The sequence below is a fragment of the Pseudochaenichthys georgianus genome, chromosome 15 (assembly GCF_902827115.2).
Source record: "Pseudochaenichthys georgianus chromosome 15, fPseGeo1.2, whole genome shotgun sequence".
Lineage (NCBI taxonomy): Eukaryota > Metazoa > Chordata > Actinopteri > Perciformes > Channichthyidae > Pseudochaenichthys > Pseudochaenichthys georgianus.
This window is the reverse complement of record NC_047517.1, coordinates 2,334,832-2,406,920: the sequence shown is the minus strand read 5'-3', so window position 1 is coordinate 2,406,920 and position 72,089 is coordinate 2,334,832. Positions and strand designations below refer to the sequence as shown.

Genomic DNA, 72,089 nt, shown 5'->3' with positions numbered 1-72,089 from the left:
TGGCTACACTTTAAGGGGGTCTACTTTGCGGTGCTTTACCGTCCGCCCATCGGCACCCATAGTCGGCCTTATCACACAGCAGCACCACCCAACCTCCAGTGGAGGATGTTATCATGCCCCTGGCAACACTGGTAACACTGGTAACATATGTCTAGCCGCTGACAGGAACTTGACATCGGAACTTGACATCGCATTTCCATTGAGCGGACTCCCGTATATGTGAAGGGCAAGTCCCACGGTACCTCCGTTCATAAGGCTGACATTTGCCTTACTTTCGATTCCAATCGAGACGTCAGCTTCTGACATATCCTTTCACCGCTAGCCACTTTAGTTTATATCTTTTAAACACTCCAAATGCGGCGGCGCCTGCGCCGTCATCGCCTCCCGCATCGACTCCCAGTTCTGCCCTTATAAGGCCATATGATCAAGTTCCTACGGCTTAGACCTACCTCTAATCCTCTCTCACCATTATTCCTTATCTCAGGGAATTTTCCTTTAAACGCAACGACAGTTCATGTCTATTTAAAACAAGTCCTCATTAAATCCGGGGTATCACCCCTTCTATACACGGGGCACTCCTTTAGAATAGGCGCAGCTACTTCCGCTGCTAATCAAGGTGTCTCATCCTCATCCCTGCCAACAACTCGGACGGTGGTTCTCCTCCGCTTTCTCATCCTACATTCCGCTCCCGACCTCAATGCCGTGCTGGCTATCCAAAGGTCTCTCCAAACCTTAACAAATTGGTACGTATGCATATAACTGGTGGTGGTTCTTAGAATGTCAGCACGTATGTCGCCCCGGGGCTCATGTTTATTTCTGCATATTTAAACCTGTATGTCCAGGCTGTAAAACCTTCGGGTCTGTATAACGTGTCCCTGCTAAAGCAGGTTGCCCCGCAAAAGAAAATGTTCGGGGAAGCCTCGCACGTTCCGGGCACCCGGGGCACTGGTCGGGTCGCTCGGTGCGTCCGGGTAGTCCCCGCTCACCCGGGATGCCCCGTACGTCCGGGACGCCCTGTATGGATGCCCTGTATGTCCAGGATGCCCTGTACGGCCAGGATGCCCCGTATGTCCGGGTTGCCCTGTACGTCCAGGATGCCCCGTACGTCCGGGAAGCCCCGTATGTCCGGGTTGCCCTGTACGTCCGGGATGCCCCGTACGTCCGGGAAGCCCTGTATGTCCGGGTCGTGAAAACCTCCGGTCCGTATAATGTTTCCCTGCTAAAGTCAGGTTACCCCGCACATTCGGGAAGCCTCGCACGTTCCGGGCACCCGGGGCACTGGTCGGGTCGCTCGGTGCGTCCGGGTAGTCCCCGCTCACCCGGGATGCCCCGTACGTCCGGGACGCCCTGTACGGCCAGGATGCCCCCTCCGGGATGCCCTGTACGGCCAGGATGCCCCCTCCGGGATGCCCCGTACGTCCGGGACGCCCTGTACGGCCAGGATGCCCCCTCCGGGATGCCCCGTACGTCCGGGAACGCCCTGTACGTCCAGGAAGCCCCATCCGGATGCCCCGTACGGCCGGGAAGCCCTGTACGTCCAGGAAGGATGCCCGGGAGGCATCAGTCGCTTAAATCCTCACATGTATTAACCTCTCCTTTCCATCCATAGATTTCCGCTGCATCCCACAAGGTAAGATTATTCACATTCAGTACTTCTACTTCATTCTTTTGGGGGTTCATCAGAAACGGTTCTTCCCTTCCCGATTGATATCCTACTAAAAACCTGGCCTAATCGCCAAAACAACATTCATTCATTTGTGATGAACTTCATCATTATGTTTCATGGATATAATGTGACGATAATAAATATGTATTCCTACATCATGTCTCTTCTGATTGAAATGAAGCTTAGCGCAGGTTCAGACAGGAAGACCTAACACTCCGTATTGCTCGTCATGGCAATACTTGCTCCTGCATCTAAATGACAGGGAGCGCCTATCCTCAGCTAAAACCTATCACGCCCCTCCATTTACAAGCCTAATCATCGCACCTGTTAATCCCTCTATATATGCTCTCCCCTTTCCTATCAGCTGTCTTCCAGGTGTCAATGCGCAAACCCTCCTCCACCCCTTCGCCTCCTGCTTTCAAACTCAGGGCCAAGCTTATCCTCCTCCCTTCCAACCCGGACCTAACCACTTATCACACCACCAGTGTCTAGACCCAGGGGGGTTCATCGGAAACGGTTCTTCCCTTCCCGATTGAATATCCTACTAAAACCTGGGCCTAATCGCCAAAACAACATTCATTCATTTGTGATGAACTGTCATCATTATGTTTCATGGATATAATGTGGACCGATAATAAATATGTATTCCATACATCATGTCTCTCCTGATTGAACTAACTATGGATGGCATTAATTTGGCCTCAAGTGAGACTGTAAGGAATCTTGGTGTTATATTTGATCAGGATTTATCCTTTAACGCCCACATAAAATCAATTTCAAGGACCGCCTACTTTCATCTACGTAACATTGCAAAAATCAGGCATATCTTGCCTCAAAGCGATGCAGAGAAACTAGTCCATGCATTTGTTACTTCAAGGCTGGATTATTGTAACTCTTTATTATCAGGTGTACCAAGAAGTCAGTTAAGTCACTTCAGCTGATTCAAAATGCTGCAGCACGTGTACTAACTACAGTTAGGAAAAGGGACCACATTACTCCTGTTCTGGCTGCCTTACACTGGCTCCCAAAAGAACACAGGATAGAATAAAAAATGCTTCTTCTCGCCTACAAAGCCCTTAATGGGCAGGTGCCATCTTACCTTAAATAACTCATTATACCCTACTGTCCTACTAGGGCATTGCGTTCCAAGAATGCAGGGTTGTTGGTTGTTCCTAGAGTCTCTAAAAGTACAATGGGAGCCAGAGCCTTTTCTTATCAAGCTCCACATTTGTGGAATCAGCTTCCAGTTTGTGTTCGGGCGGCAGACACCCTATCCGTTTTTAAGAGTGCGCTTAAGACCTTCCTTTTTGATAGTTTTGCTGCTATAAGCTTCTCCTTCACTCTGTATGTACCTGTGTACTCTCATGTTCTGTAAGAAATTAAAATCAATGTTGATATGGCGTAATTTAAATTAAATATAGGATTTTAATTTAAAGCAGTTTTATTCTGAAAAAAACGGAAGTTCACACTAACTATTAACTTAACACTTTTATTCTGAAAATTCTTCATTTCCGGTTAGCATTAGCATGTGGCTAACGGTTTGAAACCGTGAATTGAAGGTGAAATGACATGTAATGTTGTACACTAGAAAAACACAGTAATACATTATATTTATTAAAATAATAGAACATCAACATCAAGGTCAGCAATCCCACACTGGGATTAACACTCATTTTATTGACATTGAAATAACGTTTATCAGGGAATGTTTAAATAACCACAAACACCAGAATGATGTAATTTAGCAACAGAAAAAGGCAGGATTGCATTAGACCCGCCCCTGTCGACACTGGCCAATAGGAGAAGACCTCAGATGACAACAGGAAGAGTGAGCCAAGAATCGATCACTTTTTCCTGACATCGGCTGACCGAAGACATGGGAGAGAGCCTCCACTCGCACATTTCATTTGTACATCACCGCATCTTTGTGTAATTAAATGCTGTTAACTTGTATAAGCTTCCCTTGACTCTTCTCAGTTTTTCCTGCTCTCAGGGTTCAAGAATTACTAACAGTTCCGAATAACCCAGCTTCCCCAAATTTCTTTTTGGTGTCTATCTACGCCAGGATTCTGAGTCGTGGCTGATCCTGTTGCTGTGGTCTTGAGTCCTGGATCGCGAGCCCTGGATCTTGAGTCGTGGCTGTGGTCCTGGATCATAAGTCCTGGATGGATATCCTCATGGATTCATCTTATTATTATAGACACATGCATTTCCAAACATTGGACTACCTATGTTGTTAATGTATTATCTTTTCAATTTACACACGGCATCTATTGCACGTCTGTCCGTCCTGGGAGAGGGATCCCTCCTCTGTTTCTCCCATGTTCCCCTTTAAACTGTGGGTTTTTCTCTGGAAGTGTTTCCTTGTACGATGTGAGGGTCTAAGGACAGAGGGTGTCGTATTGTCATACTGATATTCTGTACAAACTGTGAAGTCCACTGAGACAAATGTAACATTTGTGATATTGGGCTATATAAATAAACATTGATTGATTGATTGACCTCGAGACCTGCTTCAGATGCCTTGTGTCCCAGAGCCCGAGGTCATGGAGCGACCAACTCACCTGGTCGGAATACTCCCACAATACTCTTCCCTCAGCTTCTACAGGACTCTCCCCCTTCCAGTGTGCCTATGGATATCAACCCCTGCTGTTCCCAGCCAACAAGGAGGAGGTCAAGACACTTCACCCCAAATTGCTCCTGTGGGGATTGGCCACAGTACTGGATGTATGTAAGTCGCTTTGGATAAAAGCGTCTAACAAAATGAAATGTAATGTAATGTAATGTCTGTGTTGGGGGCGGGGCATCTCGCTCAGACTCGCTGCAACACCGTGCACACAGAGTTCGGCCGGTGGAGAACACGTTCAAAAGTTACAATCTAATCTACGGTGCTCGATTTGTGGTCAATGCTCATTAGTAGTTATATGATGCTGTTTCAATCAAATTAGTATGCATAGAAAGTGACAAGTGGACACGCCCAAAATTAGCAAATGAGCCCTTAGTTGTCTAATCTAATTAGCCTTGATGTTTGCCCGTTGATGTGATGTGTTTATAACAGGCAGGTGTGATTTCACATTGGTGAAAGCCTTGATGTTAATCTGTATATCTTTTGAAGCTATGTGTGAGAATGCCTACCCTCCCAGCCTCCCTCCTTTGCCCCACCCCTCCTGAGGCTATGGCCAGCAGAGGAGTGTATAGAGATACGCTCAAACTACATAATAGGCCAGTCATTTCCACTCACCAAGTCACCTTTTCAAAAAAGAAAAATGGCCGAGAGACGTCTCGAATTGGGTTTAATAGCCTGTGTGACAACTTGCAGCCACCCGCCCGAAGCACCAGTCAAGAAATGAATGTAGTATCTGGGCGGGTTCAGAGTACAGCCAAAAGATCTGTGCACAAACTTATCTCGCGCCCTCTTTTGGTCATGTGCGCGTTCGTGGGGGTTGGAGGAGGGGCTGTGAGGACGTGGCAGATTTTCCCCCCGGTTTGACTGCAAAAGACTCTCACTTTTCTCCAAGGGGTCCGCCTACCTTAAGAACAAATAACACACACACACGTTTGGAGCTGGCCTTTTGATGTGAGCGTAGAGATAAGCATGGAATGTATGATGATTTAGGACACTATCTGTGAGATGCAGTTTGCAGACATGCAAAATATCTGAAGCCCTATAAAAAGTACAAGTATATGTGTTGAAAATATCGCAAAAGTCGTAATATTGTATAATGTATTAGTTGCATGTTGTATTTTGCTAGAAATCACTATGTAGTTTTTCAAAAAATATAATGGAAAAAGGAGAAAAGAAAAACAAAATATCACAGTATGTTGAAAAAATATGAAAAAAGTAATGTTGTGTTTAAAATAACATGAAAGAAATCAAAGTAACGCCTCTAAAAAACATATATTTAGAAAAGTAATGTTAGTCATGTAAAGTTATCAAGACTGCTGTGTTTCATCGAAACAGTGTTAAATCACAAACTTGCCTTTTAGAGAGACATAAAGAAAAAATTCCTTACAAATTAATGAATATTTTACCCGGTTAAAAAGGTTTGCATCCATTAAAGTGTAACTAAAAGTATCTTAGTAACACAAGAAAAGAGAATAAAGCATTGATGTCAACAAAACTGGATTGCTCCAATGAAATAATAAATAAATAATTTCAAAAAAGTGCTTTTAAAGAAAATGTATTAGATAAAGTATTTTATTTTCAGAAATGTTTTAAGGTTTTGCATACATAAAAAGTGTATCTTACAGTTCCTTTGTGAGAGAATTACACACAAATCTGCAGAGTGTCACTAAAAAGTTTTACACAGTGACTGACATTCTGTATGGGGGGTTCACACCTGAGCTGCTGCAGGGGGAGGGCGTTGAAAAGGGGGTGAGTATGTTTGGCTCTCGGGGGGATGGTGTGTTAAGAGTCAGATTCTTAACGAAATCTTTACACATAAATCTGCCGAGTGTCTGTAAAAAGTCTTAAAATCAAAAAACTTGCCTTTTAGAGTCAGAATCCTAACGAAATCTCAAACAGAGTACTTTAGTGGTCGCTTTTAACACAAAAGTGTATCTTTCAGTAACTTTCTCAGAGAATTTAAGCATAAATCTGTCAAATGTTCAAAACAGCCTTGTTTCACTGAAATAGCCTCAAAATCACAAACTGCCATTAAGAGTCAGATGCTTGACGAAATCTACTAACAAAGTACTTCATTATCTACTTTCAGCTTTTAAACAAAAGTGTATCTTTCAGTACTTTTGAGAGAATTAAGCATAAATCTGTCAAATGTTCAAAACAGCCTTGTTTCACTGAATAGCCTCAAAATCACAAACTGCCATTAAGAGTCAGATGCTTAACGAAATCTAATAAACAGAGTACTTTCATGGTAGTGGCAGATTTTAACACAAAAGTGTATCTTTCAGTAACTTTCTGAGAGAATTAAGCATAAATCTGTCACAATGTTCAAAACAACCTTGTTCACTGAAATAGCCTCAAAATCACAAAGACGGAGGGAGACCACATGCATCCCTTTTTTTGATTTGTAGTCTCCCCCCGTCTTGTCACATAGATTATACTATCTGTGTCGTAGTAGAAACTCTGTGCTGTAATTTCTTCCAATTCACTGTACAGTTTCAGCCAGTTTGTGATTTTGACGCTATTTCAGTGAAACAAGGCTGTTTTGAACATTTGACAGATTTATGCTTAATTCTCTCAAAAGGTTACCGAAAGATACACTTTTTCTTTTTAAAAAAGCTGACCACTACCATGAAAGCACTGTTTTATTAGATTTCGTCAGCATCTGACTCTAATGGCAGTTTGTCATTTTGAGGCTATTTCAGTGAAACAAGGTGTTTTGAACATTTGACAGATTTATGCTTAATTCTCTCAAAAAGATACTGTAAGATACACTTTTATATTTAAAAAAGCTGAAAAGTAGATAGTGAAGTACTTTGTGTCAGTAGATTTCGTCAAGCATCTGACTCTTAATGGCAGGTTGGTTCATTTTGAGGCTATGTCAGTAAAACAAGGCTGTTTGAAAACATTTGACAGATTTATGCTTTAATTCTCTGAGAAAGTTACTGAAAGATACACTTTTGTGTTTAAAAAGCTGAAAAAGTAGATAATGAAGTAGACTTTCTGTCCGTAGATTTCGTTAGGATTCTGACTCTAAGAAGTAAGTTTTTTGATTTTAAGACTTTTACAGACACTCGGCAGATTTATGTGTAAAGATTTCGTTAAGAATCTGACTCTTAACACACCATCCCCCCCGAGAGCCAAACATACTCACCCCCTTTTCAACACCCTCCCCCTGCAGCAGCTCAGGTGTGAACCCCCCATACAGAATGTCAGTCACTGTGTAAAACTTTTTAGTGACACTCTGCAGATTTGTGTGTAATTCTCTCACAAAGGAACTGAAAGATACACTTTTTATGTATGCAAAAACCTTAAAACATTTCTGAAAATAAAATACTTTATCTCAATACATTTTCTTTAAAAACACTTTTTGAAATTATTTATTTATTATTTCATTTGGAGCAATCCAGTTTTGTTGACATCAATGCTTTATTCTCTTTTCTTGTGTTACTAAGATACTTTTAGTTACACTTTAATGGATGCAAACCTTTTTAACCGGGTAAAATATTCATTAATTTGTAAGGAATTTGTTTTCTTTATGTCTCTCTAAAAAGGCAAGTTTGTGAATTTAACACTGTTTCGATGAAACACAGCAGTCTTGATAACTTTACATGACTAACATTACTTTTCTAAATATATGTTTTTTAGAGGCGTTACTTTGATTTCTTTCATGTTATTTTAAACACAACATTACTTTTTCATATTTTTTCAACATACTGTGATATTTTGTTTTTTGTCTTTCTCTCCTTTTTTCCATTATATTTTTTGAAAATCTACCTAGTGATTTCTAACAAAATACAACATACAACTAATACATTATACAATATTACGACTTTTTGAGATATTTTCAACACAATACACTTGTAACTTTTTTATAGGGCTTCAGATATTTTGCATGTCTGCAAACTGCATCTCACAGATAGTGTCCTAAATCAGCATACATTCCATGCTTATCTCTACGCTCACATCAAAAGGCCAGCTCCAAACGTGTGTGTGTGTTATTTGTTCTTAAGGTAGGCGGAGCCCCTTGGAGAAAAGTGAGAGTCTTTTGCAGTCAAACCGGGGGGAAAATCTGCCACGTCCTCACAGAGCCCCTCCTCCAACCCCCACGAACGCGCACATGACCAAAAGAGGGCGCGAGATAAGTTTGTGCACAGATCTTTTGGCTGTACTCTGAACCCGGCCCAGATACTACATTCATTTCTTGACTGGTGCTTCGGGCGGGTGGCTGCAAGTTGTCACACAGGCTAATTAAACCCAATTCGAGACGTCTCTCGGCCATTTTTCTTTTTTGAAAAGGTGACTTGGTGAGTGGAAATGACTGGCCTATTATGTAGTTTGAGCGTATCTCTATACACTCCTCTGCTGGCCATAGCCTCAGGAGGGGTGGGGCAAAGGAGGGAGGCTGGGAGGGTAGGCATTCTCACACATAGCTTCAAAAGATATACAGAGATTAACATCAAAGGCTTTCACCAATGTGAAATCACACCTGCCTGTTATAACACATCACATCAACGGGCAAACATCAAAGGCTAATTAGATTAGACAACTAAGGGCTCATTTGCATAATTTGGGGCGTGTCCACTTGTCACTTTCTATGCATACTAATTTGATTGAAACAGCATCATTATAACTACTAATGAGCATTGACCACAAATCGAGCACCGTAGATTAGATTGTAACTTTTGAACGTGTTCTCCACCGGCCGAACTCTGTGTGCACGGTGTTGCAGCGAGTCTGAGCGAGATGCCCCGCCCCCAACACAGACATTACATTACATTACATGTCATTTGTTAGACGCTTTTATCCAAAGCGACTTACATACATCCAGTACTGTGGCCAATCCCCACAGGAGCAATTTGGGGTGAAGTGTCTTGACCTCCTCCTTGTTGGCTGGGAACAGCAGGGGTTGATATCCATAGGCACACTGGAAGGGGGGAGAGTCCTGTAGAAGCTGAGGGAAGAGTATTGTGGGAGTATTCCGACCAGGTGAGTTGGTCGCTCCATGACCTCGGGCTCTGGGACACAAGGCATCTGAAGCAGGTCTCGAGGTCAATCAATCAATCAATGTTTATTTATATAGCCCAATATCACAAATGTTACATTTGTCTCAGTGGACTTCACAGTTTGTACAGAATATCAGTATGACAATACGACACCCTCTGTCCTTAGACCCTCACATCGTACAAGGAAACACTTCCAGAGAAAAACCCACAGTTTAAAGGGGAACATGGGAGAAACAGAGGAGGGATCCCTCTCCCAGGACGGACAGACGTGCAATAGATGCCGTGTGTAAATTGAAAAGATAATACATTAACAACATAGGTAGTCCAAATGTTTGGAAATGCATGTGTCTATAATAATAAGATGAATCCATGAGGATATCCATCCAGGACTTATGATCCAGGACCACAGCCACGACTCAAGATCCAGGGCTCGCGATCCAGGACTCAAGACCACAGCAACAGGATCAGCCACGACTCAGAATCCTGGCGTAGATAGACACCAAAAAGAAATTTGGGGAAGCTGGGTTATTCGGAACTGTTAGTAATTCTTGAACCCTGAGAGCAGGAAAAACTGAGAAGAGTCAAGGGAAGCTTATACAAGTTAACAGCATTTAATTACACAAAAGATGCGGTGATGTACAAATGAAATGTGCGAGTGGAGGCTCTCTCCCCATGTCTTCGGTCAGCCGATGTCAGGAAAAAGTGATCGATTCTTGGCTCACTCTTCCTGTTGTCATCTGAGGTCTTCTCCTATTGGCCAGTGTCGACAGGGGCGGGTCTAATGCAATCCTGCCTTTTTCTGTTGCTAAATTACATCATTCTGGTGTTTGTGGTTATTTAAACATTCCCTGATAAACGTTATTTCAATGTCAATAAATGAGTGTTAATCCCAGTGTGGGATTGCTGACCTTGATGTTGATGTTCTATTATTTTAATAAATATAATGTATTACTGTGTTTTTCTAGTGTACAACATTACATGTCATTTCACCTTCAATTCACGGTTTCAAACCGTTAGCCACATGCTAATGCTAACCGGAAATGAAGAATTTTCAGAATAAAAGTGTTAAGTTAATAGTTAGTGTGAACTTCCGTTTTTTTCAGAATAAAACTGCTTTAAATTAAAATCCTATATTTAATTTAAATTACGCCATATCAACATTGATTTTAATTTCTTACAGAACATGAGAGTACACAGGTACATACAGAGTGAAGGAGAAGCTTATAGCAGCAAAACTATCAAAAAGGAAGGTCTTAAGCGCACTCTTAAAAACGGATAGGGTGTCTGCCGCCCGAACACAAACTGGAAGCTGATTCCACAAATGTGGAGCTTGATAAGAAAAGGCTCTGGCTCCCATTGTACTTTTAGAGACTCTAGGAACAACCAACAACCCTGCATTCTTGGAACGCAATGCCCTAGTAGGACAGTAGGGTATAATGAGTTATTTAAGGTAAGATGGCACCTGCCCATTAAGGGCTTTGTAGGCGAGAAGAAGCATTTTTTATTCTATCCTGTGTTCTTTTGGGAGCCAGTGTAAGGCAGCCAGAACAGGAGTAATGTGGTCCCTTTTCCTAACTGTAGTTAGTACACGTGCTGCAGCATTTTGAATCAGCTGAAGTGACTTAACTGACTTCTTGGTACACCCTGATAATAAAGAGTTACAATAATCCAGCCTTGAAGTAACAAATGCATGGACTAGTTTCTCTGCATCGCTTTGAGGCAAGATATGCCTGATTTTTGCAATGTTACGTAGATGAAAGTAGGCGGTCCTTGAAATTGATTTTATGTGGGCGTTAAAGGATAAATCCTGATCAAATATAACACCAAGATTCCTTACAGTCTCACTTGAGGCCAAATTAATGCCATCCATAGTTAGTTCAATCAGGAGAGACATGATGTATGGAATACATATTTATTATCGGTCACATTATATCCATGAAACATAATGATGACAGTTCATCACAAATGAATGAATGTTGTTTTGGCGATTAGGCCCAGGTTTTAGTAGGATATCAATCGGGAAGGGAAGAACCGTTTCCGATGAACCCCCCTGGGTCTAGACACTGGTGGTGGTGATAAGTGGTTAGGTCCGGTTGGAAGGGAGGAGGATAAGCTTGGCCCTGAGTTGAAAGCAGGAGGCGAAGGGGTGGAGGAGGGTTGCGCATTGACACCTGGAAGACAGCTGATAGGAAAGGGGAGAGCATATATAGAGGGATTAACAGGTGCGATGATTAGGCTTGTAAATGGAGGGGCGTGATAGGTTTAGCTGAGGAGAGGCGCTCCCTGTCATTTAGATGCAGGGAGCAAGTATTGCCATGACGAGCAATACGGAGTGTTAGGTCTTCCTGTCTGAACCTGCGCTAAGCTTCATTTCAATCAGGAGAGACATGATGTATGGAATACATATTTATTATCGGTCACATTATATCCATGAAACATAATGATGAAAGTTCATCACAAATGAATGAATGTTGTTTTGGCGATTAGGCCCAGGTTTTAGTAGGATATCAATCGGGAAGGGAAGAACCGTTTCTGATGAACCCCCAAAAGAATGAAGTATGAAGTACTGAATGTGAATAATCTTACCTTGTGGGATGCAGCGGAAATCTATGGATGGAAAGGAGAGGTTAATACATGTGAGGATTTAAGCGACTGATGCCTCCCGGGCATCCTTCCTGGACGTACAGGGCTTCCCGGCCGTACGGGGCATCCCGGATGGGGCTTCCTGGACGTACAGGGCGTCCCGGACGTACGGGGCATCCCGGAGGGGGCATCCTGGCCGTACAGGGCGTCCCGGACGTACGGGGCATCCCGGAGGGGGCATCCTGGCCGTACAGGGCATCCCGGAGGGGGCATCCTGGCCGTACAGGGCGTCCCGGACGTACGGGGCATCCCGGGTGAGCGGGGACTACCCGGACGCACCGAGCGACCCGACCAGTGCCCCGGGTGCCCGGAACGTGCGAGGCTTCCCGAATGTGCGGGGTAACCTGACTTTAGCAGGGAAACATTATACGGACCGGAGGTTTCACGACCCGGACATACAGGGCTTCCCGGACGTACGGGGCATCCCGGACGTACAGGGCAACCCGGACATACGGGGCTTCCCGGACGTACGGGGCATCCTGGACGTACAGGGCAACCCGGACATACGGGGCATCCTGGCCGTACAGGGCATCCTGGACATACAGGGCATCCATACAGGGCGTCCCGGACGTACGGGGCATCCCGGGTGAGCGGGGACTACCCGGACGCACCGAGCGACCCGACCAGTGCCCCGGGTGCCCGGAACGTGCGAGGCTTCCCGAACATTTTCTTTTGCGGGGCAACCTGCTTTAGCAGGGACACGTTATACAGACCCGAAGGTTTTACAGCCTGGACATACAGGTTTAAATATGCAGAAATAAACATGAGCCCCGGGGCGACATACGTGCTGACATTCTAAGAACCACCACCAGTTATATGCATACGTACCAATTTGTTAAGGTTTGGAGAGACCTTTGGATAGCCAGCACGGCATTGAGGTCGGGCGAATGTAGGATGAGAAAGCGGAGGAGAACCACCGTCCGAGTTGTTGCAGGGATGAGGATGAGACACCTTGATTAGCAGCGGAAGTAGCTGCGCCTATTCTAAAGGAGTGCCCCGTGTATAGAAGGGGTGATACCCGGATTTAATGAGGACTTGTTTTAAATAGACATTGAACTGTCGTTGCGTTTAAAGGAAAATTCCCTGAGATAAGGAATAATGGTGAGAGAGGATTAGAGGTAGGTCTAAGCCGTAGGAACTTGATCATGGCCTTATAAGGGCAGAACTGGGAGTCGATGCGGGAGGCGATGACGGAGCAGGCGCCGCCGCATTTGGAGTGTTTAAAGATATAAACTAAAGTGGCTAGCGTGAAAGGATATGTCAGAAAGCTGACGTCTCGATTGGAATCGAAAGTAAGGCAAATGTCAGCCTTATGAACGGAGGTACCGTGGGACTTGCCCTTCACATGTACGGGAGTCCGCTCAATGGAAATGCGATGTCAAGTTCCGATGTCAAGTTCCTGTCAGCGGCTAGACATATGTTACCAGTGTTTACCAGTGTTGCCAGGGGCATGATAACATCCTCCACTGGAGGTTGGGTGGTGCTGCTGTGAATAAGGCCGACTATGGGTGCCGATGGGCGGACGGTAAAGCACCGCAAAGTAGACCCCCTTTAAGTGTAGCCAGGGGCACGAGCAAAATCCTCCATGGAGGTTGGGTGTTGCTGCTGTGAATAAGGCCGACTATGGGTGCCGATGGGCGGACGGTAAAGCACCGCAAAGTAGACCCCCTTTAAGTGTAGCCAGGGGCACGAGCAAAATCCTCCATGGAGGTTGGGTGTTGCTGCTGTGAATAAGGCCGACTATGGGTGCCGATGGGCGGACGGTAAAGCACCGCAAAGTAGACCCCCTTTAAGTGTAGCCAGGGGCACGAGCAAAATCCTCCATGGAGGTTGGGTGTTGCTGCTGTGAATAAGGCCGACTATGGGTGCCGATGGGCGGACGGTAAAGCACCGCAAAGTAGACCCCCTTTAAGTGTAGCCAGGGTCACCCTGCATGCGTCGTCAAATGTGATTGAAATGGACAGATTCCTGTACATTTCAATCACTTTTAATGGGAGTCGTCAGTATATGGAGCTTAACCCATAATTCCCGGACGTTCCAGGCCGAATTTGGAAGCTCATATGCGGCCTGCCATGCGCCTCCACCCGTGGAAAGCAAAAAAAAGTAAAGAAAACGGTCAATTATATGTTAAAATAATCAAAAATGAAGTTTTGAAAATTCTCGAAAAAGTGCCAACGGGGGAGGGGGTCAAGTCTTCGGCGCTTCGGAACGAAGCCCCGGAGACTTTTGCACTCCCCCGTTGCAATTTACAACGGAGAGGGGAAACGAGAGCTCCCCTCCTCCGTCCAAAAAATTCATTCATCTTTTCCAAGCTACGATCTGCACGAAATCGGAAACCCGGTTTTTGAGAGCACTTAGAAAAAAACGAGCTATTTTCACATGATGGGGAAATCATGGAGGAATGTATCCGCCTCATGAGCACTTTGGATCGGATGAAATTGTTGCCTGGAGGACCCCCAATCATGGTTCTCACAAAACTTTAAGTTTTCAAACTGGTGTCTGGAGGAATGCAAGGGGAGTTGTCAGGGGACTCTACCCGCCTCAAGAGGCACTATTTTGGGATACATTTTATCCATTTTCACCCCTTTTTATGGTTCTTCCAAAAAGTTAACTTAGACTTTTTCCGACTCTGGAGAAAGGTAGGGGGAGTTGTCAGGGGACTCTACCTGCCTTTTGGAACACTATTTTCGGATACAATTTATCCATTTTTACCCTTTTCTCTGGTTCTTCCAAAAGTTGACTTAAACTTTTTCCCACCCTGGAGAAAGGTATGGGGAGTTGTCAGGGGACTCTACCTGCCTTTTGGAACACTATTTTCGGATACAATTTATCCATTTTCACCCTTTTCTCTGGTTCTTCCAAAAGTTGACTTGTAACTTTTTCCCACCCTGGAGAAAGGTATGGGGAGTTGTCAGGGGACTCTACCTGCCTTTTGGAACACTATTTTCGGATACAATTTATCCATTTTCACCCTTTTCTCTGGTTCTTCCAAAAGTTGACTTGTACTTTTTCCCACCCTGGAGAAAGGTATGGGGAGTTGTCAGGGGACTCTACCCGCCTTATGGAACACTATTTTGGGGTACTTTTTACCCATTTTACCCCTTTTTTCTGGTTCTCTGGTGGTGGCGGCCTCGCCCTGGCCGTCCACCCTCTGGGTACCTGACTCCCCTGCCTCCTCCGGGGGGCAGTTGAGAGGGGTTCAATGCCTCCCCGGAGGATACTGTTATCCCGGCAACCCGCCAGCAGATGAAAAGACCCACCCCTCCGCCTCTCCACCTCTTCTGAGGTACGAGGGAACCGCGCGGGGGTCTGCTGGAGGCTACTGCCGGGTGCTCCGTCCTGCGCCTCACCGGGACCCTGACTCCAGCGCGGTGTGGCGGCCTCGCCCTGGCCGTCCACCGTGCGCCCTCTGGGTCGTACCAGAAACTGTCGGGTATCCTTTGGGAGAATCAGACTCTGGAGGAACGTGAGGGGAGATTACAGGGATCTCTGCCCGCCTAACGAGTGCCTAAATGGGACACCGCACCATGATGCAAATGAAAACAAACACTGATTTGAAAATAAGCTGAGTGCGTCTTTCGTGAGTCTTTTCACGCTTCCTTCTTTTTTACCCACGATTCTGGTGACATTTCCCGGTACCGAAATGCTCAAGAATACAGGTCGGATGGCGGTCCGTTGTCCGATCTGCAATAGCTCCTACCGTGCCCTGAGCAAGCACCTACAGAGGAACCATGGTGTGCGTAACTTGGATGAAAGAAAAATTCTGCTGTTGTTGGCCAACGGACGGACCAACATTAGGCTCCATCCCTGTACCATTCTGGGATGCGAGTACCACGGCACAAGGCTGGATCGCCACTTGGCCAGAGACCATGTTGAGCTGGCCCGGGAGGAACTACATGTGGTTCAAAATCAAATGAAAATGACAGTGGCCAAGAAGGAGCTTTATGAACTCCGAATGACAAACCCCACCATAGAAATGATTACCGCTTGGGCTGTTGACACGGTGGCAGACGACGATATACTGTCACAACCTCCACCCTTGTCCCCGGTGAATGAATGTGACAACCCGGACTGCAAAGAATGGAGGCTGGAGGCTAACGCAGTGAGGGCTCAGCGGGACATATATGCTGCTGAGGTGAAATCCCTGCGCTGCAAGTTGCAGCAGAGGATAAAGGACAAGCGACAGAGGATGGATCAGCGGGCCGGGGACATGCCCGCGTTCGATGGGGAGGAACGAGAGCGGGTCATTCTGAAGAAACGCCCCCGACCAGAGTCGACACCAACGAGGCTGTCCAAGTCGAAAGGTCCCTCCTGCAGCAAGTCTCCCATTCCTGCCTGCAGCACGTCTCCCATTCCCGCCTGCAGCACGTCTCCCATTCCCGCCTGCAGCAAGTCCCCCACTGGCTCTCACACCCATTCATCCAGCTCCTCAGAGCCTGCATCCATCCATACCGAGGCCTCGTCAACCTCCCCTCCCATAAATTCCCCCTGGTTCCGGGGCAGGGGCCGGGGAAATATAATGCGGGACATAACATTCCCACGGATCATGGGTAAGTGTTTTGGCTATGTGACACATGCAGTTTCTGTAACACATCATGTGTTGTCATTAAAGTACTGTTTATATTTCACAGAGGAGTATCTGCAAGGATACCGGGAGCATTATGCAGGTATCGACCCACCAGTGAGGCTCCAGGAAAACACAGTCTCCAAACTAAGCAGAGTGAAGTCGTTCCTCAGTTTCATGGCACACGGTTTCAATCGCCTGTCTGACTGGCTCTTTTTGAGGGATCTCAAGAGGATACGCGGGTGGTCCCGGAGCCTGATGAAGTCAAGCCTTCAGGTCACGACCTCCGACTTCTACATCAAGAATATATCACACTTTCTCAAGTACATGGCCGACACACCGTGCAAGGGGAGCAGGCTCAGCCAAACCGACATGATTTTAATCAAACGGGAAGTAGTTGCCATCCTGAAGTCCCTGAAGAGAAAAGTACTTATCCACCAGATGCAAGTGAAGCGTGACAAGATGGAAGGTCTGCCGAGCCACAACGACCTAATGACATGCTTGACTTCGACCACCACTCGCATCCCTCAGCTCCTGGATGTGATGGCCAGCAATCCGACTACCGCGACCCGGACACTGCTCTATGGGTATATGACTCTTCATTGGAGCTGCATTTATGGCCACCGTCCGGGGGTCTACTCCAACATGACCAACGCCGAGGTCCGAAAGGCGGATACAACTGGCACTGCCTTCGGCTACCTGGTTCATGTGAGTGCTATTAATCAATGTATTTATTCTGGCAGTTATATGCATGATTGACATTGTATTGACACTCTCTATCTCTGTCATAACAGGTAAGTAACCACAAGACGGCCAACGCGTTCGGGGAGGCGCAGCTGTACCTCACCGTAGAAGAATTTGGATGGATGAAGAGGTGGCTGGAAATTAAGGGTACGCTGACCTGCACCCAGAGCCGTTACTTTCTGTACACAGAGGGGAAGAACCCGTTCAGGAAGCTTGCCTACTCCCTGAGGTTGGCATGGGCTGATGTGGGGCTCCGCAGTCCCATTAACTTCACCGACCTCCGCACAGTCCACGCCGATAATGCGAAGAGGTTTCAAGACAAAGGCAACCGCCAAAGAGTGAGTGATTTCATGTGTCACAACACTGCAACTGCGGACAAATTTTACGCGAATAATCCTTCTTTGAAGGAGGCTGCGGACATTCGGTTGCTCTTCACACAGTCACTGCAAGCAGCGGCGGCGGCATCGACAGCAGCAGCAGCGGGAAATGAAGACACTTTTGCGGGTATTGACATCGACAGTGACAGCTCTGGAGAGGAGCACAGCCCGGCTCCCTACCAAGACTCCCTACCAAGACATGTCCCGAAGAGGGACCAGTCACTGGCCGAACACAACCCCTCAGACATGGGTGAAGAGAGGGTGCCATACTCTGCCCCAACTTCACCCACTGTTGCCAGTGATCAACTTGTAAATATGCAGTGTGTTGTTGTAATCAGTCCCCTTGTAAATACGTTATATCCTGTTTGAATGTATTTATTACTGTCAATATTACTGTAAATAAAGTTTGTTAAAATTACTAAGTCTTCTGTTTTTAAATCCCACTATGGGTTTTCTTCCTTTAAGATCCCCAGGGGCACGATATTCTGGTTCTGGTGGTAGCATGTAGGTGTTTAGTCCGAGTGAGGAGTGCTCAAGTGTGGGATGATTTGTAAGGTAGAAGAGGGTAAAAAAAGTTAAAGTGTGAACCTCCAGCAGGGCAGGTGGTGCTGTGAAGAAGGCCGACTATGGGTGCCGATGGGCGGACGGCAAAGCACCGCAAAGTAGACCCCCTTTAAGTGTAGCCAGGGGCACGAGCAAAATCCTCCATGGAGGTTGGGTGCTGCTGCTGTGAAGAAGGCCGACTATGGGTGCCGATGGGCGGACGGCAAAGCACCGCAAAGTAGACCCCCTTTAAGTGTAGCCAGGGGCACGAGCAAAATCCTCCATGGAGGTTGGGTGCTGCTGCTGTGAAGAAGGCCGACTATGGGTGCCGATGGGCGGACGGCAAAGCACCGCAAAGTAGACCCCCTTTAAGTGTAGCCAGGGGCACGAGCAAAATCCTCCATGGAGGTTGGGTGCTGCTGCTGTGAAGAAGGCCGACTATGGGTGCCGATGGGCGGACGGCAAAGCACCGCAAAGTAGACCCCCTTTAAGTGTAGCCAGGGGCACGAGCAAAATCCTCCATGGAGGTTGGGTGCTGCTGCTGTGAAGAAGGCCGACTATGGGTGCCGATGGGCGGACGGCAAAGCACCGCAAAGTAGACCCCCTTTAAGTGTAGCCAGGGGCACGAGATTCTTGAGGGTGTGATCATCTTGGTTTAGTCCGTGGGGGAGTGCTTAAGTTCGGGGGCCCGGGGACCCAAGGTGCTCGAGGTTCTGGAGGTACATGGGAGGGATCCTGGAGCTCCTCAGTCCGTGTTTTGGGGGTCTTGGAGCGGCCCCGAAGAGGTGCCTTTGTCGGTGTACCTAATGGGTAAGAAAGCCAGTCTACACAGGTCGTGAAATGTGATTGAAATGTACAGAGTGCTGTACATTTCAATCACTTTGAATGGGAGTCGTGAGGTGTGGATGAAATGGCCATATCTCCCTTAAATTCACAGCAAAGTTACCCATCTTTCACACACTAATTCATGGGTAACAGAGCCATGTGCACCATGCATTTAAAGTAATGTTAGCCAGCTTTCAGACACTAATTCGTGGGTAATAAAGGCCTGTACATCTCCCTGTTTGAAAGGGCCATATCTCCCTTAAATTCACAGCAAAGTTACCCATCTTTCACACACTAATTCATGGGTAACAGAGCCATGTGCACCATGCATTTAAAGTAATGTTAGCCAGCTTTCAGACACTAATTCGTGGGGAAGAAAGTCACCCTGGTCGGGTCGTGAAATGTGATTGAAATGTACAGAGTGCTGTACATTTCAATCACTTTGAATGGGAGTCGTGAGGTGTGGATGAAATGGCCATATCTCCCTTAAATTCACATCAAACTCACCCATCTTTCACACACTAATTCATGGGTAACAGAGCCATGTGCACCATGCATTTAAAGTAATGTTAGCCAGCTTTCAGACACTAATTCGTGGGGAAGAAAGTCACCCTGGTCGGGTCGGGAAATGTGATTGAAATGTACAGGAATCTGTACATTTCAATCACTTTTAATGGGAGTCGTGAGGTGTGGATGAAATGGCCATATCTCCCTTAAATTCACATCAAACTCACCCATCTTTCACACACTAATTCATGGGTAACAGAGCCATGTGCACCATGCATTTAAAGTAATGTTAGCCAGCTTTCAGACACTAATTCGTGGGGAAGAAAGTCACCCTGGTCGGGTCGGGAAATGTGATTGAAATGTACAGAGTGCTGTACATTTCAATCACTTTGAATGGGAGTCGTGAGGTGTGGATGAAATGGCCATATCTCCCTTAAATTCACAGCAACGTTACCCATCTTTCACACACTAATTCATGGGTAACAGAGCCATGTGCACCATGCATTTAAAGTAATGTTAGCCAGCTTTCAGACACTAATTCGTGGGGAAGAAAGTCACCCTGGTCGGGTCGTGAAATGTGATTGAAATGTACAGATTCCTGTACATTTCAATCACTTTGAATGGGAGTCGTGAGGTGTGGATGAAATGGCCATATCTCCCTTAAATTCACAGCAAAGTTACCCATCTTTCACACACTAATTCATGGGTAACAGAGCCATGTGCACCATGCATTTAAAGTAATGTTAGCCAGCTTTCAGACACTAATTCGTGGGGAAGAAAGTCACCCTGGTCGGGTCGTGAAATGTGATTGAAATGTACAGAGTACTGTACATTTCAATCACTTTGAATGGGAGTCGTGAGGTGTGGATGAAATGGCCATATCTCCCTTAAATTCATAGCAAAGTTACCCATCTTTCACACACGAATTCATGGGTAACAGAGCCATGTGCACCATGCATTTAAAGTAATGTTAGCCAGCTTTCAGACACTAATTCGTGGGGAAGAAAGTCACCCTGGTCGGGTCGTGAAATGTGATTGAAATGTACAGAGTGCTGTACATTTCAATCACTTTGAATGGGAGTCGTGAGGTGTGGATGAAATGGCCATATCTCCCTTAAATTCACATCAAACTCACCCATCTTTCACACACTAATTCATGGGTAATAAAGCCATGTGCACCATGTATTTAAAGTAATGTTAGCCAGCTTTCAGACACTAATTCGTGGGTAATAAAGGCCTGTACATCTCCCTGTTTGAAAGGGCCATATCTCCCTTAAATTCACAGCAAAGTTACCCATCTTTCACACACTATTTCATGGGTAATAAAGCCATGTGCACACTGTATTTAAAGGGCTGCAGGAACACTTTACCCGCCTTGTAAACACCTTCTCCTGGGTAAAACAATCCATGTATTTCCGCCTGCTTTCCATCAGCACCCGCCAGTCATTTCAAACGGTTTCAAATCGTTTTTTCACTTTTAAAAACAGCTTTCTGCCCTGTAAATGATTTCTAATCATTATTACCGTCATGGAGGAGCTGCAGGGACACTTTACCCGCCTTTTAAACACCTTTTCCTGGGTAAACAATCAATTTATTTCCGCCTGCTTTCCATCAGCACCCGCCAGTCATTTCAAACGGTTTCAAATCGTTTTTTCACTTTTAAAAACAGCTTTCTGCCCTGTAAATGATTTCTAATCATTATTACCGTCATGGAGGAGCTGCAGGGACACTTTACCCGCCTTTTAAACACCTTTTCCTGGGTAAACAATCAATTTATTTCCGCCTGCTTTCCATCAGCACCCGCCAGTCATTTCAAACGGTTTCAAATCGTTTTTTCACTTTTAAAAAGAGCTTTCTGCCCAGGCAATTATATCTAATCATTATTACCGTCATGGAGGAGCTGCAGGAACACTTTACCCGCCTTCTAAACACTTATTCCTGGCTAAAACAATCAATGTATTTCCGCCAGGGTCACATCCTGCTGCTGCTGCTGCGGCGGCTGCTGCTGCTGCTGCGGCTGCTGCTGCTGCTGCTCTCCCTCCCTAAATTCACATCAAACTCACCCAGCTTTCACACACTATTTCATGGGTAATAAAGCCATGTGCACACTGTATTTAAAGTAATGTTAGCCAGCTTTCAGACACTAATTCCTGGGGAAGAAAGTCACCCTGGACGGGTCATCAAATGTGATTGAAATGGACAGATTCCTGTACATTTCAATCACTTTTAATGGGAGTCGTGAGGTGTGGATGAAATGGCCATATCTTCCTTAAATTCACATCAAACTCACCCAGCTTCCACACACTATTTCATGGGTAATAAAGCCATGTGCACACTGTATTTAAAGTAATGTTAGCCAGCTTTCAGACACTAATTCCTGGGGAAGAAAGTCACCCTGGACGGGTCATCAAATGTGATTGAAATGGACAGATTCCTGTACATTTCAATCACTTTTAATGGGAGTCGGTGTGGATGGCCTGTTGAATCCGATTTTGAGCACTCTTTTCCCCGCATAAACTAGTTTAAATCACCGTTAAACACTTATTCTGTTGATGTCTATATAACCGACTTCCCGCTATGCATTAAGTCGGTTATATGGACCCTGTACACTAGGCATACCGCGGCTGGTAGTAAATGTCCAACCATTGTACCCTCTGGTCCCTAGGGTATGTAAGGGAAGCTGTGGTAAATTCGCCTGGTCTGAGAAAGGCATACAAATCTAGGAGAAATAGAGCATCGAGTAGTGCATCGATATAAGGGGAGAATAACCCACTTCTAAGTTTGGAGAGCATGAGGCGTAAAGTGGAGAGTGTAATAGGGCGTCTCCGGTCTAAGACGGGGGAAAAGTTTTAATGAGACCTTTGAGGATGAGTTTGACTGACTGGTTTGCGAACAGGCTGGGAAAGCCGAGATCGGAACGCGAACGTTAAACTGAACTCCTGCTAAGAGGCCCCGGATGTATTGGGGTTTGAGGTGGTGATCAGTGGCGCAGTAGCACATGAAGGCACACACGGTGGAGATGAGAACAGGTTTAAGTGTGATGCCTACTGAAAAGCAAAATGTCGCAAACGTTCTCCAAGTGAATCATATGTTTTGAGGGTGGACGCGCTAAGCCCTTCCTCATAGACCTGCTGTTTCGAGGTGCCTTTCTAGGGGGCTTCTATTTAAGAGAGAGAGAGGAGATGCAGGGGAGGAATCCTGACGGGTTGAGTGCTGGCTCCTGGGCAGAGGTTCCGGAACGTCTTGTGGGCTGACTGCGGTAATCTATGGATGAAATGAAAGATTAACATGTGGATTAAACAATCTGCCGGAATCACTGCCGGGCTTACTGTACGTCATAAGATGCTGACCCGAAGGTCGACGGCCGGAATCAGCGCCGGACTTACGAGAACACTACTACTAAACAACGGCCGGAATCGCTGCCGGGCTTACTGTTCTCTGTTGGGCTTACTGTACATCATAAGATGCTTGACCCGAGAGCCACCGGCCGGAATCAAGCCGGGCTTACGTACTACCACTAAACAACGGCCGGAATCACTGCCGGGCTTACTGTACATCATAGGATGCTGACTCGGAAGTCGACGGCCGGAATCAGCGCCGGGCTTACGTGAACACTACCACTAAACCTTGCCGACACGATGGTCGATGACCTGCGATGCAGGGTTAAACATGCACAGATGAACACTACCACTAAATGTATAAATACCAGGAAAGAGAGATCTTGGATGGCCGTCTGGTTGTTGTAGGGATGAGGAATAATTACCTTGATTGCGGCAGGGTTGCTGCACCTATCCTGGACGAAGCCCTGAAATGCTATTAAGACACCACCACCAGTTATATGCATGTTTACCATAGGTAAACAGAGATCTAGGATTGCCGGCACGAGTCGATGTCCGGGGGAAGAGGGAGATGTAGACAATGTAATGCAGCTGTTAGCTTGAGTACAATGAGACATGAATGTTATACCCTGGCTTATCGTAAGCCATGTGAGCATGAACCAATATAAATGAGACAATATGCGCAGCATAAAATGATGTATGCTTAGTGAACACTGAAACATGACCCATGATATGGGACTAGCTTAATTAGCAGTTTAATTACGCCACGGTGAGACATAGATGCACTTGATTGGGTGATTAGACTGTCTTCTATCATATTACGTGAACTTCTCTTTCTCCCTGAAGAAACTCCCCAAAAACCCCACGGATGGGCAGCATCCGTGAATAAAAACGAAGACTCATTGAGTGTCTGAGTGAGTAGATACGGCCGCTGCTAATGTGTGGCGTTAATGCGGGTGGGGGGGGGGGGGGGGGGGGGTTGAAAGATTATTTTCCATGTGGTTCCTGGCGCGAGGTACTGGCAAAGCTGCGGTTGCGCCTGGGGCATACAGACCTCGGATGAGCATCCTTGCAGGACTGCAGATGTGGAGGAATGTACGATATGGGTGGTAGCAGACGTTTTCGTTAAAGTTATGATAAATCTCTCGTCTTGCCTATGCTGCACCTGACGGCTTTGACTATTATTCCCGGAAAACAGCCCAACAAAATAAAATACTCAGTTACCTCTAATCATTAACCCATGTTTGTATAATTTAGTGAACTCTGTGTGTTGCTGCTAGCATACATGACACCTAACGTGAAAACGTTACTCGTGGATGGGGCTACAGAGCTGCTAGACCAGGGGTGGGCAATTATTTTTCCCAGGGGGCCAAATGAGCAACTGAAAATATTTTGGAGGGCCGGGCCAAAAAGCCGAACTCAATTATGCATAATATACATTTTATTTCTATATACAAAGCAGTACATGGCATTGTTTTGACCGCTGGTAAGAGTGTATGTTATTATTTGGCAATTAAAAGGTGAGGTTAGCTTTCAAAAATATCATTTATTCAAATAGAATTTCCAAAATGATAAACATTTTCAGTCACATTAATAACAAAGGGCATTTTGAGTTTCATATACTATTGAAACAAGGATTTTCTTAGCTTTCTAAAGACATCACATCATCTTTGTAGCCAAAATAAACGAGACATATCACTGAACTGTGTAACTGTGTAAAGAAAAGTGTCCCAGTTTTGTAGCCTTTTTGACTTTACATGCCTATATTAAACATTTAATGTTTTCAGAACTGCGCAAAAAAAAAAAAAAGATCACGTGTCCCATTTCACTTGTTATATTTCCACATTTGAGTGTTCTTCAGTTCTTTTTTTTCATTCAGTGTGAGAAATCCAGTCTCTGTTGAGCTATAACAAGTCCATCAAAGTCAGGGGAGAGGATCTGTACCTGGATTTGGTAAACGTCATGACTGAGAATGTCTGTTCACATGTGTAGGTAGATCCAAAGAGAACCAACATGTTTCTCCTCATGTTTGGAAAGTTCTCCTCCTTGAGAGCAGAGTAGAACTCTAGCAGTGATGCTGACTTAAAGTGCTCTTTCAGTAGTGAATCAGACTGCAGGTCAATGAGTTCAAGCTGAACATCAGTGGGTGCACTATCAACACTGCAGGTAAAGGGAGAGGAAACCAGCTGCATTTCATCCTCAACCTTTTTGAAATCTTGAAAACGCCTTGAAAATTCATCATGCAGTGCTCTTAACATGGATGAGTACCTGTGCCGGTGATCAGCTGATGGTTTGACTTCTTTCAGGGTTTTCATGTGTTCCAGATTGTTGCTGTCTAGTTGCCTTGAAATTAATTGCAACGTTGTCATGAAGGCTTTCACATGGCGATGCATTTCATGAGCAAAAAGGCCCTTGCCCTGCAGTTGTGTGTTCAGTGCATTCATCATTGCAGTCACATCAACAGCAAATGTTAAATCTGCCATCCAGTCCTTATCAGACAGCTCTGGGATGGTTTTGCCTTTCATCTCACAAAACTCTTTTATCTCTGATTTCAGAACCCAAAACCTTTTTAGCACTTTGCCCAGGCTGAGCCATCTGACAGCTGTGTGGTACCTGACATCCCCATGTTCGCTCTCTTGCTCCTCCAATAGTGAAACAAACTGCCTGTGATTTAATGCTCGCGCTCTGATGAAAGTAACTGTTGTAGTAACAACATCAACCACATGGCTAAGTGTTAGCACTGACTTGCACAATGCTTGCTGATGAATAATACAATGTATAAACACCAATTTCTGCTCTGCGTTGAGTTCACTCACTTTATCTTGCATTATTTTCAAAAGCCCAACATGTTTCCCTGTCAAATTCGGACATCGTTGACGTTTACCTCGGTGAACAGATCACTCCCCGTTGTGGTTCCTTTCATTGGCCGCATTGCTGCCAGCTCCTCCGTAAGCTTGAAGTCGTGCGTTATCCCCCGGAGAAATATGAGCAGCTGGGCTGTGTCACTGACGTCACAGCTCTAAAGCCAAAGAAAAAAAGTCGAAGCTTCCCACTTCACTTTGCAGCTGAAACTCCAGATTCTCTGCGATGTCCTCCACCCTTCTCGTCACGGTGCGGCGGGATAACGGGATGTTTTCAAACGCTTCTTTTTTCTCTGGGCATAGCAGTGCTGCAGACTCGACCATGCACTCTTTCACAAACTCCCCCTCCGAGAATGGCTTACTGTTCTGGGCGATTTTGTGGGCTATCACAAAGCTGGTTTTGGTCGCTGCATCTCTGTCTGCATGCAGCTTTGTAAAACAGCCTTGTTTTTTTTCTAGCTTTGCTAGTAAATCCGTTGATGTCCGCGCTCGTTCGGCATCAGTCAAGTTTTTGTATTTCGCGGCATGTTTCGTCTCGTAATGCCGTTTCAAATTGTACTCTTTAAACACGGCGACATGCTCCCCACAAACCAAACACACAGGTTTACCCTTGACTTCAGTAAAGAAAAAATTAGTAGTCCATATTTGTTTGAAAGTTCTGCTTTCGGCATCCACTTTCCTCTTTTTGGCATGAGCCGACATTTTCGCATTTCTCAGGGGTGACAAGGAAGGTAGACACGCATTTCACGTGCACAGTTGACGTGCACAATTGCGTGCACTGTGAGAATAAATGGGCTTCAAAATAAAAGCAATGCGGTTTTAGTCCACCCATAAGATAATTAGAAAATATGTTTTATTTTCTAATTATCATGTAATCTTTCGCGGGCCGGTCAGAATCATCCCGTGGGCCGTATTTGGCCCGCAGGCCATACAATGCCCAGGTCTGTGCTAGACAGTCGAAAACGGTGCATTCCTTTGTCTGAATGTGCTGCACTTTTGATAAATATTTAGACAAAAGCTAAACTCTTATTGCACTTTGGCAACGAGCATTCTCCACGTCGAGACGGGTAAAGTTTAACCACACCTCGGAGCGCGTTCTCTCCGCCACCTCCGCAGAGTGCTCCGCTGCATGGAGCAGCTGCGTGTGTGTAAACTGCCCCGCCCCCTCGCACGCAGACCAGGGAGATAGATCTCGTCTGAGCGAAAATACATCATAGACGCATTTGTTGTCTTTTGCATATTAGAAATGAGTTGGCGCCATTCATTTCAGGTAACGCTGTGTAAAGCTTGAAACTGCGTTAGTTACTGAGCATTCTAATGGGTAGTAATTACCCGACTGCATTAGTAATGCAAGTAATACGTTACTGAAACTCCATACTGTAACACGTTACACCCAACACTGCCTGGAACTCACCTTACCCTGAACTAAAGGAAGCAATGCATCGTATTGAACTTCCTGTCGGCTCCCAGACCGTAGTCGAGGAAAGGGGGGGGGGGGGGGTGACTCTCTGTCGTCTCCCAGGGCAGAAGCAACACGCTTCGGGTTCAATAACCCATTTTATCGGAAAGACTGGAGAGAGGCGAGCTCTTCTTGGGAGGTCGTTGCATTTATTTAGCTCTTCTGTTTCGTAAGATCACAGAAATTCCTTCTTCTGCTGCCTTGTTTACTTCTAGAAAACATGAATCCCGCTCGCTCTACCATACCATGCCCAGCACACCTGCACGCGCCACACCCCTCTCTTAAAGGGGTAGTGATCTCGCTCTGCATGCCCCGAATGTCATGACAATATAACGAAACATCTCGTGAATTTGCTGCAACTGCCTCTTGCCAGCGCTACCCTGACGCCTGTTTTAGAGGTGAGGCGCAGGAGGAAGTAGCTCCAATGGGATGTAGCTTGAGCCCGCCTGCCTGCAGGAGGGGTTGTGGTTGAAGCCAGATGGGTAAAGCTTCGCATGCGATGAGGACCCGTTCCGCGTGAAGCCGGAAGCGCCGCATTTGAGCGGCCATGAAGCAAGTGATACCCTCTTGAGAGACTGAAGGCGTACGTCAATTGTTTGGGTGAAGTAGCCCGTTTCCATTAAGCTGGAGGAACTTCCGTGGAGCCCGATTTCCTTGTCTTTTCCTCCCGAGTCCAGGTTTGCGGGGCGGCCGGCTGGAACCGCTAGCCGACTGGGGAATGCCGCCTGTAGCTTAATCCGCCAGACTGCGGAGCTGATGAATAATGCCTGGAGCTGGGACGAAGCCCTGCTGCTGCTTGCGCGTTGACACCTGGAAGACAGCTGATAGGAAAGGGGAGAGCATATATAGAGGGATTAACAGGTGCGATGATTAGGCTTGTAAATGGAGGGGCGTGATAGGTTTAGCTGAGGAGAGGCGCTCCCTGTCATTTAGATGCAGGGAGCAAGTATTGCCATGACGAGCAATACGGAGTGTTAGGTCTTCCTGTCTGAACCTGCGCTAAGCTTCATTATATCTTTAGATAATTTATTTCGTAGATTCTTTGGGCCGAGTACAATAACTTTTGTCCGTGTTTAACATCAAAAAGTTTAAAGTCATCCATATTTTTAAATCCTTGACGCAGTCTTGCATTTTATTTAGATGATTAATTTCATCAGGCTTGATTGATAAAATATAGTTGAATATCATCCGCATAACAATGAAAATGTACAGAATGATTCCTTAAAATATTGCCTAACGGAAGCATATATAATGTGAACAAAATAGGTCCGAGCACTGAGCCCTGTGGCACTCCATGGCTAACTTCATCGTTGACATACACAAACTGAGAACGTTTAGATAGAAAGGACCTAAAGCAGTTCCCTGTATGCCAACTAAGTGCTCTAGTCTTTGCAATAGGTGACCCGCTCTATCGAAATCAGTCGGAAGTCACAACGGCTAATTTCAAAATAAACGTGGATTTATGTAAAAAACTATTTTTTCAGGGTTCGGGTGTTTTGTTTGATTTTAAACAAACAAAGTCTTGGCTTTCAGAATATGAAACTTTTATTTCCAAAATCACACGATAAATACATTTTTGAAGCTTGTAAAGGGACGAAGACAGGCACCTCTCACTCGCACTCTGCTCTTCCAGCAGCGCCGCCCCCCCTCCCTCCGGCTGAAATTATGAATGTAAGAGTATAGTAATCATAGATAACACGGCAGGGTCCGTTACAGTTTGTTTTCATCTGATTGCAATTAAAAAGAGTCTTGGCTTTCAGAATATTAAACTTGTTTCGGCAAATTCAGATGATAAATACAACTTTGAAGCTTGTAACGGCATAATTACAAGCAGAGAACGGAGTAACTTAACGTCACAGCAGGCATAACAACAGCCGGTGTTTCTCGTGAGTGTTTTCCCCGGGAAACAAACACAATACACACAAACGCAAAATTACACAAACACACACACACACACGTATACACACACACACTCGCGAGCTTCCCCTCCAAACGAAAATATCTTCCCTCCGTAGTATTTTGATCATTTGCTCCACTAATAATCAATCAGATCGATGGATTCCAGAGAGGAGGAAACTTTAAAGGCCTTTTTCTCAAAATGAGGACTCGGTGACAGTCATTATATAATGTGACATATTTTGCTAGGACTCTCCTCTTTCCAGCAGTGTATACAACTCAAAATGTGTCTTCGGGTCAATGCGACTGATTTCGATGGAGCAGGTCACATAGGATATCATGGTCGATAGTATCAAATACAGCACTGAGATCGAGCAAGACAAGAATAGAGACAAGTCCCTAGTCTGAGGCTATTAGAAGGTCATTTGTGACTGTTAAACCCTGAGCCTGTTTTTCAGATTTCAGGCTCGAAAATGACATTCCCAGAACAAATGACCATATCTTCCCTTCTAAAAGGGTTAAATTAATAATATTTTTTATCAAAGTAATAATAAACCTGTGCGTTGGATGTAGAGGAGTCAGAATAAATATAGATGTTTTTTATTTTAAAGAAAATTCAGATTGAACATGGTAAAAAACTGTAAATTATAGTGTCCGTCCAAAAAATATGTTGTACTTATAGTGAAAACTAACCTTGGATGATGGGTTAGGAGACTAAAAGCTTTAGGAATCCAAAGTACAACATATAATAAGTACCCTGTATCAAGATTGATGCAAAACAAGTGCTATTTGACCTTTCTAGACAGATTTAGCAAACAAAAACCTCTTCTGGGGCCATTTGGGTGGATTTTCCAACCCAGTCTCACAAAAAAACGTATAATAGCTACGTTGGTCCACAACGTAGGACGTAGTAGTTCTACGAAAACGCCTCTGAAATCGTAAGATGCCTACGTTTTTTTTCACCATTCATTCCAATGGCTGGCTTCTATGTCACGTGATCTTCAAATTTCTCTCTGCAGAAAAAGAAACATGGCCGACCTCCGTTTTATTCTTGGTGTAAAATGCCTATTTTAAGGTTAGTTAGGTCATTAAAATGCGTTTTGATGTCATTTCATGCGAGAAATATGAGTTGTTATTTAAGATTATGTGTGTAGTGGGTGTACATGATCTTTAGTTTGCTAGTTATTACCAAGATTACTTCAGGAAATCGTGTCCATTCAACGTTTGCAATGTTACCAAGGTGGTTGCTAGGGACGCTGCTATCAGTGTATGCTCTGAAATTGTAATATTATAACGTCTTTGCCCTCATTTATTTATATTGCTGTTAGCGCACAACTCGAACGTAGCAGTTTAACAAAAATGCCTCAGGAAATTGTGTACATTTAACGTATTTTAAGTGTGGCCCGAGCGAGACCTTACGTGTATTGTTAGTGTTAGCATCTGGTGCTAGCTAGCTACGCTAACAGATAACGGATAAGGAACTGTACATCCATGTTCGTAATGCGCAGGTATTTGTTGTGTACTTAATGGCAACGCTACAGGCCTGGCATTTCCTGTGAACCCGGAAGTCATAATAGTGTAATATTCCACAATAGGAGTCGAAAACAGGCCTCAAGTTCTTAGGTTTAATAGCTACTTTGGTAGCATACAGGTTCAGAGGTCACAGGTTACAGGTCGCAGGTTTAACGTCACACAACAGGGTCAACGTCACACACTCTCCAGCCCTCCCCCCTCTGCTCCCCCCCAACCACAGGCCCGCACATCTATGCGGCCAGCATTACTGTGCAGCTCTGTGATTGGCAGAGAGACGGGCAGCGTCTATCGGTAGAAAACGGACCTTTGGAGTGCAAAGTGTGTGTTTATATATATATATATATATATATATATATATATATATATAACAGTATCATTAAATAATGCTGTGTGTGTATAAATGAATGAATACATCTGTGTATATTTATGAATAAATACATGTGTGAGTACATATAAGTGTGTGTATATGAATAAATGTATATATAAAATAGTATCATTAAATAAATATATATATTATATATATAAAATAGTATCATTAAATAATGCTGTCAGATAAATGAAGTAGCCTACACAGTAATAGTCAAGGTTATATTCAATATTCTGCACTTACACCAGCTGATAAGATATTTAAAACGTCTTTTGTTTGTCCTGAAAACGACATTTGAGAATACACACAGGCTAGTTATAGATGATAAAACACCAGTAGTACAATCTCAGGACTCTTCGATATGCCTTTGATTACAGTATCGTTTACTTTTGTCACTACCCGATCCGTCCCCCTGCCCGATCGGTACTGCGCATGTGCGAGATGGTCCGCCATATTGGACAACTCCGGACGGCAACTCACGATGGACACTTGACACAGTGGCTTTTAGCAAAGCTCAAAAATAAAACGAGAGAGATGAGTTATTGTTATTACAACGTGACTTCACTATTATTTAACAACTCTTTGTATTGGGTTATTTTATTTGGGGTTAAGTACATTGTCAGAATAAGTGAGGAATGAATTTAACTTCTGTTAGACAGCCATATGCCATACATTTGTGCATACATTCACAGTAAATATGTATTCAGTATGATAGCTGTCTAACAGAAGTTAAATTCGATTCAAGTACATTGTCTCCCATTAATTAAATAATAAAGGGCACGTTAGCCCATCCCATGCAGTTTAAACATGGTATTTGCTTCTTCTTTTTTCTGCAACTGTTTGATGATGTTCCTTTAATAAAAAAAATACTATTTACCCATTTCAAGTTGTTTATTTATATATTTTGTTGATGTCCATCAAGTGGTTTTAAATTATTATTTCATTTTTATTTGAAGAAGAAATTATACAAGTATGAAAATGAAAAAACAATTTTACAATAAAAACAAAAGGCTTTGAGGTTTTTCAGTTGAATAACATAATTTTTTATTACAAAGTAACATTCAGCAAGTATATACAATAACGGTAGCAAAGGAAGGCATATAACCCAAAAAAACAATCAAAACAGATAAAATAGGGTCAAGCAGCACAACGGTTTTGACAACACGTGCAATTATCAGTCCTGCTGTTCCTCTGTTGTGGTATTGTCCTTCTCCACCCACTGTAGGGGCCACTTCTTCCCACTGTAATACATTGTAAAGATATCAGCCATGAACATAATTCAAAATATGGCAATATATGTTACTTAATTAGTTATTGGTACATTTGCAGTGCAATTTAAAATACTACATACCACGTGGAACAAGGTTCCCACTCCACCAATTGCATTTGCTTCCCCTAAAAAATTATCGAAAATATTTGTACCATTTCAAGCAAAAAGATGTAAGTTATGTTGCATTCAAATCCCAAAAGTGTGTATGTAGCATGCTTTAGATGTACATTATATTAACTGACACAGTGACCTCTATTTATGACGAACAAACCTTTTGCCTTTTGGTTTTTACTACAGTCTTCACTGGGTAGTACTGCTCTCCTCCCACGATCTTATGGCTGCATTCTGAAAGAGCAAAATAATGTATACTCGTTTTTTGACCTTATAGATGTTAATGTTACTTTTGCACAATTTGATCTGTAATTTATAAAATCACTTTCAGTTTGCTTTTATTCTCATAAATTATATTTCCACAATTATTTGAACATGTCAACTGTTTATATAAAACTGCAAAAACTTTACACAAAAGGACAATCATAACATATATTGTTTAAAATATATATATATTTGACTGTGGTGAGTCGTTCGTCCACCACCGTGAAACAAATAATGATTTTTAAAAAAAAATTGTTTCTTTATTGATAAATAGTTGTAAAACAAAAATGCCCTCAAAAGTATTTGTTTAGAAAAGACAACAGTTGACATTTTTAACACTTCTCTATACAGAGAAAATATACTAGAGCTAGTGTCTTTACTGTCTAATCCCAATTATAATTGAAGCTAAATAACCTTCAAAGTGTTGGGGGTTCTTCTTCTTGAGCTTCTTCCTTGGAGACACGTCTGTTGAGATGAAAGAAAAGCTTTTGTGAAGAGCTGTTATTATACTGTACACTTGATGTTACTGTTTAAAATATATCATTTAGTTTAAAACAGCACTGTTCATTTGGCTAATTGTCAAGACTTACCAGAAATGTTTCTTATTTTTAATATTCATATCATAACAGCAGTAAAAAGTCATCAATAATTCATTTCACCTGGCTCCAAAACAGCTAGTGTGCTACGCATGCTTGGCACCCCGATTTAAAGAGATACCGCTCATCGTTTTGCTTATTGTTGTTGGTGTAGATGGCACTTAAGGGTTTATTTTTAACCTTTAGTAATGTTCACTTAGTTGTACAACTCCTTAGAAGTAGCTTCACTGTTATCATCAGGGTTAGGAAGTTACTAGAGAAAGATATATATATAGGAACTAGTCATTTGTAACCTGTTACCTTTTAAAAGTGTCCAACACTGGTCATCATCTAACATCAACATGTTTAGAGCGCAGAGAAAATCTTGTTTCGCCCAAAATATAATAATAATATAATAGAGATTGAAGCTGAATATTTGCTTGGATAAAACATGTTGTGAAATTTTTTCTTGACTTCTGGGCTTTACAACACTGGAGTTAAAAGTGAATGGTTGAAACGAGTCAAAAAACGATACTACGCGGCCAACAGTGGAATTTTATTGTTTTAAAAGTATAATACTAATAATATTAGTGAAGCATCATTCTTATCTGATATTATGCAAAATAAACAAAAAAAGATATAAAAGCTGCATAGTATTCATATGATTTAGTATTGAAGTATCAACATTAAGAATGGGGTTTCAAAGCTTTCCTCTATTCTGTACAGGCCTAGTTATATTTTTAACCCCGCAGGGTTGCAGCTGAAAGACTAAGACTAGAACTGCCATAAAAGCCATGCTTTCTCAAATGGGGATATATCAATTATTTTATATTTATTTATTTAAATATATTAACATATCATATATCAACTTACATGTTACCAACACATTAAATTATCCAAATACACAAATGTTATTAGGTTATATCTACTTGTGCCCTTCATAGAGCAGTCCTATTAATTTAAACATTCACACAGTAAGGTTTTTTTTGTCAGCAGCAACTGTGCTGCTTTTAGTCTGGATTATGAGTTTAAATTCTTCATATTAACAATATTACAGTCTGATTTTCGGTTGTAAAATATGCCTCTCTGCTTACAGTTGACCTAGTATACCTGTCCATGTTTACCATTGGTCATATGGGGCAAACACTTCCCCTTTATCTGAACCTGCTCATGGTGGGAAAACCCTGGGTTATGTGACAATTTAGCTTGATTGCGGCTATTAAGGTTAGTGAAGTAAGGTAACGCAAAAATACCTAAAGTATGTGCATTTGCTTTGGAGTATTGTCCTCTGGATGTATTGCTATTTAAAATTGCCACTAAAACCTACCCTGTTTCTTTTTTGCTGCTGCAGTGCTTTTTGTTTGTGCTGCTGGAGTTGCAGGACCTGTAGAGGGTTGTATGGCAGGACTAGTAGGGAGCAGGACTGCATAAGTACTGCTGGAGGGTCGGTCTTCTGGACTGGATGAGGGAATGGTGGTAGGAGCACTTGTGGAGTGTTCCGCGTCCAGACTGGGTGAGGGGACGGTGGTAGGAGCACTTGTGGAGTGTTCCGCGTCCAGACTGGGTGAGGGGATGGTGGTAGGAGCACTTGTGGAGTGTTCCGCGTCCAGACTGGGTGAGGGGATGGTGGTAGGAGCACTTGTGGAGTGTTCCGCGTCCAGACTGGGTGAGGGGATGGTGGTAGGAGCACTTGTGGAGTGTTCCGCGTCCAGACTGGGTGAGGGGATGGTGGTAGGAGCACTTGTGAAGTGTTCCGCGTCCAGACTGGGTGAGGGTTGTGGGTTAGTCCAACCTCAATGACACAAAAAGACAAAACTATCAGAGTAATGTTGATTTGTTTTGCATTCAGCAGCTCAATTTGAATATATATGTATACAACATAGTAACACAATTGTTTCTGATGTCAGCTTCTTCTTAACTACACATTTATTTTACCTAGACTGTGTGTGTATAATTAAATGAATTGTTGAATCATTAAGAATTGTTTTGCCATAAATTGTTCATGAGCATTTTAGAATAGACTGAGCTATATGGTAACATTTGAAATGACCACAAATATAATTGCTTACCATCTACTAACACCTCATATAAAGCCTTCATCCGGTGAAGGCATTTTGCAGCCTGGTCCGACAGATGCCATCTCGGATGTGCAACATTTGTCTTCCAGGTGGAAGGCTTTTTCCCTGTTTTTGAGAGAAACACCATGGCCCTATACCCAAGGGTGTTCAGTTTCTCAACCTAAAAAAAAAGATTTAAATGTAATACAGAAATATTATCAGACTTAATTTTGTAAACTACAATTACAGACATAAACACACACCAAAACAGATGCCTCATCAAGAACATGTGAGATGGTTTTGTTCATTTTTTGTTTTTTTAACCAATCGTCCTTTTTTGGCCTCAAATTTTTGCAGTTTCTTGGCCAGTCGTTGCTTTCTCGGCTGCAGTGTTTTGCAGAACTTGCAGGTCTTGGTTGACACAGCAATGACTGCTTTGCAGCTGACGCAGGTTGTGTTTGTTGACCCTCTTGGCATCTTGAACCTGCAATAAAAACAAGCAAAAATATAAACACCAAATTGACAAAGGAACTAAATAACTTTAATATGATCAAATTATCAATTTGTCATGTAGGCCTACCCTACTTCAATGTTTCAGTGACATTTCTGCCAGAATACTGGTGGTGGATTACAGGTGACTCTTTCATGCCTTCTGTTACCCACCTCTATAGTGCACAATACCAGTATTAACCTGGTTAACCATGCAAAGTAGTATCGGAGAGAACCATCTTGCACCAAGTCTGTACAGGCAGGTCTAGAAGATCCATTCTGAACTATGTACAGACAGGGGGTGGTTGTTTTGTTTTGTAGTGAAAGTTTACACTTATTTTGTTAAAATACCTATGACATATATATATAGTATGTATTTTTACTATTTCAAATGTTCACTGTAGATGTTCTTATGACTGACAAAAGAGGAATTAAGTATGGACAGTGTTCTTGGACAGACATCAATCGGTACCACATTAGTGTCAGCGCATACATCTTGTGCATGAGATGCAGACTAAATTAAAGACATTGCTTATACTCTGTTCTATTTGTATTGGCCTACTAGTAGGCCTACTAACAGGTTTTCAAATATTGCTCAACTGTTTTCAAGTAATAATATATTTCAGCAATACATCAATACATAGTATCAATACTGACATCATTGTCTTTGGGGATTTAACCTTATCATTAGTAAAACAACAATCTATCTAAAAAATCTCTGGCCCTGTCAACCATATTTAATGCAGTTGTTAAATGCCGCTAACTAAAAATAAAATAAAACCCATAAAAAAATAGTTCGATTAGCTGAGGGTATGTTTGCTAGCTGCAACTGCCAAAATTAGGTACAATGGATGCTGCCACTTTCATTTTGAGCTATAAAATACAAAATAGCTCCGTAAACAAGTTTAAGGTAGGCCTATTACCGCACGTCCGCACCCTATAGCTTACAGTTTAAGATGCATGTTAATAAATAAGTGGCTGTTTTGCATAAACATCTTTGCGTTGTTTAACATAACGTTACCCGTTATAGGCAAACTAAAAAGTTGGTGTATATTTAGCTTTTTAATGCATAGAAATGTGTGCTCATTATCTACCGTTCAAACTGTCCAGCTTAATAATTTGTACCTCGGAAGCGCTAATTTCGCCCTCGCAGCATCGATGTTGACACCTCCCCCCTCTCAGAGGTCCAGCGGCTGAACTCTGTGTGACCCCGGGCAATTGACAGACAGACAGAATTGTATATGTTGTGTAACTATTTAATGGTGTTATCTTTATTGCTACCCCCTTCCCCATCAATGTATAGTGTTGGTCCATAGCGCAAATGCTCCAGAGATCTCGGAAATATGTTGGCACTAAACAATTAGTAAATAAACAAGTCAAGAATTGATGAATATTTCATATGCTCAGACACACACTCACAAGCGCACACACACACACACACACACGCACACACACACACACGCACACACACACACACACACACACACACACACACACACACACACACACACACACACACACACACACACACACACACACACAGTGTTAGGCACTTGCCGCCAACACTGAATACGTGATGTGGATCATAAATATATCAGCCATTAAACAATATCTTACATTTCTTTTCACACAATACGTCTCCTTGCAGTATCAACACTAATTCGGCTCACTTTTATATTTCATCAAATCGGTAGATAGGCTGTATTTACACCATAAAGGTGCACAGCTGATATAAAAGGACACCTGGTGGTTAAAGCATGTTATTGAATTTCATTATTTTTATTATTAGATATTAATAGGATCCCTATAAAGTATATTCATTACTCGTTATTCTCTACTAACAGTTAATTAAAGACTGTATATAATGACTATTTTGCACATCCCATATATCCCACATATCATATAGGCCTACACAACTGTGGTGTAGTTCTGCACTGAATGAAAAACTTGGGACGCAGGTTCCTCAATAGTGCATTGCAAGACATCTATCAATATTTGTGCATACCTCCAGCAATGTTAACTATGTTGAAGCACTTATTTTAACTGATATTATACATAATGTATTATACTCTTATAAGATGTATGTATATATTTCATCTCCAGCCTTGTCAGGTATTGAACAATCAATAAATAAAGAACACAGAATTATTAAATATAAAACACAGAATTTGTGTGATTATACTAAATGATTTACAAATAAACACCACTGCATATTTAACTGTTACACATGCTGATGTAACGAAAATGTTTCCAACTTGGGATCAATAAAGTATATCTTATCTTAAGATGATCGATGGCTACTGCCATATTGCCAAGTGCATGTTTCAGGCTTATCAATTAATGTAATGTAATCAATTAACAACAGGGGTTACAGACATAAGACCAGGGCACAAGCAATTTTCACCCATGTATTAATTATATGTTTTAAATGTGAGTGTTTCCTGTCCCCTAAACCTCCAGGGATGTACACAGTTTAATACTGGCAACTTCTTATTATGGGAAATACGAAAACGTCTTTTAAAACTACAACTCCCAGTAGAGACGTGCCATATAGAGAACATGTTGCGAAACAGAATAGCCAGCATGTGTAGTTCTGGGGACGGGGTGGGGGAGGGGGGGACGCGGTGGACCCCTTCAAATCCAGTTTTGGACAGTCTCCCGTGGTTCCATCCCATTTCAAGTGCTGTTCGACGCTCGGCGTAACCCTTGGAGCACACTCTCCAATCACAGAGCTTGAGGACTATCACGGGGTTTGTCAAGCGAAGCGGAGAGAATACTTACTTCCCGGTGTAATATTCTCAAAAGCAAATGAGCTGCTCCGACCCTCGGTCCTGACGGACTCCAACTTGTGTTTATTAATCAAACAAATAAATAAACACAAGGATAATTATGTGTTGTTGAGTAAATGGAGAATTGCACAGGGGAAAATAACGTGTCGGCTATGCCACAATTTTAGATGCGGATTTTGTTAAACTAATACGTTTGCACTGTGGACCAACACTATACATTGACGGGGAAGGGGGTAGCAATAAAGAGAACACTATTTTACACAACAGAAATAATATCGATAGCATCGTCCCTAGCAACCACCTTGGTAACAATGACAACGTTGTATAGAAGTAATCTTCGTAATAACTAGCAAACTAAAGATCATGTACATCCACTGCACACATAATCTGAAATAACAACTCATATTTCAATACAATTTCAGAGGCGTTTTTGTAGATAATCACCACTCTGAAATGCACTAACTCTTCCCAAATACTGTGCAATTAACTGATGGACTACACAATATATTTACACTGACGTGAATGTACTGGTATGTATGCTGTGTGTCTCTGTCATTGTCTCTCCCTGTGGGTGCCTGCATCTGTGTTATTGCACTTAAGGAACAGTTCTCAGTCATTTCATTACATTTTTGTATAAAGAGAAAGTCAATTCTTATTCCGTTTTTATTAAAATAAAAATCTGTACAAAAGCAACCAATGACAGGTATGCACATTCTTGCAGCAATGACAACTGTATTCATGTTTCACCAAGGCATTGTGAGACAGGTTCTTAGGGATTTTTATGATAGCAGATATGTAATTTTACAATGATGGCAAAAGCTTAACCGCTGATGTGAAATCAGTACAGAAACACATACCCTGATTGGTCTAAGGCAATGCATATATAATTTGATAACCATCACAATACATATGGACGTGAACTGATAATTGTCAGTCACTGGAATTAGATTTACCAATTGGAGCTTCTGATGATGCAGGATGACAATCATTAGTTTATTTAGTCAGTCTGTAGAGGTGTAATTTATCTTGGTTAGTTTGTGAAAGGTCAGTGTGAACAGGACCAGAACTTTAACAAATGCATTTATCTTCCTTTGTTCCAAGGTGTTAAAGCAGCCTTATAGCTTGAAGTCATTCACTGCTGTCAAAGTTCTTCATCAGTAGAGGAGCTACTGTCAGAGGGCTGCTCTTCGGAGGAGTCATCCAAAGACACCGTTTGCTGTCCCAAAATGCATTGGTATGCAATACGTGCCATGGCCTGCTGCGCTTTCACTTTGTGGAGTTGTTTCTTTAGAACACAAAGTAGCCCCTCACGTCCTCTCTCCGTCAACACCTCGGTACTGCCTGAGAATGTATGACATCAAATAAATAAATCATCAAATAAGCTAAATGTTATTGCCAGACCAAAACACTACCAACAACAATCATTTATTGTACTAACTTTGTCCAGTGATGCCTTCAGAAAGCTGAGAGGACAGGTGATCAATCTTTCCTGCCACGCTCCTCATGTACTCCCAGTGCTGTTTGACTTCATGAACCAGAATAACAGCTTCTTCTTTCAGTCTGGTCAGCAGCATTACCTTGTCGTAAACCTTTTTTTTCTGTACCATATCACCATGACCTGCAAAGTACATCAAAGCATTATCAATTATCTTACATTGGAAATATTACAATTACAACTCCTGGTCCTCACTTTCAAAGCCCTCCACCATCTGCCCCCCCCCCCCCCCTCCCCCCCTAACCCCCACCTCTCTGACCCACTATAGAAAATAAATGTATTATTATTATTTAACATAAGCACAGAAATACATCATGCATATGTGCCAGATTTAGCCTGGCAGGTTTATGGCATTAAATATATATGCACAGACAAAAGCATTTTAAAAGATATAAAGTCTGCACATTTAATCATGAATTTCTAATATTTAGTTGTTACAATGATAATATGAATTATACCATAACCACTGTTTGCAATTTTGTTTTATTTTGTTGTCGTCCTACACACCAGTTTCCAATATTATAATTTGACTAATTGATTGATTCTGGTTCAATCAACAGCTTAAGGCAAGTTTAAAGAACAACTTGAAAACATTGAAAAATGAAACTACCTAAATTATCTTGCAGAGTTTTCAAATGCACAAAATACACCAAATAAATGTATACACATGGTTTTGCTTACATTCCCATTTCCAGGAGTAGTTGTCCTCAGCCAAGAGCTCGAGGGCGTGTGTCCGCTTCCCCGGCCACAGCATTGTGTCCAGTGATGGCATCTTCCAAGGCTTTCTTCTCTTCGACAATCTTTTTTCGGAGTTTGTGTCTCCGCTTATTGCCACCTGCCAGAATTTGAACCAACATTTTGTTTTACTTTAATCTTAATTACACACCAACATGTTTCAATAGATCAGCTATTGTTTACCATCTATGATATATTAGTGAATACATTTGTTTCCATATCTAGGCGTGCGTATACTTAGAACAGAGGGACAGAATTTATCATTTATTTATTCATTTTTATGGCATTTTACGCCTTTATCTGACAGTAAGAGAAAGGATATTTGGGAGGGAAAAATAGGGCAAGGGTTGCAAGCAAATGGTCCAGCCGGCTGAGAAATGATTGGAGATTCGCTCCTCAATTCATTTGCATAGAAGTGGTAACGGATGACCCCAATTAATCTATACCTTAGTTGTTTTTAAGCAGCAACTCCATTGTTTATAACATCAATGGGACTATAGAGAGGCGAAGTCACGCCCATCTACTTCCGGCCCATGGGACCCCGGAAACGAAAAATTAACATTGAATTCAATGGAGAGAGAACACGTATCTTTTGATGCCGTTTGAATTGTGCCACGAACTACACATATGATGTTTGTCAATCTTAAACAATAAGTTCCATGTAAAAAAAGTCACATTTTGTCGTAAAACTGTTGAAATATAAGACTATGAAAAATACGCGACTACAAAGACTACAAATCCCAAATCCCATTCTGGCTCGCATAAGTGATGTCACAGGCGATAATGCTCCAAGTGGTTGCGACTCGTAATGAAAGCGAAGAAGAAGATCTCATAACTGATTTATTCCCTCCAATAAATAAGAGATTGCTAAATATAAATTCACTTTTACAAGATGCCTGTGTGCTTTGTACCAGGTTGCAATCACATAAGTGATCATACTTATAGATCATAGCTCGTTCTATCGCTTCCCGTCTGATGAAAGGACCAGGAGTCGCTGGATCAGAGATCTCAGGTAATACACATGTTGTGCATGGAACACAGTCAAGCTAGCTACATAGCTAGTAGCGAGCACGTTAGTTAGCATCACATTACTTAGCCTTGTCATTTGTATTAGCCTTAACATGAAGTGAACCCAAATGTTAAACAGTAAGAGTAGTCATGATGTTAAGTATTTTCTGAAACATTTGAAGAGGAACCTATCGCCAGGTGCTAAGGGGGCGGGAGGTAGGCTAACGGCAGATTAGCATCTGCGATCTTTTCTACTTAATGCTATCTGCTCAAATGGTTAACATTGAACATTAAAAGATCAGGCAGTTCAGGGAGAGTCGAAGGAAGGAAGGCAGGCAGCTTTGCATGACATTTATTTATTTATAGAAGGACCATGCATACAAAAACATTAATCTCAGCAAAGAGAAGAGATGCAATATGCCAGATTATAGCTAATAGCTAATTTCCATCTGTGGTCCATTCTTCTGGACGTGTTTCATTGTGATTATAGTGAGTCAATCTGTTTGTTGGAAAGACAGTAGTTGAGTGATTACTGATAGAACATTATTAAAAGAGATAATTATTCAAAGTGTTGTTACTTCAAAGTGTTGTTACTGACCTTTTTCTCTTGTATTTCCTTTCCCTCACCTGTAACTGCTGAGACCCTGAGGAACATGCACACTGACCTGCTCTGGCAACCTGATTTCCACTGTACGTAATAGTATTTGGTTATGGTATATTATTTATATACATCAAAGGCACAATGCACCCCCCAGAGACACACATGTATTGAGTGTGATATTGTGCATAGGTCAAGTGAAATCATCTTTACATACTAGAAAACTGTAGGAGCGGCAACTTGTTTTGAAATTGAATTTTTAATATCCGATAATGAAGTTGATCTGTTTTCTTTATTCTTCTCTCTTCCCAGCTCCATCCATCACCATGCTCTGTTCCTGCAGGTCCTGCTTGCTAATCAATGCTTTATTTTTTTACACAATTACAAATAAAGTCTGTAGTCTGTCATACAAATGTGTTGTATGACATGAAGTTGTGCTTCATTCTGAGTCGATAATACATTAATTCTGCCTTCAACTGCACAATGATTGTGGACTGCACCGACATCCATGTAGCTGCCCCTCAGTAAGATGAACCAAGCAAAGAGGGTCAACATCATGCCTAAGGACATCCAGCTGGCCCGCCGCATCCGCGAGAGAGGGCTTAGACTGACCTGAGACCAGCACACCCAAACACAACGGCTCTTTTAAGAGCCACCTACAGTTTCAAAGAGTTGCAATCCTACGTTATTATAATTATTAAACTGGTTCATGTATCACTTAGTTTACTGAACCGTGATGAAAGAAATGAGTGAGGTCGTGGTTTACTGAAGTTACAAAGACATTAATATATGAGTGACAGGTCAGTGTAAACACAAGCTTCTGTCAATTATGGATCACTCAAACTATTTATATAAAAATATGTAATATAGTTCTAAAACAAGTATTAGGTATATTCCTTGATAGCTTTTGGAGAAGGTTGTTTTTAAGTTTACTAAAATCTATCGTTTCAACTGTTTCACTTTATAAAAAGGAACAGGTGAGTAGAGCATCATTGAGTTTCTTATTCTGTCAGTAAATTATCCAAATGAAATGTTTATCATTATTTTATTCAACCCTAAACAAATTGATTGTACCTTTTTAATAATGACCTTACATGGTTAAGTTAAATTAACTTCAGAAAATCAAATCTGTTCTGAGAAAAAACTAATAAATGTTTAAAGATAGGAACTTGCCATCCCACTGAAAAACAGTCCGTAGAGATTTAAAGGCGTAGTTGTAGTTCAGTCCAACGTTTCATTTGGATTCATTTCTCCAACAGTCAACTATTTTCATAAAGAATATATATATTTTTCAAAGTCAACTTTATTGTCAATCTTGCTCAGTTTGTGTTTATAGACAGAGATCAAAAATACTTTTAAATCAAATAAAATTATACAATTTACAGATATGTATACAAATATATATATATATATATATATATCCTATATAATGATGGTGGACACTTCACCTCCAGCAGGGCAGATGGCTGCACAAGTCCATCGGGGGATGCTCCCAAAACACCGACTCACTCACAAAGAGACCAGACTCGAACACTGTCTCCTGATAGGCCTGCACAAAAGCCTTCACCGCTTCGGCCTCGTTTACAACCCCCCAGTTGACAGCCATGACTCCGTCCAAGTTGTACCCCCCCGAGCACCCTCTTCATGAGGGACGCGCATGGAGTGGATGAAAGTCCCGACCGCAGCACAGAACCAAACTTGCTGTGTAACTGCCACTTTGTCCGCTGTCCTCCGGTGGCTGTCTGGATGGCAGCTTGCTGGTCTCTGCTCAGTCGCATTGAGGCAAGAATTGCCTCAAGCCCCCGACCCCCTTCACCAGCTCCGGCACGGTGACAATGGCCTGATGTTGAGGCCGCGGCTCTAGCTCAGGTGACAAAAGCCATGCCATGCCACACTGTGCGCCCCTCAGTGCAGACCTGAACCAGTCTACATCCTGAGTGGCGATGTCTCTGGCCAGTGGGTTGTATGTCTCCTCTCACTGTTGGTAGAGTTGAGACACCGGCTGGACTACTTTGGAAGTGCCAGGCTTCCTCCACTGGCACTCAACATCTGTGGAGCTGATCTGCCACATGGCACATATTGCCAATGCTGCAGCGTGGCTGCATTTGTACATCCCCCGTGCACAATCACAGACAGCGCTCTGCATCGCGCCATCGCCTCCCATGCAGATCTGTACAAATAAAGAAAGTACCATGTTTGTTAGCATGCTATAATAGATTGAATGAGCAATAATACAAGGATGGTCCGGATCTGGGGTGGGAGGGGTTATTTTTCCATAGTTTTGTCTGATTGTTGTTATTGTTTGTTTTTTCTGTATTTTTTGTAATGTGTGTTGTACTGGTTGTGATTGTACATTGTATTTTTCTAAATGTGTATGAATACATTTTTGAAAAACATTTGATCAACAATAAAAAAGGACTTGGTCAGGATCTAGACTCAGTGTGTAGTTAATTAATTAATTAATGCTCTCTACATTAGGAAAACACATACCAGTGTACCCGAGGGAGTCACACACAGCTGTGCCTGGATAACCAAACAAATTGACAAGATAACCAAAACCCTTGAATCTACACACAGCAAATAAACTCAAATGACACAACGAGATGTAAAAGGAGATCACACATACAGTATAGTCGATATAAAACTGGCCGTTTCAATCTGAAGAGCAACTAAAACAAAACACGGGAGTATACCTTGTTCTTGTGAACACTAATGTTATCCACAGCATACACAGAGACCACGAAGTTCTAAAGGAGAACACTAGTTACTGAAACAAAACACGTTAGTGTACCTTGTTAGCTAATGTTAGCTAGCTGACATTAACGTTACACATTGCACTCATATTACTCACCAACATCTTGTAAAGCCGGTCCCGCTGCTCTTACAGAACCGAATAACTCCCCTTTCGTGTATGTACAGCTCTCAACGTGTCCAGACTTGTAGTCACCTCGTTTTATACTTTTATTCTCATTCTGAAAGAAACAGGTGAAATTGGCTAACGTGACGGCCATCTTTGTGATGGTGACGCGTATTGTGCGAGACCAAGAGACCTGTAGTTCACTCAGCGGTTTCACACAAAAAAATGTGTAACTTCACAGTTTTACGACACATTTTAATTTTTTTGAATTGCAAAATATTCTTTTAAATTGACAAACATCATATGTGTCATTCGTGGCACAATTCAAACGGGATCAAAAGATAACCTTTCTCTCTCCATTGACTTCAATGTATAATTTTACGCTTCCGGGGTCCCATGGAGGCTCCCGGAAAGGGAGGGACTTCGCCTCTCTATACAAATTCACTATAGTCACTGGACATTTCTTTTTTATATGACAATAAAATAAACAATATTCCCATTGCTGTAGATCAGTCATTCATCCTATTCTCTGGAGACCTCCTTCCAATGATGGGTGTTACTAGCATCGAGGTACCCCTGATAGAAGAGGAGGGGCTGGTTTGCCTTAGGAGGCATAAGGCAATCAATTCTCACCAGACTGGCGATACAGCTGATATTTTCGCTGCTTGATGCTCAGATACAGTCCTTCAATGGTCTTCTGCAGGTCATTTTGAATGGGTGTTCCTTGTGAAGAGAAGTATAACAATTATTTCAAAAAAAAAAAAAGTTTCAAATTAACATATTTGTGTAGTCAGTACCTTCATGTATCTTTTAGCCAATGTTTGCTCAAGGTTTGCTGCCTTTCGCTTGTTCCAGCCACTTGCTTGGATTGTAAGCATATCCGTGCGAACTGAAGACAGAATTTATGTTAGGCCAGGAAACCAAAAATACAATAATTGAGTTTGCATGAAAAATACTTACCAGCTTTTGACATGTACTTCGAACATATGGCTGCTCGAGAGAGGAAGCTGTTCACCTGTTCAACCTCCTCCCCTATTGTATTCCCTGCTCCTTTTTGATTCCGTCCTCCCCATCGCAACTGTAAACACATTTAGACGACGGTTACCATTTGGATAACAGAAAAATTAAGAAAATGAGTAATGTTGTCTTCTGCCAATTATTGTATTTACCTCACACAACCATGAATGTGCTTTGGCATGCATGATGGACAGAAATGGACGCATGTTCAAAAGGTTTTGCAGCTCTGGACAGTGGCTCGCAACCCTCTGCAGATATGGCCAGTATTTGCAGACCACATCAGAGCAAAAAAACTGTACATTCCGTGAAGAAAGCTGTTTCTGCAGATATAAAGGATATGCAAAAATGTCTCCACGGAACATATTCAATCCCTTAAGCAAGAATCCATGACGGCAGACAGCAACCTCCACGCCTTCCTCATCTAGTTTGCTGGCAGACTTGTTGGCAGTCTCTCGGGCAGCCGACCACTGACCGGAACCACATCTTCCTTTTGCAGGATTCTAAAACAGATGAAAGAATATAGAGACATATAGACAGGAGACTGGAAGTATGCTGAAGACATTGCCTACACAATGGGGACATCATATTAATACACAACAAAGGCGAGAAGCATGCTACAAGTGTTCATTACACTTACAAATGCATGTCTTAAAATATGGGGAATGTAAAATAACTTTACGTGTCTTGTTGTCCCATGGATGTAATCGACAAAGGATGACACTTCAGCATCCTTGGCTAAAAACACTCCGTCGAAAAATCCACAAGGTCTTAAAGAAGAAATGTTTTATTATTGTACAAAAGTACCATAAAAGGCACTCTAAAATTTCAAATCGAGAAAATTCTACACACCCTGGTTGGCTCTTAAAGCGGTAGAGTGTACGGTTCCCATCGACTGCGACAGCCAACATAGAGGGTGTGCATGAAGGGCACTGAAAATGCTGCACCTGAGACAGCCTTTCGACCTCAAATTTGGCATAGGTCCATTCCAGAAAGGACTTCTGCAGTGTGTCGCCACATATCTTACCACTCTAAAAGCAAATAGAAAGGATTTTTTTTTTTTTTATTAAAATCATACAAATATATTTTGAACTTACGCAACTACAATTTAAATTGTACAGTTACTTCCATCTTGTACTCACCCGACCGAAGAGCTTTGTACGATGTTCGAGCATGCTGACAAAAGCTTGCCGTGACATTCCAGGAGCAGTGATCTTGAGATCTTCGTAGGTAGTGAACAAATCCACTGCGTACAAGGTCTCAAAATTGACAGTGGCTGGCCAATAGCCACTTTCAACCAGATCACCCATGCCTATCGACCAAGTCTTTCCACAGGTGCAGTTTATTTGTGGAAGGAACAGATTGTATCGCCCTGAAATGTAAAGAGACAAATCATTACTATGATACAGTATCAACTACAAACATTTTTTGTTTCATACATTTCTTTGATTTAATTGGTGAGTTTAAATTAAGTGTGACAAAGAGCTAAAATGCATTTGAATCCCTGGCTCAAAAGCGGAATACATAACAGCAAAAAAAACAAATAGAAAAGTCTTGAAATGTTCTTACCATTAATTCCAATCAAAATGATTTCCTTTCCTGCGGAAACACTTGTTTGCCCAGTAGCACAATCGCAGCAGGGATGCATTATAGGTATGAAGCATTCTAGGAAAAAACTATTGAAATAGTCAATTAGATTCATAGGTCATTTATTATTAGCGTCTTTTGATCAAATACATCTTCCCCCAGGAAGTTTGAACCTAATTTACTAATTGTAGTATATCATATAATATAATCGATATCATATACAAGTTGTGTGTGATTTGTAGTTTAAAAAGTACCTCTTTCATGATATGAGAACTTTCCTCCCTCATCTTCCGTGATGTGAGTGGATGGTGACAGTGGCCTTAAGAACCCTTCTACCATAGAAGATCTGTTGTGGAGTACACTCGATTGGTGTATGGCAACATCACAGGCAGTGCAGGAAAGAGGTCTTGGCAAACAATCTTGACATGTGACGACTGCAACCTTTTGTCGACAGCGTCGGCAAACCCCCTCTTTAGGTTTCTCAGAAGATAACATCTGATTAACCATAAAAGGCCTTAACAACGTCCACTTTTCCAAGGAGGATGCTTGTCGTTTCTTCCACTGTGAGGAGAGAGGTTCTTCACTCGGAAGTCCTAGAAGTTCTTGTACCTCTTGTATGAGGGAGTCTTAAAAATGAAGTAGAAAAAGTACATATATAAAGCAAGGGTCAATCTAGCTAACCACTACATGATAAGTGGGGAAACAATCATCATTAAGTGTAGGAAAAACATACCTAAGCTTTGGATGGTCCCAGTCTCGCTCTCTTGACCACTAGTAGACGGAGTACATACAAGATCTACACTTCTTGAAGCACCTGCAAAATTGTGATGATGCATTTAATAACTTCCTTGAAGAATATGTGAATGTATTGATCTACAATTAATTGATGTAAACAACAAACAAAACAAAAACACAAACCAGTGGCCGAACTCCGCTTCCGTTTCTCTCCAGTTCGCCTCCTTTTTGGCATTGGTTGACCGTCATGGTCCTCTTCAAGCCAAACCATTGTCCTTGTTTGCGACCCTCCTGTTGTTGGTTTACTTTGATCCTCCTTTAAAATCATTATCAGGACACAGAACATATTTCCTTAAAACGTCAATCACCACCTACACATTATGATAATCTGATAAAACTTCACTATCATTGCATCATACTGTAACGTTCCACAATAGGAGTCGGAAACAGGGCTCAACTTATTAGTTTTAATAACTCCTTTGATAGCATACATATATAGGTTCATCGGTCGCAGGTTCTACATCACACAGTACTCCACTCCCTCACTCACACACCAGTAGGGTCAACGTCATTCACTCTCCAGCCCTCCCCCCTCTGCTCCCCCAACTACCACACCGGCCAGCATTACTGTGCAGCTCTGTGATTGGCAGATAGACGGGGGATGCTTGAGTGACACACACAGCACCCTATACCGTGGCCGTTTCTCAATATTGAGTAAACCTGCTGCAGAGCAACTATTTCAAGTATACTACGTCATCGAGTGGCGCCGAAGGACTGTTTAAATGCATGTTAAATGCCCAGCATTCTGCGCCACTCTATGACGTAGTATACTTGAAATAGTGGCTCTGCCGTATAAACGGCCCGGGTCGCTACACTACCTTCGGTCAAAAATATATAGAACTGTGCTTACATTATAGGCCATGCTATTTATAGCTAAAGAGTACGAACAATTATGGAAGAATGTCGAACGAAGCTCATGTTATCAGTGTTTCACACGTGCTAACCAATGCTAACGTTAGCTCTTCACTCGAGCGTTCACATTTCGGCGATACCTTGAAAATAAACTTACCACACAGTCATCCAAGAGCACATCAGCAAGAAATATGGCGTCATTTTCTTCCAGTGGATTCATTGTGCAAATCAGAATGTATATGACGACTTTCCAATTGAACTGCTAATGTCGCTTCTGAGACTTTCTGCCTATTTAAAGAACTTCCTAAAACAGGCTGAAACCGGTATTGTAGCATGCCCGTCTCTCTGCCAATCACAGAGCTGCACAGTAATGCTGGCCGCATAGATGTGCGGGCCTGTGGTTGGGGGGGAGCAGAGGGGGGAGGGCTGGAGTTCTCATGCTTAATGTCTTTCATTTTTTTTTTTTTTGTAAAGCACTTTGAATTACCCTGCGTCGAAAAGTGCTATATAAATAAACTTGCCTTGCCTTGCCTTGCCTTGGAGAGTGTGTGACGTTGACCCTGTTGTGTGACGTTAAACCTGCGACCTGTAACCTGTGACCTCTGAACCTGTATGCTACCAAAGTAGCTATTAAACCTAAGAACTTGAGGCCTGTTTTCGACTCCTATTGTGGAATATTACACTATTATGACTTCCGGGTTCACAGGAAATGCCAGGCCTGTAGCGTTGCCATTAAGTACACAACAAATACCTGCGCATTACGAACATGGATGTACAGTTCCTTATCCGTTATCTGTTAGCGTAGCTAGCTAGCACCAGATGCTAACACTAACAATACACGTAAGGTCTCGCTCGGGCCACACTTAAAATACGTTAAATGTACACAATTTCCTGAGGCATTTTTGTTAAACTGCTACGTTCGAGTTGTGCGCTAACAGCAATATAAATAAATGAGGGCAAAGACGTTATAATATTACAATTTCAGAGCATACACTGATAGCAGCGTCCCTAGCAACCACCTTGGTAACAATGCAAACGTTGAATGGACACGATTTCCTGAAGTAATCTTGGTAATAACTAGCAAACTAAAGATCATGTACACCCACTACACACATAATCTTAAATAACAACTCATATTTCTCGCATGAAATGACATCAAAACGCATTTTAATGACCTAACTAACCTTAAAATAGGCATTTTACACCAAGAATAAAACGGAGGTCGGCCATGTTTCTTTTTCTGCAGAGAGAAATTTGAAGATCACGTGACATAGAAGCCAGCCATTGGAATGAATGGTGAAAAAAAACGTAGGCATCTTATGATTTCAGAGGCGTTTTCGTAGAACTACTACGTCCTACGTTGTGGACCAACGTAGCTATTATACGTTTGTGAGACTGGGTTGGATTTTCCATATCTCTGGCCCCCCTTGCTGGATTTTGACATGTGACATCTCTTTCTGACCGTCAGAGCCAATGGAATCGAGGGAAACTCACACATAGTCCTTATTTGGTAATGTATGTGTGTTAGACTGCCGCATAGTCAAGACCGGAAGCAGCAGCCACTCTGGTGGCTACCATTAGCAGCTAACTTTTGCTCTGCGATTTTTACATAAAAATGGAATTATGGATTATAAATAAAATAATTTGTTTATACAGAGATGTTAAAAACCTATGGATTAACCGATTCAGCCGCGTTTTTTCTCGTTTTAATGCCATTGAACACGTCTTTTGATCAGATTGACAGCTACGGTGAGACGATCTCCCTAGAAGCTCCGTAATGGTACGTGTTGTGATGTCTGTGTTTGCTTCCCCTGTCACGAGTTCGGATCACTCAGTGATGATACTATATACCTAAATAATCTGTGGAACCTCAGCTTTAATCGGATATCTTGTATGTGCAGCTACGATAAGTAATAAGGGTACTTTTATCTTGAGTTCTGTGCCAATGTCCGTTAGCATTTTTCGCTAACGGGTCATTTAGATGCTTCTTATGAGACTTGTGTTTTGTTTTGGTAAAAATGGTTTGTATCGTCACAGTTAGCTGTGATTATTTTCGTTAATCTAGCTGGTATAGCACATTAATAGGTTCTTAAATATTAAGATCCCCTGAGACACAATGTCATGAAAAAAAAAAACAGGTTGGGGTTTAACAGGTTCAGAGCTGTCTCTGTACAATGATGTGTTCTAAAGCCAGATTGAAAATCTTCAAATAAATCATTGTTTTTTAAGTAATCACACAACTGTTTTGCGACTGCTTTCTCGGGAATATTTGAGAGGAACAGAAGATTATAAATAGGTCTATAGTTGGCTAGAACCTCTGGATCGAGTTTGTGCTTTTTAAGATGCGGTTTTAATGATTGTGGAACATAGCCTGATAATAAAGACATATTCATAATGTTTAATAAAGAAGTGCTAATTAATGGAAAACAGCTTAGTTGGAATTGGGTCTAAGATACACGTTGATGGTTTAGAAGAGAGAATCATTGAATTTAATTGTTCAAGGTTAATGGCTGAAAAGCATTCTAATTTACTATCTAGTGTAATATTAGAACTTACGTTTCCGGGAGCTGTTGATGACACTATACTGGTCAAAGGCAAGAGGTCATTATTTTGTTTCTAAGAGTAACAATTGTATCGTTAAAAAAGCACATAACATCATTACTACTGAGTGTTATGGGAATAGAAGGCTCAATGGAGCTGTGGCTCTCTGTCAGCCTGGCTACAGTGCTGAAAAGAAATCTTGCATTATTCTTATTCTCATCTATTACTGAAGAGTAGTAGGCTGCTCTTGCTTTACGCAGTGCTTTCGTATTCATTGAGAGTAACATGCCAAATTAAACGAGATTCTTCAAGTTTAGTGGAACGCCATATCCTTTCAAGTTGTCTCGACTTTTGCTTTATTTGCGGGTTTCGGCATTATGCCATGGAGCTATGTTGTTTTATTTTCTTCTTTTTCAAAGGAGCAACAGAGTCTAATTTTATTCGCAGCGCATCTGTAGCACTATCAACAACATGATCAATTTGGGGTGGTGTACATTTTGTATAGTTTCCTCCCCTACATGCAGACATGCTATCGAGTTAAGTATTGGTGGAATCTCTTCCTTAAATTTGGCTATAGCACTAACAGATAGGTTTCTGCTGCAGGAGCTTTTGACTAATGCTTTGTAGTCTCGTAATAGTACTTCAAAAGTTACTAAGAAATGGTCGGATAAAGCAGGATTATGCGGTTCGACTAATAGTTGCTCAATTTCAATACCATACGTCAGAACAAGGTAGAGAGTGTGATTATAGCAGTGGGTTGGTTTATTTACACTGACAGAAACCAACAGAATCTAATATAGAGTTAAATGCAACAGTAAGGCTATTTTTATCATCGTCAACATGAATATTAAAGTCACCTACTATAATTACTTTATCTGTTTTAAGTACCAAAGTTGATCAAAAAGACCTGGTGCACGGTACACTGTAACAAATAAGATTGGATGCAAAGTTTTCCTGGTCGGATGCGTAAGACTAAAAACAAGACTTTCAAAGGAGGTATAATTTAATTTTGGTTTAGTGTTGATAAGTAAACTTGAGTCAAAGATGGCTGCAACTCCACCTCCTCGGCCCGTGCCTCGGGCAATATGAGTATTGATATGGCTGGGTGGAGTGGCCTCATTTATGCTGACATATTCATCATGTCTCAACCAAGTTTCAGTGAGACAGCATATATCAATATTATAATCTGATATTAAATAATTTACCAATATTGCTTTAGATGCTAGAGATCTTATGTTTAAGAGACCACATTTAATCTTCCTGTTTTGTTGCACTGTAGTAGTTCTTACATTTACTTTTATTAGGTTATTATGTATGACACCTCTATTAGGTTTTTACCTTAAATTGTCCTTGGGCAGACACACACACCGTTAATATTGGGTATTTTATTGGGTTCGGGATTCCTATGGATGACTGCCTAGGAGAGAGCGCAGAGAAGCGTGTAAGACTGCGACTCCGCCTCCTGGTCTCAACTCCACTTTGTCATGGATTACGTCCACAAAGCCCTGAAATGTTTGCCGAAATGAGATGTGCACCTTCCAAAGTAGGATGAATGCCGTCTCTCTTAAGACCAGGTTTTCTCCAGAAGGCTGTCCAATTATTTACGAAGCCCACATTGTTTGCTGGGCACCACCAAGACAACCAGCGCTGAAATGATGACATGCAGCTATACATGTCATCATTGATCAGATTGGGGAGGGGACCAGAGAAGATTACGGTGTCCGGCATTGTTTTAGCATATCTACACACCAACTCCACATTAAGTTTGGTGCATTCTGATTGGCGTAAACGAACATCATTACCACCGACGTGAATAACAATCCTACTGTATTTACGTTTATCTTTAGCCAGCAGTTTAAGATGCGCCTCAACGTCACCTGCTCTGGCCCCCGGAATGCATATGACTGTGGAGGCTTGTGTCTCATAATAGAGCTACAAATAACCAGAGTTGGCTTCTCAGCGGGTGTCTCGCTGAGTGGGGAATATCTGTTATATACGTGAACGGGTTGGTGGGGACCTGTGGGTTTCGTGTAATGCCTCTTCTGAACAGTCACCCAGTCTCCCTGCTGCTCGGAAGTTGTCGGGGGACGGCTAGTAGGAGCTACCTTTTGCCGGTCCACACCGACTAACATGGGCTTTACTGTAGCTGAGTTATTTTCTAAAATGCGGAACCGGGCTTCTATGGCTATGATTCCCGCCTCCAACCTAACGACTATACTACATTTAACACATGTACCAGTACCAGTAAAGGAGGTAGGGGAATAACCAAACATGAGACAGGGAGAGCAGGAAATAGCACCCTAGGGTGGGGAAAGAGCCATGGCTAGCTATCAAGCTAAAGTAGCTACCGTTAGCAAACCCGGAAAGAGTGTAGGCAACTGTGGAGTTACAGTCGCAAAGAGAAGGAGAGTTGTCATTGCTTAAGCTGTAGTAACATGTGATTACAACGTCAGGCAGTTGCTGTGATCAAGAGTTTTAAAACGATCAATTTAAGTTAAGATAATATAAGCTATCAGCAGCAGAACAGGAACACAGGATACCCGGAGGTGACAACAACAACCGGAAGTTACAACACGTTTACTGCAATAGTGAGGGTCCTGATTTAGACGTTCTGTCTGGCTATTGGACTGGGGGTGGTAGCCGGATGACAGGCACCTAGGAGCCGGCAGAATTCCCTCCAGAAGACGGAGATGAACTGGGGACATGGGTTGGACACCACATCACTGGGGAAACCATGAATCCTGAATACGTGGGTTAGCATGACCTCCTCCGTTTCCTTGGCAGAGGGAAGTTTAAGCAGAGGGATAGAGTGAACCATCTTGGTGAATCGGTCTACTACCGTCAGGACGGCAGTGTTACCCTTAGAAGGTGGTAGTCCGGTGACAAAGTCCAGCGAGATATGGGACCAAGGGCGCTGGGGCACGGGCAGAGGCTGAAGAAGACCCATCGGAGCCAGGGATGAGGTCTTGTTACGGGCGCACACGGGACAGGCAGCCACGTATTCCGTCACCTCCTTTACCATGGCTGGCCACCAGAAACACTGTTTTATGGTGAACATCGTTTGCCGGATACCTGGATGACATGTGAGCTTAGAGGTGTGAGCCCAGTGGATTACCTTGGAGCGTAATGACACAGGGACAAACAGACGATTATTCGAACACCCACTAGGTACTGGGCTCACAACATTAGCCTGCTTCACATCATTTTCTATCTGCCAGGAGACCGCCCCAACCACACAGTTCAGTGGAAGGTAGGGCTGCTCGATTATGGCAAAAATCATAATCTCGATTATTTGGGTCAATAATTGTAATTGCGATTATTAAATCCGATTATTCATTGACTTTGAAAACATCCATTTATTGTACTTTAAAACAAATACAAATAATAATTTGAACTTTTTAACTGTTGAACTATACGTTCAGGGTAATCAACTGAAAAACCAATACAAAATTAATTAAATAAACTATACATTCATATCTACATTTAAATAAATAATATCAAAATAATAAATACCAATACACAAGATCAACAAACATGTTGCAGTGCACTGTCACAACCTACTGAAAACTCCTTAACATAGCCAACATTTTGGTAAAACATATTCAACATATTCCACTCAGTTAAACATTAAAGGCTGGCCCACCGTCATGGTCCAGTAGTAACAGGAAATAAATGTTGAACTACAATTTAAGACTAAATAAAAATGTTTTGGCCACCATGGCAAATGCTGCTCATGTCATCTCTTAAAGATGTTTTGCTAGAAACTAGGGCTGCTCGATTATGGCAAAAATCATAATCTCGATTATTTGGGTCAATAATTGATAACTTGTTTGTGTTATGTGTTATGTGTTATGTGTAACACATTATGTGTTATGTGTAACGTTGCTGCCTTCTTGGCCAGGTCAGCATTGCAAATGAGATTCTATCTCAATGCTTTTATCTGGTTAAATAAAGGTTACAAAAAAGATATATATATCACGATTATTAAAAACGATTATCCATTTACTTTGAAAACATCAATTTATTGGAGAAAAAAAATGTGAACAGTATGTTTTGAACAGTTGATTACCCTGAAGTTTGAGTATAACTCAACTGAAAAACCAATTAAAAAAAATTAAGAAAAAAAAGAAATTAATAATAATAATAAAAAAATAATCGTTATATTTCGATTACGTTGTTTTCGTAATTGTTGCAAGCCATAATCGTAATTGCGATTAAAATACGATTAATTGAGCAGCCTTAGTGGAATGATTGCCTCTGGTTCCTTGACAGTAGGCTCTGGCTCATAGAGTCGTGACAGTGCGTCTGGTTTTCCATTCTGAGTACCCGGTCGGAAGGAAATCGTGAAGTTGAAACTGTTAAAGAACAGAGACCAACGGGACTGACGTGAATTAAGTCTCTTGGCTTTCCTGATATACTCCAAGTTCTTATGGTCTGTCCAAACAATAAAAGGTTGCTCCGCCCCCTCTAGCCAGTGTCTGCACTCCTCTAATGCTGCATTGACCGCTAGCAACTCCTTGTCACCTACGTTGTAGTTCCGCTCAGCTGAGGACAACTTACAGGACAGGTAGGCGCAACGATGCATCCGGTTGTCCTTGGTGGATCTCTGGGACAACACTGCTCCTATTCCCACATTGGAGGCATCCACTTCCACCACGAATTGTCGCTGGGGGTCTGGGATGGTAAGAACAGGTGCCGTGGTAAATCTCTCCTTAAGAGTCCTGAAGGCGGTCTCGGCCTGGGGAATCCACTGAAAAGAGACCTTGGAGGAAGTGAGATTATGCAGGGGAGCGGCAACAGAGCTAAAGTTCCGGATAAACGTTCGATAAAAGGTTGCAAACCCTATGAACTGTTACACCTTCTTCTTGTTCGTTAGTGTGGGCCAATTAGCCACAGCACTAACCTTGGAAGGGTCCATCTGTACATGGTTGGCGGTTACAATGTGTCCCAGAAAAGAAACGGTGGCTGCGTGAAACTCACACTTCTTGGCTTTGACGTACAGGTGGTTTTCCAGTAGCTTCTGGAGGACTTGACGAACCTGTGGAACATGGGTTTGACTGTCTGGGGAAAAGATTAATATGTCATCCAGATAAACATACACATATACATTCAAGAAGTCTCTTAAAATGTCATTGACGAAGGTCTGGAAGACAGCAGGGCATGACCCGGTATTCATAATGTCCACTGGGGGTATTAAACCCCGTCTTCCACTCGTCTCCTTCTCTTATCCTGACCAGGTGATAAGCATTTCTGAGGTCGAATTTGGTAAAATTCTTAGCGGACTGAAGCAGTTAAAACGCTGATGACATTAATGGTAGGGGGTAGCGGTTCTTTGTGGTAATGGCGTTAAGTGGGCTATAGTCAATACATGGCCTGAGTGAGCCATTCTTTTTATTCACAAAGAAGAATCCAGCTCCTGCCAGTGAAGAGGAGGGACGGATGATTCCCGCTTTCAGGGAAGACGAGATGTATTCATTAGGGATGGGAACGATTAATCGAATATTCGAAATTATTCAGGTATTCGAATAATTATTCATGTTTTCGAATCTGAGTTATGAATATTTGTATTAATTATTTTTTATTTTGGGAGTGATGCCTAAGTTGATTACATATTATCAAATTGAATAATTCAATGTATATATATATACGATAGTGCCATAGCTAAATGTGTTAGTTCACGTCTAAAGGTGTGTTTTGCTCCGCTCACCGGCCCCTCACAGCGGGCAGAGCTGCAGGTGCTGATCTCTCTCTCTCACGTCCGGTTATACTTCACTCGTGTTTATGTCCAAATCCATCAGATCTAGTTCTAGCCAATGATATGGCTGCTGCCCCTCCCTACACGCAGATCACGCAGATTCAAACCTCATCTTAGGCCCAAATGTGGCGCAAATGCGCTCCGCAGCCATTGTGAGGTTCATGAGCATGCTCCCCCGCCCCCTGTCAACACTTGCAACACATGATCAGCAAAAACACGTGGGTTTGCTATCCTGGCTATGAATGGTGGAATGAGCATTGACATCAGGACGGCAGAAAGCTTACACACCTTCCGGCGCAGACTGAAAACTCATCTCTTCCGACTCCACTTAGAGCGATAGAATGACTAACAAAGAACTGCTAACAGAGCACTTATATACTAATAAAGGACTGGCTTATCTAAAGCCAGGTGAGTAGCACTTGAACTGATTGGCTCTATGAAACCTGATGTACTTATATGATTCTGTTTTCCTCAAGGTTGTGTCTTCCTGGTCGAATGTACTTATTGTAAGTCGCTTTGGATAAAAGCGTCAGCTAAATGCAATGTAATGTAAACATGAGTGGCCAGCCTAAACAACAATAAGTGCTGCTTGGCAACCGTGTGTGGCGGCAAAGTACATAGACATTTTGACTGGAGAGATTTTTGCTGGGTTAGGGTTAGGGTCAGTCATAGTCCGGTAATTATTTATACTCTAAGAAGAGTCCTACACAACAGACATGGCGTCAAAAAGGAGTAATGTGTGGAAATATTTCGACCAGGTTAGTGAGTGCGGTGTAGAGGTCAAACTATGCCAAATTAAACTTATATATACATGCTATACCTTGCTATACCCGCAACCTCCGTTCCAGCTGAGAGGGTCTTCTCTACAGCTGGGCTGATTGTGAATCGCCTCCGCACATGAAAGCTGTAGGCCTATAGCTGTCAAACTGTGATCACCAGTTCAATACATTTGACAAATTCGACTTGGTTTCTACACTTATTTGAACATGTATGTATTTGTTTCCAAAAATTACTGAAAAAAAATTGGGTAAAGAAAAAAAAAAATGTTACCCAATTTGTTTTTGTATAGGATATGTACATTTCGGTTAACCGGTTAACCGTTTTTTGGGGTGTCGAATATTCGAATATACATTTGCTTTCAAATTCCCATCCCTAGTATTCATCCATGGCCGTTCGCTCTGGCCCGGAGATGGAATAAAGGCGTCCCTTAGGAATGGGTGCGCCGGGTGATAGCACTATCAAAAGGGCAATGTGGAGGTAGTGACAGAGCCTTGGTCTTGTTAAAAACTTCTCTCAGATCTTGGTAACATGCAGGGATTATAGACAAATCAGGATACTCATCATAACCATTAACTGGTGTAGTCTCTCAGTCTTTACCGGACATGATGACTGGGTGATGTCTGATCGCTGGGGTCTGCGTTATAGCAAAGCGAGGCGAGTTAGGAACACTACAATTTTGCTCACATTCCCTTCCCCATTCCTTAACTTGGCCTGAGCACCAATCAATGTGTGTATTGTGTTTTTTTTAACCAGGGGAATCCTAATACAAGTGAGTGCTGAGGGGAATTGAATAAATGAAATTGTAACATTTCCGAATGATTTTGAATAACTAGCAGAACGGGCTCGGTATGGTCAGTGACTTGACACATTAGTCTGCCGTCTAATACGCTGGCATTGATGGGGTGGACCAAAGGAATAGCCTTAAGGTTAAGCAGTTTGGCTAGCTCCCAATCTATAAGACTCGTCGGCCCCCGAGTCAATCAGTGCCCCTAGTGCAGTGGTTCTCAAACTTTTTCTGTCATTCCCCACTTTGAACAGGTGGGCCTTTTCAAGCTCCACCTGTTCCTCATTACTCCAATAAAATGGTAGGCCAAGCTTAAAATTGTCAGATTTTTTTGAAATACTAACATATAAACTACGCATTCTGGTACACTCTGAGAAGAAAATAAATAAATGCATTACAAACCGACATATTCATAATATTTTATGCCATTGTTTATTTTTCACTTAGTTCTTACAGCTGAACTTGCTGCTCCTGTCAGAGAGAAGAGCAAAGAGGAGATAGTCTGTGTGAATTACTTTAAATTGTGGGTAAGGGTAGATAGCTCCCATTGTTCTGTGACCTGTCAATCATCAAACCGGGGGTCATATTTCATTATGTGTTCATTTTTATCTGAAATTGTACCCATGGATGTATAAAGAGTAGTTATACCGCAATGTTATGCTCCGTGGGGGCTTCTGGCAACAATATTGATTTTGATTGGCCAGAAGACTCGAAAGCAAAGATGTTTTATTGAGAAGATGATCACTACAGTAGGTGACAGAAGTTTTCAAAACCGTTTATGGTCTCTGTCACTACCCGATTTGCAACCCTGCCCGATCTGCACTGCGCATGTGCGAGATGGTCCGCCATATTGGACAACTCCATATGGAAACTCAAATAGGACATTTAACGTCTAGACGGCTGCCCGATTTGCATCGTGCATGCGCGAGTCATAAACGTCTGAAATATATACAAAAATCTTTTGTTATTTAATTTTATTTGAAATTAAATGAAGGGCATTCACAGTTAATTTAATTAGATATAAATTATGAATGCCATACATATTGCATACATTCACAGTCAATAGTTATTCAGTATGATAGCTGTCTAACAGAGGTTAAATCCATTTCTCACTTATTCTGACAATGTACTACCAAATAAAATGACCCAATAAAAAGAGTTGTTCAATAATAGTGAAGTCACGTTGTAATAACAATAACTCATCTCTCTCGTTCAGATTCATATTTTCGGGGTTTTTTAGTGTTCTTTTTCTGCTTTGCCAAACGCCACTGTGTCAAGTGTCCCATTAGAGTTGCCGTATGTAGTTGTGTAATATGGCGGACCATCTCGCACATGCGCAGTGCAGATCGGGCAGGGGTGCAGATCGGGTAGTGACGGGCCATTTCTCAATCGCGAGGAAACTGGCTTCCAAGCCAATATTTCAAGGATGCTACGTCATCGAGTGCCGCCGAAGGACTGTTTCAATCTCCAGCATACTTGGAATTCCACCGAGGCCGCGTCCTTGGTTTGGGGGTAATTTCGAGACTGCACATGGGTAGACTTTGCGTCCTTCAAATCCCCACAATGCTTTGCGCACGGACCAATTTCCCCAAATCTGTGTCGGAAAATTTAAGGCGGGGCCTCTCATATGATGCACACCTGCACACTTGCTAGCCTGTTCCACTCTTCGTTTTCCGATTGCCAGGAAGGATTCTTGCCTAGCTTCTGAAGGAAGTGACTCGGAAGACATGTGCTACAAAGCAAGCATCCTCGCGATTGAGAAACGGCCACAGTCTCCGGTACTTCCAGTCCAACGCCTACTGCATGCACAGCGTTAGAAAATCGGGCCTTCAAAATAAAAGTTTGACTTTTTTCCAAAAAAAAGAAAAACATTAAAAAATATATATATATATTCACTCACACATCTGCGACCCACTCGAAACGGGTCCCACCAGTTGAGAACCAGTGCTCTAGATGATAGAAAAGGAGGTTTCAGACTCCCTTTATAACCTCCTTTAGCTTAGGAACCGCTGGACCTTCCTTTACGAAAGGAGAGGAGAAAGTGCTGCCCCACAATGCCTTGCATTTGTTCACGGAAACAACCGATTATGACCGAGAAATTATATCATGAACGTTACGTGCTTATTAAGCTTTTTAAAACGGTAACTTGCCAAAGTGCTTTGTTTTGAACGTTCATCAGTATTATAATCAAAAAGAGAAATATGAACGTTAGTTTTTACTGAAATGATCAAATAAAGTCAACATTTCACAGTGTTTACTGAGCTGCGTGGGGTTTGTTCAACTTTTAAAAGATGTTTGAATGGTGATATACACAGTGATAGATGTTAAGGACTAACGTTTATAAAAAATACATTTGTATTTATTTTAAGATCTTTTCATACAATCATACGTATTGGGATCATTTGTATTAATGTGGACCGGAGGGAGAGGGTGACGAGCATAAGTTTCACTTTCCTTTTTTATTTAAATTCCAACTTTGGTCATGAAGAATATGTTTCTCTGTTGTCCCCTTTCATAAAGCATAAAGCAACAGCATCAGAGCACGGTGCAGAGTCCCTAGATGAGTTTACAGTAGTCCCTCCTTCTTATTAAACATCCATGTTGTAGTCCGCTGTATAGAAAACTAGTTTCCATAGTTTCCCCACAGCAGCAGACGCTCATTTATGACGTCCGCTGGCACATCATAAACACGTTGGATAGTGAAAGTGCACTCGGGTTCTCAAATTCTCTTCTCCTAAGTCCTTTTGAATTATCCTATCCACTGTCCCTTAACCCCGTGACGTTTCACACAGAGGTCAAGGGATATACGATAGGGATAGACGTTAGGAGCTGATTTGTTGACTATTCGACCGCAACCCTGGTCCTTCCCAGCTACATGGGTTCCTCCTGTGCTTGTGGAGGTGCTGTTCCTGGAGTGGCAGAAACCGGCGGAATCCATGAGGAAGAATTTCCAGGAAAACTCCCCTGGTGGCTTGGTGTCTAAACAGTGGCGGCGCCAGAGATTTTCTCTAGGGGGTGCTGTGGGGTAGCTTGACGTTTCATAGAGGGTGCTCAAACATTTAGGGTTTCCCATTAATGCACCAGAGCTACAGTTGCATTTTCTATTGCAACACTCCCCACACACACACAGTGCACCCGCGACTGTTACAATGAAGGCTAGATAATCAGCTCACGGCATATAGGCAGGGGTAAAGTGCTATTTTTACAAGTGGGGAGCGGACCTCACCTCCTCCCGGAGGGTCCTCACCTCCTCTAGGGGGGTCCTCACCTCCTCTAGGGGGGTCCGGGGGCATGCTCCCCCGGGAAGATTTTTTTTAAATATTGAAGTTAAAAGCATCAATCTGGTGCACTTGAGAGCAACATTAAGAGATCTATGGATACATCTCTCAACACCCATATGAAACATAACTGTCAACAGATTTTCTATTTCTTTATAGATATTTTACAAATCACTCCCCTTTTAAAACAAACCGTTTGAGACCCACTGAGATAACTAGACTAAAGTTAACTATCTAAACACTGAGAGTCCTTTACTTCACCTGAGCTGAGGTTATCTGAGACTCTCAGTCTGACAGGAGAGAGTTCTCCCTCCACCTTGTTGTTGAAAAAGCTCTTTATATCCGTTAGCTTGGCTAGCTAGCACCAGATGCTAACCACAACGATCTCCGGTAGATACCCACTGGTGCACGCATGCACACAAAATGGCTCGTTCCCCACACACACACACACACACACACACACACACACACACACACACACACACACACACACACACACACACACACACACACACACACACACACACACACACACACACACACACACACACACACACACACACACACACACACACACACACACACACACACACACACACACACACACACACACACACACACACACACAGAGCAGGGCTTGAATGAAACACAGAGACCCAGAAGTAAGCTACTTGTACTCACGAGGCCTATTATGTGCAGAATCCCTCTCGCTTTCAGGTGGTTTTGATTGAGTGTCCACACATGGACGTTTAAGGACTAAAAAACTATAAATTGTTCACTTTGTTAGCAAATCATTTGGCGCTCTAGCTAACACTCAAGTGTCACAAAGTAATTTAGCCTATGGGTAGGTCAAAAATCGAATGGGTGCTGGCCATTGGCCTAATCATATCACCTGTGTTGGCTTTATGTTTTTGTTCAAAAATGTGTTTTTCACATATGCATTGATGTAATCAATAATATTTCTAATTTAATTTAATACAAATAATAATAATAATTAAAAAAAAAAAAAAAACATATTTATTGGGGGTGCTTAGGGGGTGCTTTGACAATCCTGGGGGGTGCTTCAGCACCCCCTAGCTCCCCCCCTGGCGCCGCCCCTGTGTCTAAAGAGGCTTCTCAATTCTTACATTTCCCCTCCTCGACTCCTCCGGGAGCGACCCGGAAATGAATTTCAGCGCGCCATGTTGAAGGACATCTCATTTCTCTAAATGTACATCGAGGACCGAGGATCGAGGAGGCTCTCTGGAGGAGCTCTAACCGAGTATACACTGATGGTTCCTCCACGGCTCCTGCGCGGATGCATTTCCGGGAACGGTGGAGGCGTGACGCACGGCCGGACTTATCTCAGCCAAAGACAGCTCTGCATGCATCCCCTGGATATTATTTTAGAAACTGCTTTCATCGCGACGCGATGTTTACAGTGAGAACAGCTGTGAGGCTCGTGCAGAAAGCAGAGCAGTGTGTATATATATGTATCACTCAGTATAACAGGCCTACATTACTCTCTGTATTTGTATGCTGTAGTTTAGTAGATATTGTTATCAGAGTAAGCATAACTTCATTGCTGTTAGTGTTTAGCATCCAAATAAGCGGAGGAATAACGAAGCATCAGAGACAGTAGAGGTTTCTCAATACTCAAATGTCCCCTCCTCGACTCCTATCCTCGACTCCCCTCCTCGAGACTTGGTGCCGCCCACAGGAGATGCGAGCGGAGGACTGAAGAGGGGAACCGAGGAGAGAGGAGGGGAAGCAGCAGGCGGTTAGAGAAATGAGAACTCCTCTCTTCTGAGCGGTCATTTTAAAGAGACGTCCATTAATGATGACAGGAAGCACAGCAGCCCTCTGTCTGATGGACAGATGTGTTCATGATGACTTATATATTTACTTTTAATTCATTCACAGTGCGGTATAATGAGACAATAACAGGCTACAGATGCGGACATATACACACACATATATTTATATACTATACAATTTCAGAATCAAACAAGAATGAGAGCATCCACTCTCATAATAATGTAACACAATCAGAGACTGGATATATCCCCCCCCCACCCCTCTCTCTGGTCGCTGAAATGGGGAATTGAAATTACGGGCCAAAAGTTGTAGGCTACAAGTATTAAAAGTAAGCAGAGGACACCAAACCAACTGAGACCCGTCTGTCCGCCGCATCTACGCACTGTACAACACACACCTACACACTGTAACACACACACACTTACACACTGTAAGCTTACCACACACACCTACTGCTCCTAAAGCATAATCAGGCTACAGCCGTTGTGTATTTTATTATGTGAAGCACTAGAAAACTATCGACTCTTTGTTTGTAGATATCTACTAAACTACAGCATACAAATACAGAAAGTAATGTAGGCCTGTTATACTGAGTGATATATATTATACACACTGCTCTGCTTTCTGCACCTCACAGCTGTTCTCACTGTAAACATCGCGTTGCGATGAAAGCAGTTACTAATATAATATCCAAGGGATGCATGCAGAGCTGTCATTGGCTGAGATAAGTCCGGCCGTGCGTCACGCCTCCACCGTTCCCGGAAATGCATCCGTGGAGGAGCCGTGGAGGAACCATCAGTGTATCCTCGGTTAGAGCTCCTCCAGAGAGCCTCCTCGACGCTCGATCCTCGGTCCTCGTGTGCATTTAGAGAAATGAGACGTCCTTCAAAATGGCGTGCTGAAATTCATTTCCGGGTCACTACCGGAGGACCGAGGAGTCGAGGAGGGGAAATTTGAGTTTTGAGAAGCCTCTAGTGGCATTTCATCCAACGGGCACTCCCATTGGAGGCGTGGCTTTATTTATACCCATCATTGAACCTGGTTCGCTATTGGCTACTGCAGCATCTGATATTTAAGAAGTGTGTTACATTTGAAAATGGCAGAAAGTCTTGTTGCAATTTCCAGATATTAAAAGAGGTCCTTTGAGTTCCTCTGGTAATTATCAAATAGTAGCAGTTAAGTGAATACTGTTCAAACAATACCTGTGTTTGTGTTTTATATTGATTTATCTGTTTCATCCTTTCATAAATGTGAGGACTAAAATGGCGGTAGACAAAGGACTGTTAAGGGTTTTATTGCTGTGGGGGAGCTGGAGTAGGACCCCACTGTGGTCTCTGGAATGTGGGGGGGATGTGTGTATGTGTGGAGGCTGCAGACATAGGAGACAGTGAAATGTCAGAGGTGTTTGTTTGAGATGACCGGAAAAGATGACCAGTTAAACTCCACCCCTTCCTCTTTCTGTTGGGATGAAAGCCTATTCAGCCTTTTGCTCTCTCTCTCTTCTCGCGCCGCTCGGACTGGAAGGTCGTGGCGGCCTGTGGGCAGAGGCCAGGAGTGGGCCTACTCCTGACATTATACATATGATATGATATGGTTTTGTATGGTAATGTATTGATTGTATTGCAATGTATATTACCATTAAAGTGGATTATTGTTTAACGGTTAATTGTATGCTCTGGACTCCTTCCTGTAATATAACCAGCTTGTTTAGGGACGCGCGGAGATTTGAAAAAGCGGACTAGTTGTCCACTTATATCTCCATCAAATGGTGACCCGACGTCTGAATAAACAGAGCTGTGGAAGGATTCAGAAGACCGGAATGGGTCGGGAACAAACGCTTTTAGACACCTCAGACAAATAAGCAGAGCCCTGCCACTACATATAAGGTAACAAAACTGTAGGATTGTCTGTAGGCGTTTCATAGTGTTTTTGAAGTTTAAATGGAATATACAATGCATATTTTTACTATGTTAGGAAAGTTATATAAAACACGTGAACGTTGATCGCAAGGTAGACAGAGAGTCCTGCGTGACGAGATATGAGGCGGTTTGGCTTGGATCTCAGGTAGTTTATTCCTGAGTGGCGTGGAAAAGGTGCAGTTCGTGGGTGGCGAGGTGAAATTCCTGCACGACGAAGCCTGGAAGCTCGATATTTCAGATCGAGTCGCCGTTTAAAACTGAGGTTCAATAGCAGACTGAGGCCATAAGCTAAAGTGCCAGCGGTCTGCTATTTGTTCAATTCAGGGGAGAGAACGCAAACGTCACCGTAATTGTGACGGGACCGGCTCTCGTTTCCCTTGTCTGTAAAAATTAATTTGAAAGGCTGACGTAAACATAACGTTGATCGCAAGGTAGACAGAGAGTCCTGCGTGACGAGATATGAAGCACATTATCAAGCTGGACAAACTGTACGGGGAATAAATCTGATTTTTACCTAAACTACTTGTGTGATCACAGACAATGCACTCAGAAGAGTGAAGCTCATTTGTGCTCTGCTGCTGCCATCTAGGTGGCTAAAAGGGGGGGAAGCACGTTAACGACGACAATAGACAAGTGAACACATATTAATTAAGTCAGATAAATAAAAGCGAAGTCAATAGGGAACATAGATTGATTTTAAATGGAATCAAACAGGGAGCTAAAGAAAAGGCTTGTATATTTAAGTAAATAAGCTGTCTGTAGGTTGTCATTGTTGATTAGTAAAGACCTTGTTTTATGTTGGTGAATGTAATGGTACAAAAGCAAGCTATTCATCACAATTGTATAAGCAGAAGGGTTTTTGGACGCTTCTCAGTATATGACAGGGGTGCTTATGCCCGCTTCGGTTTTCAATGTCCGCCATCACGTTAAAACAGAGGATTGGTGGCATTTTCAGTTCATTGCTTGCTTCCACACGCCTTCCCCCTCCTTGTCTCTTTCACAACTATAGTTAATGCATTAGAACGATTGTTAACTTGCCGTGTTTCTAGAAATCGGACTCACTGTTCCGGAACGGCCTTTCAAAATAAAAGCCAAAGGCCGCTGTTCGCCAGAGATGCCTTCACAATAAAACAGTAATTTGCTTAACAATATATTTAACTTTAAATATTGATTTTAATTCATTACAGATCTAACCTGCTTGTAACACAACTTAGATAATAGAATAAGCAAGTGGTTAAAGGGGGTTTCCTGTCTGGCTCATTTGATTTAGAACTGAAGTAAGGAAGAATAGTGTTTTATGAGAACTGTCATTCCTCATGGTTTCTAAAGATAAAAAGAGATTTTACAATGTGGTTTTACTACTTTTAATGGAGTAAAGACTCTTGGTAGACTACTGCCATTGATTTGTTTTAACATTCACATGTTTCAGCATTCCTGACCATATAGACACTCAGCCGTTTTATTTTGTAACCCGTTGGGAGAGAGATTTAAATTGAGTTTTTCTCAGTAGAATGGCTGTGATTGCAGCAGCATTGGATAGTTCTGCACCACCTTTTGGGTTCTCTGAATCAGTGTGTTGGTGAAGAGTTGCTCACGGCGAACAGAAGAAGTGTGCAAAGAATGCATCTCTGAGGAGATATTGACATTATGCTTGTGCCTCGTTGTCAAGGCAACAGTGGGGTGAAGAGGTACTGCGATTTTGGGGGATTTCTGCAGTACAGAGGACAAAGTGATTCCTTCCCTCATCTCAAAGCCAGGGAGAGTTTCCTTGGAGCCCACTGACCAGGGCCGGTCCTAGCTTTTTTGGGGACCCTGCCACTGACTACAGCTGCAGAGGACAACGCATCACTGACTGTGCTCATTATGACAAGATCTTGAGACATGCTTGTCTCAGATTGTTCTGGAGGAATGATGCAATGATTTTACAGCATAATTGTGCAAGAGTTTCCCGGTTGGTGGTGTAGTAACCTTAATGCTTAGTGTTTAGATAGGAGGCTGCTTGTTTATAGGATGGTCTGGAATGCTGAAAAGGTTAAAGTTTAATATTCTTGGTTAGCAAACAAGACATCTGATTATTATGTCACACATAATAGTCTTGTTATAGAAACTAGCTATGGGTAAAACGTGTGGTTGTTATACCATTGTTATCATGAACAAAAGGTAAATAAGGAAATAGTATCTGCGTAAAGATGAATGGATTTCATATCCTAGAGGGGATTAGTTATTGTGAATACTCCACAAGGTATCTACTAATGTATTGTAAAGAACTTGAATTGACTTGATAAATAAGTGAAGATAAGAAGATGTATTGACCATAAATTAGTCAATTGGTAAATCAAAAATAGCGGAAAAGAGGAGAACTATTAAAGTGAAGTGGAAAATCTAAAACACACTGATAGGAAGGGGGGGGGCATGAAGGAAGTATGCACTGGACTTTTTATTCGTGTGTGAATTTGGTAGTGTTTTAATTTGTTACAGTATTGATCAGTTCAAAGGGAGAGTTTTAGTAACAGCTCTATAAGATCAGATAAATATTTATGTATATAGGTCATGTTGAAGGGAAAGCTGGTTCTAAACAAAATATAGTATTTCAATTTGAGGTACTGGTTTCATGTTCAGACACCCAGAGTTCCACGCACTGTTAAAGAGGGTAACATTGTTCTTTAAGTGCACCAGAATTGAAGATAAATTGATAGAATGAGTTATGGAATACATAGCAGATCTTTACAGATCCTAGTAATGTTTTGACACAAGATAGTGATGTACACATGTTTCTGAAATAGATCTATTAGTCATTTTAATACTAATTAGGTGTAAATGAATTGCAGTAATAGTAATAGTACAATAAGGAAGTGACATTTTTTTGGCTAGACACTTTTCAGGGAATGTGGGAAACAGCAAGGAGAGGTTGGAGATATCTTGAACATTATAGTTGTAATTGTGAATTAATAAATGATGGCGCTCCATATATACAGATTTTTATAGACGGAGGATGCTGGCCTGTGCTGGAACGTCTCTGCAGAGCACGACACATGGCCAAAAAGACTGAGACCAACTGACCTTTGACCCTGACCGACAGGGTAACTTGGGAAGGCACTCTCAATGACTGACTCTGAGGTGTACCTGACCAGACCTGACCAGACCTGACATTACAACCTGACAGTGTGAGTGTGAGTGTGTGTATGTCTGCACCTGATCAGTGCAACTGCATGATTTAAAACGATGACTAATCAAGTATGTTTTGGACTAACACATTATTTTTGTGTGATAATAATGTGTGAAATGAGAGGTTTCCTAACATTGCACAAAAGGGGAAACCGTATCTAATCTGCTTGATGATATTTCACTCCCACAGGAGGTGGCTGTTTGCAGAATGTGGAGCTCAAACTAAAACATGAAGATTCTGTTTCTTTTAGGACTGAAAGATGGAGAGAAACACTTACTGGAGTGTTTACTGTGGAAATGATGGATGTACATTTGGGAAAAATGTTTGGTATTGTCTTATAATCCATTATGACCTGAAGGTTTTCTTCCCATACAGGTTTTTGTTTACACATGAGATAATGTGTAAAAAAGGGGGAGTGTCAACTTTACAATGTACATTTTTCATTTAGGGACTGAAAGGAACCGGCTGGCCCAACTCCATTGTTCAATCTGACCATTGATTGACAGTTTTAGAATTGACCTGCTCCATATTTGGGGATAACACACTGTTTGATGAATGTTGACATGTCTCTAATATTGATTGAGTTATAGCAGGTAACACAGATAAAGAATCAGTGGCCAAGGGGCTGCTGGGAGAGATGTAAGTCCAGAATGGAATACTGAAGAAGCTGACCTGTGAGTAATGTTTCAACAGACAACATCATGTAACTAACCTGGTAAAGAAGTAAGAGCCATAGACTTTATTGTTTAGGTCATTATGGGGATATACATTTCATCTAAATTCATAATAGAAAGACATTTGAGGACAGTTTGTGGGAATTCTGTATTCATTTTTTCAGCGGGAGGGAAGAACTGACAGGTAAAAGCAGTATCACCAGGAAGCCATTCACTTTGTTAGTATTGTGATTTTGGTTGTTTTTGAATCCATAACATTAGTGTGTTTCTTTACCAGAAACATTAGCAGTCCAAATCATATTTATATTTTTAATGGGATCTCAGGGATTTCATTTAAAAATAAATACAGATGCTTGTCAGAAATTCAGAGCTATTGAAATATGTTATTTAGTTTACCTAAAGATGTTGGGGTTCTTATTTAGTGGGTCCAAGTATTAGGATTCTGAAGCTGCACAATTAATTTAGAAAACCTGTGCACAGACGTCTGTTGTTTTAAGACACCCCACCAACAGGCTCCAAGTGGCCACGCACTGGTGGGTCAAACAGCCGAGGGCCCCAGAGCCCGGAGCGTAGGCTTGAGGGATTTGTATCAGATTTCTCCACACAGGTTGTTGACGCCAAAAGGGGGACCCGAGACGCAGGAGGCTGACTGTCAACCCCAGGCTCTCCGGCCCCGACCGAGTGACCCAGAGGACATCCAATGACATCCGCCTACAAGGAAAGGGGGACAACTGGTACCACTGGAGCCAGTGTGCGGCGGGGGAAAACACCTGCGAGGACCCTAGACGACATCAGGACGGATCTGGCTCTCGTCATGGAGGTCGACTCGGATGCGGTCATCAGCGGACTGGAGGAGAAGGACCTCGAGGACATCCATCCAGCAGTCGTCCCAGGAGGCATCATCATCGGACCGGGGAAGGACCTCGAGGACATCCAGGCAGCAGACGACTTGGAAGCGGCTGGCAGTGGGCTGGGGGACTTGTCGAGGCAGCAGAGGAGTCTACTTCTCTCTGATCAGTTCCACCCGTGAAGGGAAAGCCGCATCTCCCCCTCCCTATCAGCTGTCGTGTGGGCTATTCCTTTGGGGGGGGCGGGCAGGCGGGCTGATGATTCGATAGGCGGTATTCTCCAGGAACTCCCGGAGATCATCAGAAAGGCAGCCGCCTAATGAGATCTCCCCGTTCCCCCGGTTCAGGAGAGCTCTCCTCCGGATGACATAAAGCTGCATAAGCGGCTGCCTCACAGCCTGTCGGTTGTTAGGCAGCAAGGCTTACGGCTCAAACCAGCTGTCTTTAAAACCTGTCGGTTAATTAGACAGCCCGGGTTTGTTTTCCTATGTCACAGATGTGCCTCCTATACACCTCCGCTCATTCCTCAAGCAGGTTTGAGCGTGAACCTCAATGTCCGTTTTACGAGTTTTCTCCTAAACGGCGACATGAGGAGAGCCGCTGTGTAATACAGCGTGTGGAGGTGCATAAGCCAGCTGTTACCGGTACGGTTAAACAGACAGCGGGGCTCGCCGTTTGAGCCGGCTGTAACCTGTTGGTTAGCGCGGCAGCGGGGCTCGCGGCACAAGCCAGCTGTAATTAACCAGTCGGTTATTTAACAGCAGGGCTTGACGGTTAAACCTGATGCTCCTAACCTGTCGGTTATAGGCAGCACGGTCTTTCCTCTGTCCCAGATGTGCCTATACTACACACGGTCGTAATGAGCCTGCTGTTATTACGCGCTGTGTGAATAGCACTGCACACACCTCCGCTCATTCCCTCGGCGGGTTTGAGCGTGAACGCGCCTCAATGTCCAGTTTACGAGCCTTCTCCTAAACAGAGATAGGATGAGAGCCGGTGTGTAATACAGCATGTGGAGGTGCATAAGCCAGATGTTTGTTACCTGTACGGTTAAACAGACAGCGGGGCTCGCCGTTTGAGCCGGCTGTAACCTGTTGGT

General features: G+C 42.7%; 3 protein-coding genes and 1 long non-coding RNA gene across 4 annotated transcripts; 1 reads left to right on the top strand and 3 right to left on the bottom strand.

Annotated features, from left to right (window-relative positions):
* The first annotated feature begins 15,332 nt into the window (after positions 1–15,332).
* On the top strand, positions 15,333–18,006 carry LOC139435208 (uncharacterized). Its single transcript, XM_071205668.1, has 3 exons — positions 15,333–16,488; positions 16,570–17,210; positions 17,297–18,006. Exons 1-3 carry the CDS (start codon positions 15,582–15,584, stop codon positions 17,990–17,992), a joined length of 2,244 nt encoding a protein of 747 aa, XP_071061769.1. The 5' UTR covers positions 15,333–15,581; the 3' UTR covers positions 17,993–18,006.
* A 4,322-nt stretch (positions 18,007–22,328) lies between these two features.
* LOC139435276 (general transcription factor II-I repeat domain-containing protein 2B-like) lies at positions 22,329–26,021 on the bottom strand. Its single transcript, XM_071205717.1, has 4 exons — positions 25,895–26,021; positions 25,105–25,720; positions 24,781–24,996; positions 22,329–22,395 (listed from the first exon to the last, which is right to left on the bottom strand). The coding sequence occupies exons 1-4, from the start codon at positions 26,019–26,021 to the stop codon at positions 22,329–22,331; spliced, it is 1,026 nt and encodes a 341-aa protein (XP_071061818.1).
* A 6,073-nt stretch (positions 26,022–32,094) lies between these two features.
* Positions 32,095–33,063, bottom strand: LOC139435231 (uncharacterized). Its single transcript, XR_011644515.1, has 3 exons — positions 33,012–33,063; positions 32,494–32,567; positions 32,095–32,193 (listed from the first exon to the last, which is right to left on the bottom strand). It is a non-coding gene; the product is annotated as an uncharacterized lncRNA (long non-coding RNA).
* Positions 33,064–34,488: 1,425 nt separating this feature from the next.
* LOC139435275 (uncharacterized) lies at positions 34,489–40,774 on the bottom strand. The gene is made up of 3 exons (XM_071205716.1): positions 40,684–40,774; positions 39,946–40,125; positions 34,489–34,964 (listed from the first exon to the last, which is right to left on the bottom strand). Exons 1-3 carry the CDS (start codon positions 40,772–40,774, stop codon positions 34,489–34,491), a joined length of 747 nt encoding a protein of 248 aa, XP_071061817.1.
* Between the last annotated feature and the right edge of the window lie 31,315 nt (positions 40,775–72,089).

Bases quoted from the DNA above. Each gene is read 5' to 3' on its own strand.
- LOC139435275 (XM_071205716.1), bottom strand. From the start codon at position 40,774: ATGCCATCACTGGACACAATGCTGTGGCCGGGGAAGCGGACACACGCC. The intron at 40,126-40,683 runs GTAAGCAAAACC...TGTACTTTGCAG, and splicing joins CTACTCCTGGAAATGGGAAT to GTCATGGTGATATGGTACAG. The intron at 34,965-39,945 runs GTTAGTACAATA...TGTGTCATTGAG, and splicing joins TGAAGGCATCACTGGACAAA to GTTGGACTAACCCACAACCC.
- LOC139435276 (XM_071205717.1), bottom strand. From the start codon at position 26,021: ATGGTCGAGTCTGCAGCACTGCTATGCCCAGAGAAAAAAGAAGCGTTT. The intron at 24,997-25,104 runs GTACTCATCCAT...CTTTACCTGCAG, and splicing joins TCAGCTGATCACCGGCACAG to TGTTGATAGTGCACCCACTG. The intron at 22,396-24,780 runs GTACAGATCCTC...CGGCTTTCCCAG, and splicing joins ATGACGTTTACCAAATCCAG to CCTGTTCGCAAACCAGTCAG.
- LOC139435208 (XM_071205668.1), top strand. From the start codon at position 15,582: ATGCTCAAGAATACAGGTCGGATGGCGGTCCGTTGTCCGATCTGCAAT. The intron at 16,489-16,569 runs GTAAGTGTTTTG...TATATTTCACAG, and splicing joins AACATTCCCACGGATCATGG to AGGAGTATCTGCAAGGATAC. The intron at 17,211-17,296 runs GTGAGTGCTATT...CTGTCATAACAG, and splicing joins CCTTCGGCTACCTGGTTCAT to GTAAGTAACCACAAGACGGC.